The sequence below is a fragment of the Bombina bombina genome, chromosome 3 (genome assembly GCF_027579735.1).
Source record: "Bombina bombina isolate aBomBom1 chromosome 3, aBomBom1.pri, whole genome shotgun sequence".
NCBI lineage: Eukaryota > Metazoa > Chordata > Amphibia > Anura > Bombinatoridae > Bombina > Bombina bombina.
The window spans coordinates 268,881,576-268,953,664 of NC_069501.1; the positions used below are offsets into that span (position 1 = coordinate 268,881,576).

Genomic DNA, 72,089 nt, shown 5'->3' on the forward strand with positions numbered 1-72,089 from the left:
GTCTGCTATTTCTAAACAAAGAAGATCCCAGAGAAGCATTTACAACCATTTGTGCCATAATTCCACAAGCTGTTTGTAAATAATTTCTGTCAGAAACCTAAAGTTTGTGAAAAAGTTTGTGAAAAAGTGAACAATTTTTTTTATTTGATCGAATTTGGCGGGGGAAATGGTGGCATGAAATACACGACACTAAAGCTAAAATTAACCCTACAAGCTCCCTAATTAACCCGTTCTCTGGTGGGCATAATACATGTGTGGTGCGCAGCGGCATTTAGCAGCCTTCTAATTACCATAAAGCAATACCAAAGCCATATATGTCTGCTATTTTTGAACAAAGGGGATCCCAGAGAAGCATTTATAACCATTTATGCCATAATTGCACAAGCTGTTTGTAAATAATTTCAGTGAGAAACCTAAAGTTTGTGAAAAAGTTTATGAAAAAGTGAAAGTTTTTTATTTGATCGCATTTGGTGGTGAAATGGTGGCATGAAATATACCAAAATGGGCATAGATCAATACTTGTCTACTAAAAACAATAAATACACATGCTAATTGTATTTATTGCCCTATAACTTACAAAAAAAAGCAAAGAACATGTAAACATTGGGTATTTCTAAACTCAGGACAACATTTAGAAATTATTTAGCATAGGAGTTTTTTTGGTGGTTGTAGATGTGGAACAGATTTTGGGGGGTCAAAGTTAGAAAAAGTTAGTTTTTTTCAATTTTTTCCTCATTTTTTATAAAACAAATTATAGTAAATTATAAGATATGATGAAAATAATGGTATCTTTAGAAAGTCAATTTAATGGCGAGAAAAACACTATATAATATGTGTGGGTACAGTAAATGAGTAAGAGGAAAATTACAGCTAAACAAAAAACACAGCAGAAATGCAAAAATAGCCTTGGTTCCAAACGGTCAACAAATGGAAAAGTTCTCTGGTCACGAATGGGGTTAATACATTTTTTTTTTTATTTCTTTTTTTAAATAACATTACTAAAAGAAAAACAGTCTAAAATAAAAAAAACAGTGCAGAATATAATAAACAAAATTATCCAAAATTAAAAAATTAAACCTAATTTAATACCCTATAAAAATAAAAAAGCAAATCTAAACTAAACTACAAATATCCCTTAAAAGAGCCTTTTGTAGGGCATTGCCGTAAAGCCATCAGCTCTTTTAACTAAATAAAATACCAATTACCCCCCAAAAGTAACCCCCCACCCACACAACCCCCAAAATAAAAAACCTAAATCTAATTGTATGGGCATTGCCCTTAAAAGGGAAATCAGCTCTTTTGCTGCCCATTAAAATTAAAAACTCTAATCTAAAAAAAAAAAAACGCCCCAAAAAAGTCTAACCCCGAAATAGGTACTCACAGTTCCTGAAGTCCGGCGATGAAGGTCTTCTTCCAGGCGGCTCCATCTTCATCCAGCACGGTGACATCTTCTATTTTCATCTGGAGCGAAGGTGGCATGGAGCAGAGGTGGCTGCGGAGCAGAAACGTTGGCCGTGCAGACATCCAGCATGGAGGATCCTCTTCATGCGATCCATTTATATTGGGTACCTTGCATTCCTATTGGCTGAAATTTTTAAATGAGCCAATAGGGTGAAAGCTACTTAAATCATATTGGCTGATTTGAACAGCCAATAGGATTTCAGTAGCTCTCATCCTATTGGCTGATTTCAACATTTCAGCCAATAGGAATACAAGGTACCTAAATGGGGTACCTTGCATTCAATCTTCAGTGTGAATGTAAGGTACCACCTCCGCTACGCACCGCCTTCGCTCTGGATGAAGATAGAAGATGTCCTTGTGCTGGATGAAGATGGAGTCGCCTGGAAAAAGACCTTCACCGCCGGACTTCAGGAACTGTGAGTACTTATTTCGGGGGTTAGACTTAGGTTTTTTTTGGGGGGGTTTAGATTAGGGATTTTTTTATTATTTAATGGGCACTAAAGAGCTGATTTCCCATACAAATGCCCCTTTAGGGGCAATGAGTAGGTTAGTTTTTTAGACGTAGAAGTTTTATTTTGGGGGGGTTTGTGGGTGGGGGGTTTACTTTCAGGGAGTAATTTGTACTTTACTTAGATAAAAGAGTTGATCACTTTAGGGCAATGCCCTACAAAATGCTCTTTAAAGCTCTATTGGTAGTTTAGTGTTAGATAAGGGAGTGTTTTTATTTTGGGGGGTTATTTTTATAGGGGTATTAGTTTAGGTTACATTTTTTTTATTTTGGATAATTACGTTATTTTTTTCTGTAATTTTAGATTCAGATTAAGCCAGATTATGAGTTTTGCGTTATGGCTGGCTCGCTAATTACTTGTACGTTATTTTCACCGCTCACCTTTCATAACGCTGCTATTACAGGTTTTCAAAAAACAGCTTGTGTGGGTGATATGGTTGCGTTGAGCTCCATACCGCACCCAAATACAAGCAGTGTTTTGACGTGCTTGTGCACAATTTCCCCATAGACATCAATGGGGAGAGCCAGCAAAAAAGAAGCCTAACACCAGCAACAAAAGCTCCGTAACGCAGCCCCATTGATGTCTATGGGGAAAAAAATGTATGCTTACACCTAACACCCTAACATAAACCCAGAGTCTAAACACCCCTTATCTGCTGCTCCTAAAATCGCTGCCACCTACCTACACTTACTAACCCCTAATCTGCTGCCCCCAATGTCGCTGCCACCTACCTACAATTATTAACCCCAATCTGCTGCCCCCAATGTTGCCGCCACCTACCTACACTTATTAACCCCTAATCTGCCACTCTCAATGTCGCCACCGCCACTATACTAAAATTATTAACCCCTAAACCTCTGGCCTCCCACATCACTAACACTAAATAAATATATTAACCCCTTATGTAACCCTAACCCTTAGTCTAACCTTAGCCCTAATGTAACCCTAACCCTAACACCCCCTAACTTTAACATAATTAAAGTAAAACTAAATAATTCCTATTTAAAAATAAATACTTACCTGTAAAATAAACCCTAAGCTAGCTACAATATAACTAATAGTTACATTGTAGTTAGCCTAGGTGTTATTTTTATTTCACAGGTAAGTTTGTATTTAATTTAACTAGGTAGACTATGAACTATTTACAAGCTACCTAGTTAAAATAAATACAAATTTACCTGTAAAATAAAACCTAACCTGAGTTACACTAACACCTAACATTACAATAAAATTAAATAAATTAAATTAACAAAATACAATTATCTAAATTACAAAAAATAAACAATAAATTACACAAAATAAAAAAAGAAATTATCAAAAATAAAAAACAAATTACTCCTAATCTAATAGCCCTATCAAAATAAAAAATTCCCCCCCCAAAAACAAAACAAAAACTTAGCCTACACTAAACTGCCAATGGCCCTTAAAAGGGCCTTTTGCGGGGCATTTCCCCAAATAAATCAGCTCTTTTACCTGTAAAAAAAAAATACAAACAACCCCGCAACAGTAAAACCCACCACCCACACAACCAAACCCCCCAAATAAAAACCTAAATAAACCTAAGCTCCCCATTGCCCTGAAAGGTCATTTAGCTCTTTTACATTGCCCAAACCCTAAGCTAAAAATAAAATCCACCTAATAAACCCTTAAAAAAACCTAACACTAACACCTGACGATACAGTTTTTGAAGACCGGACATCCATCCTCATCCAGGTGGCAGAAGTCCTCATCGAAGCTGGCAGAAGTCTTCATCCAAGCGGGCAGAAGTCTTCATCCAGACGGCATCTTCTATCTTCATCCATCCAGCACGCAGCGGGTCCATCTTCAAGACATCCGGCGCAGAGCATCCTCTTCTTATGATGTTCGCTGAAGAATGAAGTTTCCCTTTAAATGACGTCATCCAAGATGGCGTCCCTTACATTCTGATTGGCTGATAGAATTCTATCAGCCAATAGGAATTAAGGGGGAAAAATCCTATTGGCTGTTGTAATCAGCCAATAGGATTGAGCTTTCATCCTATTGGCTGATTGGAATAGCCAACCATAACGATGCTTTTTCACTCATAACTCATAACGCAAAACTCGTAATCTAGCTGTGGGTTGTTATGCAAAACTGGGGAATGGGTAATACAGGGTTTATCTATCTTTTTAAACAATACAAATTCTTGTGTATACTGTTTCTTTAATCTTCTATTAGGCTATTAAAAATGACATTGTATTAAACCAATGTATAGGTCTGTTGACAGAACAATAACAATATAATCTGATGTCCATCTGTATCTGTGCTATGATCTTGAATTTGGCACCAGGCTGTGAAAATAAAAACAAATATTACATAAACTTAAGCACTCTGTCCTGATTGCTTAGCCTACAGCAGAACTTTAATTTGTAGAACTAAAAAAGTAAATCTTGCAAAAAAATAACATGCCTTTATTTCACATTCAAGTTTGTGATGAATACCACATTTTATTTTTTATTTTTAACGGTATAGACAGATTAATTTCTTCAGAAAAAAATATGCCATAAATTCTCATGTCAAGGCAATATTCATCTAGATATTAAAATATTTCGCCACGGTCCTAATCAGACAGATTTTGTGTCACTAACTGCCAATGGGGTGCTTAAAATCTATACTTTAACCCCTTAAAGACCAGCAATGTACCATGTACGTCACTGGTCTTTGAATATAGATTGTTCTAATAATAGCGCGGTCTCGCTGCCAACGTTGAGACAACGCTATTTACAGTGACAAGAAGGGAGATATACACCAATTTTCATATATTTGCATGTAATAGACACTACTATAAAGAATAATATGGACAGATACTGATCTAAAAATCCAGTATAAAACCATTTAAAAACGAACTTAGAAGCTTCCAGTTTAGCTCTGTTTAAAAAGTTACTGGAACACCCACTGCAAGTGAGAAATAACAGACACTCCCCTTCCCTCTTCCTTTGCATATGAAAAGACCCTTTACACAAACTGAAGCAAGCTGTAGTAGGTATACGCAGGGGCTAAACTACAGGGGGTGCAGAGGTCACAATTGCAACTGGGCCCCTAAGGGCGGGGGCCCAGCTTAAAAAAAAAAAAAAAAGATATATATTTCTTTTACAATAAAAAAGTTGACCTGCCACTGCCTGCACTGATATCATGTGAGTGTGACATGATGCTTCACTAGTGTCTCTGACTACAGGGGTTAGTGTTTATGTTTTACCCATTGGTGTTTATGTGTGTATGTGTGTGTGTATGTATGTATGTGACTGTGTGTGTATTTATGCATGTATGTGTGTGTGTGTGTGTATGTTTGTGGAACCAGCAAATTACAGATCTTTTTACTACAGCATGGGGGGGTGCGGGGGGTAAGCAGTGTCAGTCTATACAGTACCACTATATACAGTACGGGGGGGCTGAACCATGTCACAGACTACTGTGGTCACTTTATAAAGTACTGGGGCGGGTAGGGTCAGGCCAGCCATCTCACCGGCAGATTACAGACTGTGTCACTGACTCACTATATACAGTACTGGTGGGTTAAACAGTATCACTATATACAGTAATAGGGGGTCAGAACATCTCACAGACTGTGGGCACAGGGTACCTCCTTTTGCAGATATGCAATCTGATTCACATTTTTTTCTGTGTTGAATGTAAAAAAAAAAGATATGTATCAAATTCACTTTTTTTTTTGGGGGGGGGCGGGTGTAGGGGTCCTTCTTAGATTCTTGCACCTGTGCCCTGTGGTTTCTAGTTACGACTCTGGGTATATGCCTGTATTCTCCTAAAACTTTGGGGCATGGTTAGGAGTCTGAAAATCAGAGCAATGTTATTTAAAAATAAGCAATACTATCCATTTAAAAATAAATAAATGTATGGGCTATATAAATGGATCATCTACAAAACATTTATGCAAATATAAATCTAGTGTATAATGTACCTTTATTATATTTTACTTCTCTAGAAATCAATGTGGACTATTTGATACCCTCTGTTGTAATTTTAATTCTTGGTTTTCTTCCTAGACTTTTGGAGCTGTAGGAGGAAAAGTCACAGTGGCATATCTATCAAGCTCCGTATGGAGCTTGAAGCCCCATGTTTCTGGTGAGCCTTCAGGCTCATCGGAAACCCCAGTTATGACGCTGCAGTCAAAGGACCGCTGCTCCATAATATTTCCACCTGCTCTGAAAAAGTGGACAGACATCGCCGCAATTCAACACGATCGAATACGATCGAGTTGATTGACACCCCTGCTAGCGGCCAATTGGCCGCAAATCTGCAGGGGGCGGCATTGCACCAGCAGTTCACAAGAGCTGCTGGTGCAATGCTGAATACGGAGAGCGTATTGCTCTCTGCATTCAGCGAGGTCTGTCGGACATGATCCGCAATGTTGGATCATGTCCGACAGGCCTTTCATAAATAGGCCCCATTGTGTGGAGTTTATTTCCTTCTTATTTGCGCTATCTAGATTTGACATATTCTGTCAGTCTGTACATCTTTCTGATTGTTGATAACATACATAAAACAAGGAAAGGCTTACTGACAGTCACATAACGTATATACTTATTGATAAAGGAGCAAGCATAGCGCCAAAAAGCGTAGTGATTATCTGTAGGGACTTTGGTTTTATCAACAGAGTAAACTTCATGAACTACCATTAAAATATAAGCAATTTTACTTTTTGGTTTCTTGATAAGTATTTAAAACAGCGATCTTACTATCTGTTTTCCTGATTGGTTATTAATATCATGTGACCCAAGAAAGAAAACGCCACAAAGTTGGAAGACGCTGAGGCTGAGTTTTGGAGCAAATTACAAGGCCCAGTAAGGTGCTTCTGGCGCATTAACAGTTATAACCTGTGCATTCCGACTGATTATTTGATCTGCAATCATCGGAGGTCCGGTAAGATTTCATGGGTAAGCTTGGTCAAACATCTGAATCAATTATTGTTCAACTTTGTAACAACTAACCTTTTTTATGTGAATTAATAATATTAAATATTTTATATAAGTATAAATATCTGATTTGTTAATTTTTTATTTTACTTCATTTTTTACTCAGATTTTTTTGTGCTGCCCCAATTCTTTTGTGTTTTAAAGGATATTTGAGTTTAATGTGTATATACACATACATATATTTGTATATATTCATATAAATATATATTTAAAATTGCTCAGCATCGCTGCATGACTTACCAACTTGGCTACGCTAGGTTCTCAAAACGTTCCCATTGCACCTAACTTTTGTGTGCACTGGTGTTATAAATTGGAGCTCAAATATTGCCCTTGCGAAAGAGATATTTTGCTCTCCACTTGTAATTTGACTTTAAATGCACAATTGTGTTGATACTTAGCTTTTGAGGTAGAGGAAGGAGATATGTAACAGCAATACAATACATGTTGAAGAAATCTGCTACATTAGTTGATTCCCTGTGAAAATAGGTGAAAACTAGACTACAATCACTTAGGGTGTGAGGCACAGGTCACCGTTCTGGTTTATATTTCCCAGTAGATGAGATTTTAGAATGTTCTGTTTCATCAGACCGTATAGTAATAAAATACAGTAATAAAATGTTAGATCACAACAGTTTCTTATAAATGAGTTTAAAGCTAGAAATGTTACTTGTTTTAGAATTGCTATTTACTATATTGCAGGTAACACATTTTTCAAAGACACATATTGATTAGAATGTTTGCTAACATTTCACAGTCAGACAATGAGATAAACAACAATTTAAGTGTAATAAAAATAAGGTGTTGCGTGTTTTATATACTTTATAATATAAACATTTTCTTCACACTGATTATACCATACAAATATTCTGTTATTTAATTTAATTATTAGAATTAAATCTGATTTTGACAATCATTTACAGGGTCATAATCTCCCATAGTTTCATTTTATGTTTTTAACAAAGGAACTTGCACTTATATATAAATCTCTATTAAATAGTATTTCCTTCTAATATACAGATTCAAAACTGCCACCTCTAACAAACCTGACGTGCTGATATCAAACCCTTCGTTTCAATGTACTTGTTCCAGTGTCTCTATAATCTTTATTCCTCTTAAAAATAGTGTGGGGTCTGCACACTAACCTGAAGGTGCACTAGGACAACTCCGCTAAAGCCCAAGGTGAGTTAAGAAATACTTCAAATATTTTTGTTCTTCACTTAAAGAACACATTTATTTTTTATTTTTAATAAGCTTGTGAATTTATTTAATCACAAATGCAAATTGAAAACAGAGATATTTGTTTCATTTTCACAAAACTAATTTAAGAAATACTGATAGAATTCATCAGTATTCATTCAATTCCTTTAAATTAGCTTTAGGGGTTAAATTACTTACCTCTAGCAAGCTGGACAACAGCTACTTCTGATTCTTCTTCATAGAGCTCAGAGCCGCGCTAATAGGAAGCTTAGGCCGTAGAAATCCAGTCCCTGTGTTAAAGTAGAAGGTCCTATAGGGCAGGCCCTGATATCCACAACGCTAAGCCTCCTATTAGTGTGGCCCTGGGCTCTATGAAGAAAGGTCGAGATTAGCACTCCTCTTCATCATGATAGAGTTAAGTATAACACTGTCAGTTGTCATACTTTATTTAGGAGGGACAGGAATAATAAAAGGGGTGGAGGAATCTGCATGTATATTAAACCTAACCTTAAACCTTCAATATGGGAAGATATTTATGTTACAGGCGACAATGTAGAGACCCTGTCGGTGGAAATAAAGAGTGGGGGAGGAAATCCCAAAAAAATATTACAGACTCAACATTCCATATTTATAAGGAACGTAACAAAGCATGCAAAAAGCCAAAATTAGCCAAATTGAAAATGAAAAATGAATTGCAAAGGATTCTAAGTCTATCCCTAAAAAATTATTTAAGTACATAAATAGCAAAAAATCTAAGAAAGACAATATAGGTACATTAAAATTTGTGGAGGGTAGTATGATTAACAGTGACAGGGGGAAGGCTGAGGTACTAAACCAGTTTTTTTCAGTATACACAAGAGAGGAACCATTGGCTGATACTTTGGAACAAAATAGAACATGCCAGCCTTTACCATTAACTGGGTTATGTATAGAGGATATCAGGAACAAATTGGATAATATTAAGGTAAATAAAACTTCAGGCCCATATGGAATACACCCAAGGTTGTTAAGGGAACTTAGCACTGTTATAGACAAAACTCTACTCTTAATTTTTCAAGACTCATTATCCTCGGGCATGGTACCCAAGGATTGGCATAAAGCTGATGTGGTGCCACTCTTCAAAAAGGGAAGTAGGGATGATCCAGGAAGCTATAGACCAGTTAGTCTGACATCAATAGTGGGGAAGATATTTGAAGGGATTATAAGGGATTATATTGATGAGCATATTCGTGTAAACAAGATTGTGAGTTCTAATCAGCATGGTTTTATGAGAAATAGATCATGTCCAACTAATCTAGTTAGGTTCTATGAGAAAGTAAATAAAAATATAGATAAAGGGGAATCAGTTTATGTGATATACTTAGATTTTGCAAAGGCGTTTGATACAGTGCCACATGAAAGATTAATGCACAAAATTAAGGGACTGGGAATATCTGAAAATGTTAGCTCATGGATAAATAACTGGATAAAAGATAGGGAGCAATGAGTAGTAGTAAATGGATCATACTCAGATTGGACAAAGGCAATAGGGGGTAGTTATCAAGCCGTCAACCTCAAATATGCTGGAATTCCGAAGCGTATTTGTGGCGAGGCTGATTCGCCTTAGTTATCAAAGGCTAGAGACCGGCAAAAGTAGAATTTTGTGACGTAAACTTCGATCCGCCGGACTCAGTCCGACACAGATCGATTCTTACATCACTCCAGATGTTCCGCACACAAGTGCGGCACAATCTGACTACTTTTGCTAGTTATCAAAAAACTAGCAGGTACGCTCGGCACTTTTACGGCCCAGCGTACCTGGTTTTCAAACCGCCACCCTGGAGGCGGCGGATCCCATAGGAATCAATGGGAGTCTGACCATAGCGAAAGTACAAGTTCGCTGCTGCCAGACATCCCATTCATTCCTATGGGAGCTGTCTACACCTAACACCCTAACATGTACCCCGAGTCTAAACACCTCTAATCTGTCCCCCCCTACACCGCCGCAACTAAATAAAATAATTAACCCCTAAACCGCCACTCCCGGAGCCCACCGCAAGCTACTCTATACCTATTAACCCCTAAACCGCCGCTCCCGGAGCCCACCGCCACCTACATGATACCTAGTAACCCCTTATCCTGCCCCCCCTATAATAAAGTTATTAACCCCTATCCTGCCGATCCCGCACCTCGCCGCAAATAAATAAATAGTTTAACCCCTAAACCTCCGCTCCCTGACCCTGCCGCAACCTATATTAAATGTATTAACCCCTAATATGCCCCCCCCTACACCGTCGCCACCTATAATATATTTATTAACCCCTATCCTGCCCCCCACTACACCGCCGCCACTGTAATAAATTTATTAACCCCTAAACCTAAGTCTAACACTAACCCTAACACCCCCCTAACTTAAATATTAATTAAATAAATCTAAATCATATTTCTATTATGAACTAAATTAATACTATTTAAAACTAAATACTTACCTTTAAAATAAACCCTAATATAGCTACAATATAAATAATTATTATATTGTAGCTATTTTAGGATTTATTTTTATTTTACAGGTACCTTTCAATTTATTTTAACTAGGTACAATAGCTATTAAATAGTTATTAACTATTTAATAGCTACCTAGCTAAAATAAAGAGAAATGTACCTGTAAAATAAAAACTAACCTAAGTTACAATTACACCTAACACTACACTATACTTAAATAAATGATTCCTATTTAAAACTAAAAACTTACCTGTAAAATAAACCCTAAGATAGCTACAATATAATTAATAATTACATTGTAGCTATTTTAGGATTTATATTTATTTTACAGGTAACTTTGTATTTATTTTAGCTAGTTAGAATAGTTATTAAATAGTTATTAACTATTTAATAACTACCTAGCTAAAAGAAATACAAAATTACCTGTAAAATAAATCCTAACCTAAGTTAACACTAATCCCCTGAAGATCATCCTACCTTTAGTAGTCTTCACTCAGCTGAGCCACCGATGGAACTGAAGAGGACATCCGGACCGGCAGAAGTGATCATCCAAGGGGCGCTGAAGAAATCTTCCATCCGATGAAGTGATCCTCCAAGCGGCACTGAAGAAATCTTCCATCCGGGCGAGGTCATCTTCCAAGAGGCGCTGAAGAAGTCTTCTATCCGGGCGAGGTCATCTTCGAAGCCGGGTCTTGAATCTTCATCCCGCCGACGCGGAACATCCTTCTTTCCCGACGGACTACCGACGAATGAAGGCTCCTTTAAGGGACGTCATCCAAGATGGCGTCCCTTCAATTCCGATTGGCTGATAGGATTCTATCAGCCAATCGGAATTAAGGTAGGAAAAATCTGATTGGCTGATGGAATCAGCCAATCAGATTCAAGTTCAATCCGATTGGCTGATCCAATCAGCCAATCAGATTGAGCTCGCATTCTATTGGCTGATCTTCAGGGGATTAGTGTTAGGTTATTTTAAGGGGGTTTGGGTTAGATTAGGGGTATGTGGGTGGTGGGTTTTAATGTTGGGGGGGTTGTATTTTTCTTTTACAGGCAAAAGAGCTGAACTCTTTGGGGCATGCCCCCACAAAAGGCTCTTTTAAGGGCTGGTAAGGTAAAAGAGCTTTGAGCTTTTTTAATGTAGAATAGGGTAGGGCATTTTTTTATTTTGGGGGGGTTTGTTATTTTATTAGGGGGCTTAGATTAGGTGTAAGTAGCTTAAAATTGCTGTAATATTTTTTTAAATGTTTGTAACTTATTTTTTTTATTTTTTGTAACTTGGCTTTTTTATTTTTTGTACTTTAGTTAGTTTATGTAATTGTATTTAATTGTAGTTATTTGTAGTTAATTTATTTAATTAATTTAATGATAGTGTAGTGTTAGGTTTAATTGTAACTTAGGTTAGGATTTATTTTACAGGTAATTTTGTATTTCTTTTAGCTAGGTAGTTATTAAATAGTTAATAACTATTTAATAAATATTCTAACTAGCTAAAATAAATACAAAGTTACCTGTAAAATAAATATAAATCCTAAGATAGCTACAATGTAATTATTAATTACATTGTAGCTATCTTAGGGTTTATTTTACAGGTAAGTATTTAGTTTTAAATAGGAATAATTTATTTAATGATAGTGTAGTGTTAGGTGTAATTGTAACTTAGGTTAGTTTTTAGTTTACAGGTACATTTCTCTTTATTTTAGCTAGGTAAGCTATTAAATAGTTAATAACTATTTAATAGCTATTGTACCTAGTTAAAATAAATTGAAAGGTGCCTGTAAAATAAAATTAAATCCTAAAATAGCTACAATATAATTATTATTTATATTGTAGCTATATTAGGGTTTATTTTATAGGTAAGTATTTAGTTTTAAATAGGATTAACTTAGTTCATAATAGAAATATTATTTAGATTTATTTAATTAATATTTAAGTTAGGGGGGTGTTAGGGTTAGTGTTAGACTTAGGTTTAGGGGTTAATAATTTTATTACAGTGGCGGCGGTGTAGTGGGGGGCAGGATAGGGGTTAATAAATTTATAATAGGTGGCGACGGTGTAGGGGGGGCAGGATAGGGGTTACTAGGTATAATGTAGGTGGCAGCGGTGTCCGGGAGTGGCGGTTTAGGGGTTAATACATTTATAAGACTTGTGGCAGGGTCTAGGAGCGGCGGTTTAGGGGTTAGTAACTTTATTTAGTTGCGGGGGGCTCCGGGGGGGCCGGTATAGGGGGTATAACAGTGTAGTTTAGTGTGAGTGCTTAGTGACAGGCTAGCAAGAAAGCTGTCAAACAGCCGAAGAGCAGCGAGATCGGATGAGTGATAACTCTCACAGTCCGCTGCTCATCGCTCCGCGGCTTTTTGACAGTTTTACTTGATAACTTAGGCAAATTTTTTCAGGTCCGCGGCGGCGATGTGAGGCGAGCTTAGGAGGGCGTATTGGGCCGGCTAAGGCAGGAAAGTTGACACATTGATAACTACCCCCCGGTGAGTGGAGTCCCCCAGGGATCAGTACTGGGCCCTGTCCTTCTTTTTAATATTTTTATAAATGACTTGGAGCAAGGATTAAATAGCGACATCTCTATTTTTGCAGATGATACTAAGTTAAGTAAGGTCATTAAGTCAGAGCAGGATGAACTTTCGTTACAAAAGGACCTGCAAAAATTAGAAGTATGGCAGGTAAATGGAAAATGAGATTTAATATGGGAAAATGCAAGGTTCTATATTTATCAGCCAATAGCCAATAGAATGCGAGCTCAATCTGATTGGCTGATTGGATCAGCCAATCGGATTGAACTTGATTCTGATTGGCTGATTCCATCAGCCAATCAGAAAATTCCTACCTTAATTCCGATTGGCTGATAGAATCCTATCAGCCAATCGGAATTCGAGGGACGCCATCTTGGATGACGTCCCTTAAAGGAACCGTCATTCGTCGGTAGACAACGGAAGAAGAGGATGGATCCGCGTCGCCTGCTTCAAGATGGACCCGCTCCGCACCGGATGGAAGAAGATCGAAGATGCCGCTTGGAGAAGATGTTTGCCGGTCCGGATGTCCTCTTCTTGCCGGATAGGAGGAAGACTTTGGAGCCTCTTCTGGACCTCTTCAGCACCGGATGATGGATCGCCAACCCCCGCTTGGGTTGGATGAAGATGTTGGAGCCAGGACGGATCGGTGAACCTGGTATGGTGAAGACAAGGTAGGAAGATCTTCAGGGGCTTAGTGTTAGGTTTATTTAAGGGGGGTTTGGGTTAGATTAGGGGTATGTGGGTGGTGGGTTGTAATGTTGGGGGGGGGTATTGTATTTATTCTTTTACAGGCAAAAGAGCTGAAATTCTTGGGGCATGCCCCGCAAAGGGCCCTGTTCAGGGCTGGTAAGGTAAAAGAGCTTGTAACTTTTTTAATTTAGAATAGGGTAGGGAATTTTTTATTTTGGGGGGCTTTGTTATTTTATTAGGGGGCTTAGAGTAGGTGTAATTAGTTTAAAATTGTTGTAATATTTTTCTTATGTTTGTAAATATTTTTTTATTTTTTGTAACTTAGTTCTTTTTTATTTTTTGTACTTTAGCTAGTTTATTTAATTGTATTTTTTTTTAGCAATTGTGTTTAATTAATTTATTGATAGTGTAGTGTTAGGTTAATTGTAGGTAATTGTAGGTAGTTTATTTAATTATTTTATTGATAGGGTAGTGTTAGGTTTAATTATATCTTAGGTTAGGATTTATTTTACAGGTAAATTTGTTATTATTTTAACTAGGTAGCTATTAAATAGTTCTTAACTACTTAATAGCTATTGTACCTAGTTAAAATAAATACCAAGTTGCCTGTAAAATAAATATTAATCCTAAAATAGCTATAATATAATTATAATTTATATTGTAGCTATATTAGGATTTATTTTACAGGTAAGTATTTAGCTTTAAATAGGAATCATTTATTTAATAAGAGTTAATTAATTTAGTTAGATGTAAATTATATTTAAGTTAGGGGGGTGTTAGTGTTAGGGTTAGACTTAGCTTTAGGGGTTAATCAATTTATTAGAATAGCGGTGAGCTCCGGTCGTCAGATTAGGGGTTAATAATTGAAGGTAGGTGTCGGCGATGTTAGGGAGGGCAGATTAGGGGTTAATACTATTTATGATAGGGTTAGTGAGGCGGATTAGGGGTTAATAACTTTATTATAGTAGCGCTCAGGTCCGCTCGGCAGATTAGGGGTTAATAAGTGTAGGCAGGTGTCGGCGACGTTGAGGGGGGCAGATTAGGGGTTAATAAATATAATATAGGGGTCGGCGGTGTTAGGGGTAGCAGATTAGGGGTACATAGGGATAACGTAGGTGGCGGCGCTTTGCGGTCGGAAGATTAGGGGTTAATTATTTTAAGTAGCTGGCGGCGACGTTGTGGGGGGCAGGTTAGGGGTTAATAAATGTAATACAGGGGTCGGCTGGGTTAGGGGCAGCAGATTAGGGGTATATAAGTATAACGTAGGTGGCGGTCGGCAGATTAGGGGTTAAAAATTTTAATCGAGTGGCGGCGATGTGGGGGGAGCTCGGTTTAGGGGTACATAGGTAGTTTATGGGTGTTAGTGTACTTTAGGGTACAGTAGTTAAGAGCTTTATGAACCGGCGTTAGCCAGAAAGCTCTTAACTCCTGCTATTTTCAGGCGGCTGGAATTTTGTCGTTAGAGCTCTAACGCTCACTTCAGAAACGACTCTAAATACCGGCGTTAGAAAGATCCCATTGAAAAGATAGGATACGCAAATGGCGTAGGGGGATCTGCGGTATGGAAAAGTCGCGGCTGAAAAGTGAGCGTTAGACCCTTTAATCACTGACTCCAAATACCAGCGGGCGGCCAAAACCAGCGTTAGGAGCCTCTAACGCTGGTTTTGACGGCTACCGCCGAACTCCAAATCTAGGCCACAATCTCTTAAATCTATGTTTTTTCACTGTAAGAGCAATAAAATTGTGGAACTCATTACCAAAGGAGGTGGTGAATGCCAATACCCTAGATACATTTGAAAATTGTTAAGATACATTTCTGTCTATAAATAAAATTCATAGATATGATTGCTAGTATTAAATGGGTCACCTTTTAGTGGGATTATTTAAGTTTAATTGAAGCTTTTTGTAAGTATTTTAGATTTGTATAGGTTGAACTCAATGGACTTCGGTCTTTTTTCAACCTCATCTACTATGTTACTATGTTTCTACATATGAACCTTTTCACTTGTAACAAGGCAACATTTAAAACAATGTGTTAATGAAAACTAATGTAAATGTTCCATGAATATTTACAATTTGTTTGTTTTAAAATAAGCTGAATTTACATATCTACAGTACAGTGCAAAAGTCTTAAGCTACCATTAGATTTGTTGTTTTAGCAAAGTTTTAATGACCATCCATATATATTTTTCGTTCTCTTTATTAAATAAGAAAAAAAATTGAGCTATGTGCATATTATAAAAGGTTCAACTGAGGTAAAACAGTGTGTGAAAATAAAGTATAAAAAAGCTTATAAGTATTTTAATACAATTTCCACAAATCTTCAAAATTATTTACACTTTAGTGTTACCAAATGTAGCCTGCTCCACGCCCCTTATCAGTGACTTACTCCAAATCCTGAGGTATCAGTAACAAAGTGTGCACCTGAAGATTTTTTTAATTTTTTTTTTTTAATTATATTCCAAGATCATATGCAATTCAATTGTCAATATTAACAAAACAAATTAGATATAAGAAAAGGAAAACAGACATTGTATAGGCTTTACACTGATCACTAAATACAATATACAGTCTAGGTCAAACAGCGTAGGGATAAAATAATATTACTTCATATTTGGTTTCCAGCCTAGATTTATACAATTATGGAATTTAACAGAAGAAATAGAAAAAAAATATGTTAGTATCTTGGTGTTTTTAGTACAATCGAATAAAACACAAAAAAAGAAAGAAAAGGGGAGAGAGTAAAAAGAAGAGACAAAAAAAGTGAGGAAAGAACCAGCTCCTTTCCCACCCCATCCCTACCAGTATCCGGCATAGCCAAAGCCTTTTAATACCGTGATACCGGAAACACATTGCTTAAAATCAAGCCTTTAAAGTAAGTGGACCTGTGGAATTGCTTGGTAATCATGTATTGTGTTGAAGATAAGACTGGATAATTTTCATCCATTTCTTAAAAAAGAGAGATATTTGTTTGTTGTGTAAAATGGATATATTATATTGTTCAAAAATGATTTGATATTTTATTGCCATAATAAATAAAAAAAAAGAGGGGCCTGTCTGATTCTTCCAATTTTTCAGAATCAAATTACGGCCAATCATAATAGATGTATTCACTAAATTATAGTTTGAGATATCTGCAGTCTTGTAGAGAAAGAAAATGTATTTTGGTTCTATGGTAAATCCATTATGTAAATGTTTATTGAGCCAATAGTTAAATTTCGGACACAAGCAAAAACAATGTAGAGCATCCGCTGTCGAAAAATTACATCTATGACAGCAGACATTGATCTGTTAGCTGCATAAGTTTGGGTATGGATAGAACATGTCTTTTCCCTTTCCAGATAAATTTAGCGCATTCCCTGTTAAAATTCTTGACATCCTTGTTTAAAATAAACAAATGTAGATTATTCATGATATACAATAAGTGTAAAAAAAGGATAGACTTGATAATCATTACTTTTGCCGATAGTGAGATAGGGAAAAAGCTCCACCTTTGGAGTTTAGTAATTGCATTGGAAAAAAAGGTATATAATTGAGTTTGTACCACATATTAGGATCTTTATGTAAGTTAATTCCCAAATATCTGAAGCATTCTACTTCTCTAAAATCATGCTAAGTATAGCTCTCCTTATTTTTATGAATCCAGACCACTTCAGTTTTATCAGTATTGATTTTATAACCAGAGAATGAACTAAAAAGATCAAGGATCTTATGAGCAATGGGGATGTTTTTTCCAGTGCACCTGAAGATAATTACTTATGCAAGTAAGGGGGGTTGAGAAGGGACAGCAGCTACTGCTATTGTTTGTTGCCAAGAGGCTTGTTCATTTTCATAGGGATGATGTCACATGATTTGTGAAAGCTTCAGCATTATGCTGTGCACTACTTTAGTCAGCTGGCATGTGACTCTGCCCCCTACCATGCACGTGCACAAGTGCATTGTTCTGAAGCTATGGCCTGGATAGCACCTTCCATATATGGAACTTGTTGCAAACAAAACTATAACTGAATTAAAGGGGTTAATGGAGGTTAAAAGCTTTGGCTGCATTATATATTTAGAAACTTATATTTGTTCATACTGTTTAATGTCCCTTTAAGATACAAACAGAAAATACAGAAAATACGTAAACAAAATCTAAAGAAATACAATTTTCAGAACAAAATAGCTTCTTCAGGCAACAGTTAGTACTTAGTGTGACCTCCCTTGACACTAAGCACATCTTGAACTCTTTTTGGGAGACTGTCCTGAAGTTTTCTGAAGTAATCTTCTGGTATATTATACCAGGCTTCTTTCAGCACTTCCCAGAGTTCTTCTCTAGATTTAGGTTGTTTCTTATTTCTTCCTCTATCCAGGTGATCCCATACTGCCTCTATAATAATCAGGTCTGGACTCTGTGGAGGCCAGTCCAAGACTGTCAGTATTTTATCACCTGTTTTTCTCTCTAAATATGATTTCTCTGCATTAGCTTGGGATCGTTTTAATGATGAAAAAAATAAAGCCATTCCCAATCAGACGCTTTGCAGAAGAAATTGCATAATTATTAAAATCTGTCTCTGCTTTTCAGCATTCATGATCCCATCAATTCGGACAATTAAACTCATACCACATGTGTATGTAATAATCAAGCATTTCTTGACCAAATGAGGGGTAATAAACCTTTCTCACAACAGTCATTTTGACATGAAATAGTAGAACAAATACATGTGTAAGCAATTACATTAATTAGGGTTCCATTTAGGTTTTCAAAAGTCAGGTTCCTGCTATTGCTCAAATGTAAGTGGAGGTCACACTAAATACTTTCCACTTTAGCTTTTAGAAGCAATTTTTCCTATTTGTGTCCGTTTTTCAAATACAAATATCCTTTATTTTCTGTTTGTATTCTAATAAATAGACTGAGAAATAATTATATATGGTAATTATATCATTGATAAAACAACAAATCTAATGGTGGCCTAAAACTTTTGCACAGTACTGTGTGTATATATATATATATATATTATGTATATATGTGTGTGTGTGTATATATATATATATATATATATATATATATATATACTGTACTGTATGTATGTGTATGTGTGTATATATATATATATATATATATATATATATATATATATATATATAAACTTCTAAGTATGAATCCACCCTACTGGTGCAGCCACCTGGGTAAACACTTGTAATAGATAAATAGCAATGCAGTGATGCCTCAGGTTTTTGTCAACACAAGTCAAATTTATTGTTGTTTCGGGGAATACAATTGTATATATATATAGAAAGAAAGTTAAGATTTATTTAGATTTATTAATGATAATCATAAAAACTAGAAAGGGTCTACCCAAATTATTTCATGAAAATAATTCTCGGATTAATTTTTATACCTGCAATTTATTGTGTATTGTTTGTTGTTATCTGATATTTTATTATATGATTGTGAGTAGTAAGAGTATGGAGGTTATGTCAAACACCTTTTTGACAGGTACCACGCCCCTTTTTCACACCTTTGACAGGTTGGCACGCCCCTTTCTCCTCCCTTAATCCCACCCCTTTTTAATATCAATTTGATATAAAATTGATATAAAAAGGTAATTTTGATATAAAGTTGATATAAAATTGATATAAAATTGATATTAAAAAAAAAGTCATTTTATATTAAATTGATATAAAATTGATATAAAACTGATATAAATTAATATAAAAAAGTCATTTTATATTAAATTGATATAAAATTGATATAAAAAAGGTGATTTTGATACAACTGAATTGATATGTATATTTATTAGGATTAAAAGGTTAAAGAATTGTATTATTGATATTTTGATTTATAAAAGATAAATGTTATTTAATTCTAAAAGTTGTAAATTACACTTTGATATTGTATTCTATTAAGCTTAAAATTTCTCTATAATGTTTAACAGGTTTAATAAGACATGTCAGGACTTGTCTTTTGCCAGAAATGCTACACGGCATGTTAGGACATGTCCTTTACTCAAAACAGACTCATAATATCTCTCACACGTATTTTTTAATAAAAAAGTCATTGTCTTTTACTCAAAACAGCATAATAATATCTCTCACACGTATTTTTAATAAAAAAGTCATTGTCTTTTACAATGACTCTCACACGTATTTTTAATAAAAAAGTATATAAATCAATGTTTTATAAAAATTCGCTGTATACTGCTTAAAGAATGGAGTCTGTTAACGGCGATCGTGGACTTGTATTAAGAGAATTATATCATAACCCCACAAACCCCGGGTCATTAGGCGGTGTTGAAAGTCTGTACAAAGCATCTAAAAAATATGGATTCAACAGAAAAAAAATTGTTAAATTTTTAAATCAGCAAGATGTTTATACGCTACATACACCGGTCAGACGTAATTTAGAAAAAAATAAAATATATGCCCCTTCTTTAGATATACAATGGCAAGCTGTCCTGGTATCTATGATAGACTACCATAAATATAATGACGGTATAAAGTATATTCTAACCGTTATAGATTGTTTTTCTAAATACGCTTGGGGCGTTGGATTATATAATAAAACTGGACCAAGTATCGCAAAGGGGTTTGAAACAATATTCAAAGATGGGCGTGTACCTATGAAAATACAGACTGACAAAGGCAAAGAATTTTTAAATGGAACCGTACAGAAGTTATTGAAAAAGTTTAAAATTCAACATTTTGTTGCAAACAACTGTGTTAAAGCAGCAATCGTAGAACGATTTAACCGTACTTTAAAGACTAGAATGTGGTGCTATTTTACACATCACAACACACAAGATATATAAACATATTGAACAAATTAATTCATAGTTATAATAATACATACCACAGAACCATACGCTGTAAACCGGTAGAAGTGACGCAAGAAAACTCACTCGTCGTCTGGAAAAATATTTACGGTTCCTCACCAAAAACTAAAAAGGTTTTAAAAATCAGTGACCACGTCAGGATTTCGAAACATAAGGGCATGTTCACAAAAGGTTATGAGCAAAATTTCACTGATGAAATATTTATAATCGAAGGTGTGAATACAAGAGGATTTAAACCTCTTTACAAACTGAAAGATTTAGCTGATGAGTCGATCGAAGGTAGCTTTTACCCCGAAGAACTTCAAAAAGTGACACAAGATGAAAACCGCATTTACAAAATAGAAAAAATCTTAAAACAGAAAAGTTTTAGGAGAAAGCAGTACGTTTATGTTAAATGGAAGGGCTATCCGGATAAATTTAACAGCTGGATACTCAAAAGTCAGTTAACCGATATATAGAACAATGGAAGCATCACCATTTTACTTAACGCTGCCTAGCAACGCTTCGTACAACATTTTTCCTAAAAAACAGATATCTAGTTTTACAACAAAGTTAGCTAAACCCGTTATATTAAAAGGAGAATGGGAAGTAGCTCTGACGGAGATACAATATCCCCATACGTGGGACACCATAGATGCCGCTGATTCTAGAAAAATTGTTACGGCACCAAACAAATTCACTACGCCGTTAGCCATAAAAGCCGGTTATTATAAAGATATAAGCGATTTAATAAAACCTATCAATGAAAAATTATCATCTCTCCAAACCGGTAACATAGATGTAAAGCTTAAATACGACGAACTGGGAAGAACTGTGCGTATTTTAGGTAACTCCACCATCTCAACCACAGACAGGTTGGTGCATATATTAGGTATTAACAATCAAGGTGTAAAGAATGATGGTGGTAAAATATATTGCGATATAAATGCCGGCTTCTACACACTCTTTATCTATACAGACATCATAGAACATCAACGTGTGGGTGACGGATATGTGCCATTACTAAGAACAGTAGAAATTACAGGTGACAATAATGAAATCATCACTCAACGGTACACCAAGCCAGACTACATACCTGTAAACAATCATCATTTTGATCGTATAACAATTGAAATTAAGAACGATCAGAACAAGAACGTAGGATTTAAACACGGAAAGGCCATCATTAAGCTACACTTTAGGCCGCGCAAGAACAACTTGTACTAAAGAATGGTGGCTGTTAAGGTTTATGGTGACCCGACCGTTTACAGTAATTATTATAGGACACAAGCTGGTAATGGTCTACCGGGTTTTCACAGTAGTTTGTACATGTATGGCCGCGGATTAGGCAGTATATTTCGTAATCTTTTTAGGATGGCTGTCCCACTTTTTCGATGTGGACTAGATATAGTGAAACTGCATATGAAAACAGCGGCACAAGGCATAGCAAAGGATGTTGTGGGGCGTGTTTCAACTGCCGTTATGAATAAAATGAATAGCGGGGCACAAGAGGGGTCTGGTGTTGTTTATATCAGTAACAAGAGAAAACCAAAAAGGAAACGTCGAGTTACTTTTCCGCCAATTTCATCACAATTCATAAGCAAAAAGGTGATACACAGAACCAAAAAGAAACAGAAAACATCAAGACGTTCAGTGGATGACATCTTTTAGAAATACTGGTCAAAATATGGCTTTCATACACAATGGATCATTAGAATGTACCAAATCAGAACTCGACATATTTCAAATACAGCCGACACAAACGGGTATTGAAAAATCACTGTATGTCGAAATACAGCCACTCACAGCTATAACTGAAAATGCACCCCTGGAATTTTATATAGCCGGAAGCGGCGATCATTATTTTGACCTGAACAACACTTTGATGTATATAACTTGTAAAATAGTCAAACAAGACAATACAGCTCCGCCTGCTGGAGCACGTGTTAGCCTCACCAACTATCCACTAGCCACGCTGTTAAACCAAGTCGATGTTACATTAGGAGACAGACTCATCTCACAATCAAATAACCTATACGCTTACCGGTCATACATTGAAACAGTTCTCAACTACAGCTCAGATGCTTTATCCACATAATTTACAGCAGGATTGTTTTATAAAGATGCAGCAGGGTTACACGATAATTGTGAACTAGATGGTGATAATACTGGTTTTGTAAAGAGAGCACGTATGTTAGAGCGTGGTAAAACTATTGAAATGCTAGGTCATCTACATAGTGATCTGTTTTTCCAAGAAAAATTGTTATTGAATGGGCTCGATCTGAAAATTAAACTTATAAGGAATAAAGATGCTTTTTCTATTATGAGCGCTGAAGCAGAACAGTATAAAGTTCAAATCTTAAACGCCTCTCTTTTTGTTAAAAGAGTACAGATATCCCCGGCTGTACGCATAGGCCATGCGCAAGGACTCTTAACAGGAAATGCAAAATACGCTTTGGACAGAGTCGGTCTAAAGGTCTATTCCGTGGCCGCCGGCTCGCGTGTCTGCAATCAGGAAAATTTATTTCTTGGACAACTACCAAAAACCGTCGTTATTGGATTTGTTGATAATGACGCTTTCTCTGGCGCTTATGACAAGAATCCCTTATGTTTCAAACATAACTATGTGAATTTTGCAGCATTGTATCTGGATGGTGAACAAATACCAACAAAACCTTTTCAACCAGACTTTGAAAATGGAAACGCTATACGTGAATACATATCACTAATTAACATTGCTGGGAAACAAAATTCTGATGCTGGAATCCTCATTAATAGAGAAGAGTATGTGCGTGGTTACACACTTTTTGCCTTTGGTTCACACTACTCTCTTATACGCAGTGGTAATCTCAGAGCTCAAATCCGATTTTCAAGACCACTTGAAAGAACAATTAATATGATTATTTATAGTGTATTTGATAATATTATTGAAATTAATCAAAGAAGGGAGGTCTTGTACGACTATCTATAAACAAAGATGAACACTTTGGAAATAACAAGAATCCTAACCAGAGATCCTTATACACGTTCAGTGTTTGACGGTGTATACCCGTGTGATTTATTACCAAAACAAAGACTAAGAAATAGACCTATAGGTTTTATTATTAACACCGACCCTTCCACACGTGCTGGTGAACATTGGGTAGCAATTTATTTCGATCAAAGGGGTGTTGGGTATTTTTTTGATTCGTATGGAATCTCACCGTACAACAGCGTGTTTCCTAAATCATTTTTAAATTTTTTAAAAAGGAATACAACACGGATAGTATTTCAGAATAAACAGATACAAGATACATACTCTGTGGTGTGTGGTCAATATTGTATTTTTTTATGCATTGTATGTCTAAGGGTATGAGTTTTGATAAAGTACTCAATTTCTTTTCATCAGACTTAAAAAAGAATGATAAAATAGTCTCGCAATATGTACGACGTTGTAAATTAAATTTGAGAATAAATACTTTTTGCAATGAATATGTACAAACATGTAGGACCCCAGAGACGCTCTTTACGGTGGGCGCACAAATGCAATTAAACTGTTTCACAAAACAGAGCCGGGTGAAAGCATGCACTACTATGATTTTACCAGTTTATACCCATTTGTAAACAAGACAAAAGCATATCCTGTGGGTCATCCACGAATCATTTTTGAGAATTTCAGGAACATTAATTTTTACTTTGGTATCGCTAAAGTACAAATGATTCAACCCAGAGGTTTGTTTTTTCCTGTTCTACCTTTGAAATTAAACGGTAAACTCATGTTCCCGCTATGTCTGACCTGCGCCACCGATAACAACACGACGCAGTGCGAACATGGCGATGAACAGCGTGCGCTGACGGGTACATGGTGCACGAATGAAATTCAGGTTGCTGTAGAAAAGGGGTACAAAATTTCTAAAATCTATGAAATTTGGCATTTTGACAACTACAAATAGAACTTGTTTGAAGATTACATTAAGGTACATCTGAGAGATAAACAGGAGGCCTCTGGGTATCCAGATTGGTGTACAGATGATGCTAAAAAAAGACAATACATTAGAGATTACAAAGAAAAAGAGGATGTAGAATTACGATCCGATCAGATAGCGGTAAATCCTGCAAAAAGACAGATCTCTAAATTGTTTCTTAATTCTTTGTGGGGCAAATTTGGTCAAAGGGGTAATTTACCCAACACCAGAATAGTGACAGACCCTGATGAGTTATTCAAGTATGTTTTTCTGCCTTATTATGAAGTCTCTGCTTTACATTTCTTAGATGATGAAACGGCTATGCTTAGCTGGAAGTACTCTAAAGAACGTTATACAGTTAACAACAATACTAACATCTTTATCGCTTGTTTTACTACAGCTTATGCCAGACTTGAATTGTACAGAGTTTTGGACGGACTGCAGGAGAGGTGTCTCTACCACGACACAGACTCTGTCATTTTTGTTAGCAAGGAAGGTGATAGGAATCCAGCTTTAGGTGACTATCTAGGTGAATTAACTAGCGAACTACCACCAGGTACACACATCACAGAGTTTGTATCTGCAGGCCCCAAAACTTACGGGTACAAACTGAATAATGGAAAAACTAATTTAAAAGTAAAGGGTATAACTCTGAACTCTGCTAACACCAACATAATCAATTTTGAGAGTTTAAAAGATTTAGTGTGGGATTACCCTTCAAATTCTGGAGCAGACACACAAAAGAAACTTTTCATCGAGCAGAAGTCTATTGTCAGAAACAAACGATACTGGCAAGTTGAGACACGCCCGCTGAGGAAAACACAAAAGTGTGTTTACACAAAGAGACTATTATCACAGGACTTTACAACGCTACCTTTTGGTCAATAATTGAGAATCATGGACACACGTTTTCAACATCCCTTTTCCTGTATTTTAGCCGGTCCTTCAAATTCTGGAAAAAGTTATTTTGTTAGACAATTGTTACATCACTCTGACACGCTTCTGTCCCACAGACCTGATAATATTGTTTGGTTTTATGCCTGTTGGCAGAGGTTGTATGATGAACTATTAAAGTCTTTTCCATATATAAAATTTATAGAAGGTCTACCAAATACATTTGTCGATGATGATTTATTTCCACCTAGTAAAATTAATTTAACAATTGTTGATGATCTGATGGAGGTTGCCAGTGATAGTTGTGAAATTGAAAAAGCTTTTACAAAATACGTACATCACAGAAATCTGAGTATTATCTATCTTGTACAAAATGTGTTTTGTCAGGGTAAAAAAAAAACAGAACTATCACACTAAACACAAACTATATGGTTCTCTTTAAAAACCCACGGGATAAGTTACAAATCAATACTTTGGCAAAACAAATGTATCCGGGTAAGTCACATTTCTTTTTAGAAGCTTTTGAAGATGCCACTCGATTACCATATGGTTATTTATTAGTAGACTTAAGAACCACTACACCCGATGAGTACCGGTTAAGAACCGGCATCTTTCCACCTGATATACACGCCGCATACATTTTTAAAAAAAACTGATTTAAAAAAGGCTACATTTTAATCTATTAGTCATACATTGTCAACCATTAGCGTGTGTAAACATGTCTAGCAGACTAATCCGTAATTGGAAGGTTTTAAAAACCTTAAGACGTGCAACACCTCAACAAAGAAAGAGTATTTTACACGGTGCCTCTAATGAGTTAATCGCCTCTATATGTGAAATAGCCCTGAACATTCTTAAAGGTAGATTGCCTTTGACACAGCAACAGAAAGGACACCTTAAAAAGTGGCAGAAAATTATAAAAACACTTAGTAATAAAGCAGTTGCTCTGGGTAAAAAGAAGATTTTGGTGACACAGAGGGGTGGATTTTTAGCGCCTCTTTTAGGATTTGCTCTTCCTATACTTACATCACTCTTTACTAAAAGCTGATGGAGAATGCTCAAAAAATGTATCTTGTCCCAAAACAACAGTTGGACCGCTTACAACAACCACAACAAAATGAGGTAGACATTCGCAGGGCTGTGACAAACCGTTTGGATGTTGAAATAGGTGAAATATTAAATAATTCTGATTTACCAGAGGATGTGAAAATAAAAAAGTACAACGCCGTATTACAGAAATATTTGGTGTATGCAAAGCAAGACGCTAGAGAAAACTCTGTGTTAACACTATTAATGCCCCGGGAGAATCTACCCGTCCCGATCATAACACAACTGATGCATCCATTGAAAAAGGTGATAGAATATTTCATGAGGTTGTTAACAATGTGCATGACCGGTATAAGAAAAATGCTGAACTACTTCTTTCTAAAATGGTACAGGCCAAAGATATAACTAGTTGGAATGATAATGGGGAGTTTATTTACAAAAACCAAAGAATCATCGGTTCAAACATACTAGACTTAGTACGTTGCGCTACACAAAGTCACAGCGTGACCATGCGCAAAACACTGCAAGATTGGGATACTTTTATGAAAGCTATGGCTGAACTGAATATTCCAACGTCAGTTGTTGGTAATGTTAGAAACCGGGATACCTTTGATCATCTAAAAATGGAGATTAGGGATGTTACCCATTTACCAGAGACATTACCGCAACATGATATTTTACCATTACCTACAACACCCACCAGTGGTCTATTCACACCACAGGGTTACCTGGTGCAGAAGAAAAGACCTAAATCGCTTTTTAATCCTTCAACATGGTTGAGTTTGTAAATTCCGAAAAATCTAGCGAATATTGCGTACCTTGCTTTATCATTAATCATATATATGTGTGCATATATTTGGGTTAAAGCTTAAAATATACCCATGTTTATATAAAAAATGACAAAAATGACAAGTATGTAAAAAAAATGAAAATTTATTAATACATGGAAAATACAGGATTTTATACATTGAGATATAATATTCATTATGGCGATGTTTTTATCTTAATTGTTAATAAAGCTTAAAGTATTTTGTGAAAAAAGTGTCTGTGTTTATTTAAAAATGAATACACATTAAATACATACATGAATTACAACATTCATTACAAGAGGTGCAATAATAATTTGTTATAGCAAAATTTACACATCCGTACATGTTTTGTTATAACAACTTCTACATGTTTGTACATATTCATTGAAAAAAGTATTTATTCTCAAATTTAATTTACAACGTTGTACATATTGCGAGACTATTTTATCATTCTTTTTTAAGTCTGATGAAAAGAAATTGAGTACTTTATCAAAACTCATTCCCTTAGACATACAATGCATAAAAAAAAATACAATATTGACCACACACCACAGAGTATGTATCTTGTATCTGTTTATTCTGAAATACTATCCGTGTTTTATTCCTTTTTAAAAAAAATTAAAATGATTTAGGAAACACGCTGTTGTACGGTGAGATTCCATACGAATCAAAAAAATACCCAACACCCCTTTGATCGAAATAAATTGCTACCCAATGTTCACCAGCACGTGTGGAAGGGTCGGTGTTAATAATAAAACCTATAGGTCTATTCCTTAGTCTTTGTTTTGGTAACAAATCACACGGGTATACACCGTCAAACACTGAACGTGTATAAGGATCTCTGGTTAGGATTCTTGTTATTTCCAAAGTGTTCATCTTTGTTTATAGATAGTCGTACAAGACCTCCCTTCTTTGATTAATTTCAATAATATTATCAAATACACTATAAATAATCATATTAATTGTTCTTTCAAGTGGTCTTGAAAATCGGATTTGATCTCTGAGATTACCACTGCGTATAAGAGAGTAGTGTGAACCACACTCTTGGTCTGGTGACAAATCAAAGGAAAAAAGTCTGTAACCACGCACATACTCTTCTCTATTAATGAGGATTCCAGCATCAGAATTTTGTTTCCCAGCAATGTTAATTAGTGATATGTATTCACGTATAGCGTTTCCATTTTCAAAGTCTGGTTGAAAAGGTTTTGTTGGTATTTGTTCACCATCCAGATACAATGCTGCAAAATTCACATAGTTATGTTTGAAACATAAGGGATTCTTGTCATAAGCGCCAGAGAAAGCGTCATTATCAACAAATCCAATAACGACAGTTTTTGGTAGTTGTCCAAGAAATACATTTTCCTGATTGCAGACACGCGAGCTGGCGGCCACGGAATAGACCTTTAGACCGACTCTGTCCAAAGCGTATTTTGCATTTCCTGTTAAGAGTCCTTGCGCATGGCCTATGCGTACAGCCGGGGATATCTGTACTCTTTTAACAAAAAGAGAGGCATTTAAGATTTGAACTTTATACTTTTCTGCTTCAGCGCTCATAATAGAAAAAGCATCTTTATTCCTTATAAGTTTAATTTTCAGATCAAGCCCATTTAATAACAATTTTTCTTGGAAAAACAGATCACTATGTAGATGACCTAGCAATTCAATAGTTTTACCACGCTCTAACATACATGCTCTCTTTACAAAACCAGTATTATCACCATCTAGTTCAAATTATCGTGTAACCCTGCTGCATCTTTATAAAACAATCCTGCTGTAAATTGTGTGAATAAAGCATCTGAGCTGTAGTTGAGAACTGTTTCAATGTATGACCGGTAAGCATATAGGTTATTTGATTGTGAGATAAGTCTGTCTCCTAATGTAACATCGACTTGGTTAAACAGCGTGGCTAGTGGATAGTTGGTGAGGCTAACACGTGCTCCAGCAGGCGGAGCTGTATTGTCTTGTTTGACTATTTTACAAGTTATATACATCAAAGTGTTGTTCAGGTCAAAATAATGATCGCCGCTTCCGGCTATATAAAATTCCAGGGGTGTATTTTTAGTTATAGCTGTGAGTGGCTGTATTTCGACATACAGTGATTTTTCAATACCCGTTTGTGTCGGCTGTATTTGAAATATGTCGACTTCTGATTTGGTACATTCTAATGATCCATTGTGTATGAAAGCCATATTTTGACCAGTATTTCTAAAAGATGTCATCCACTGAACGTCTTGATGTTTTCTGTTTCTTTTTGGTTCTGTGTATCACCTTTTTGCTTATGAATTGTGATGAAATTGGCGGAAAAGTAACTCAACGTTTCCTTTTTGGTTTCCTCTTGTTACTGATATAAACAACACCAGACCCCTCTTGTGCCCCGCTATTCATTTTATTCATAACGGCAGTTGAAACACGCACCACAACATCCTTTGCTATGCCTTGTGCCGCTGTTTTCATATGCGGTTTCACTTTATCTAGTCCACATCGAAAAAGTGGGACAGCCATCCTAAAAAGATTACGAAATATACTGCCTAATCCACGGCCGTACATGTACGAACTACCGTGAAAACCCGGTAGACCATTACCAGCTTGTGTCCTATAATAATTACTGTAAACGGTCGGGTCACCATAAACCTTAACAGCCACCATTCTTTAGTACAAGTTGTTCTTGCGTGGCCTAAAGTGTGGCTTAATGATCGCCTTTCCGTATTGAAATCCTGCGTTCTTGTTCTGATCGTTCTTAATTTCAATTGTTATACGATCAAAATGATGATTGTTTACAGGTATGTAGTCTGGCTTGGTGTACCGTTGAGTGATGATTTCATTATTGTCACCTGTAATTTCTACTGTTCTTAGTAATGGCACATATCCGTCACCCACAAGTTGATGTTCTATGATGTCTGTATAGATAAAGAGTGTGTAGAAGCCGGCATTTATATCGCAATATATTTTACTACCATCATTCTTTACACCTTGATTGTTAATACCTAATATATGCGCCAACCTGTCTGTGGTTGAGATGGTGGAGTTACCTAAAATACGCACAGTTCTTCCCAGTTCGTTGTATTTAAGCTTTAGTTCTATGTTACCGGTTTGGAGAGATGATAATTTTTCATTGATAGGTTTTATTAAATCGCTTATATCTTTATAATAACCGGCTTTTATGGCTAACGGCATAGTGAATTTGTTTGGTGCCGTAGCAATTTTTCTAGAATCAGCGGCATCTATGGTGTCCCACGTATGGGGATATTGTATCTCCGTCAGAGCTACTTCCCATTCTCCTTTTAATATAACGGGTTTAGCTAACTTTGTTGTAAAACTAGATATCTGGTTTTTAGGAAAAATGTTGTACGAAGCGTTGCTAGGCAGCGTTAAGTAAAATGGTGATGCTTCCATTGTTCTATATATCGGTTAACTGACTTTTGAGTATCCAGCTGTTAAATTTATCCGGATAGCCCTTCCATTTAACATAAACGTACTGCTTTCTCCTAAAACTTTTCTGTTTTAAGATTTTTTCTATTTTGTAAATGCGGTTTTTATCTTGTGTCACTTTTTGAAGTTCTTCAGGGTAAAAGCTACCTTCGATCGACTCATCAGCTAAATCTTTCAGTTTGTAAAGAGGTTTAAATCCTCTTGTATTCACACCTTTGATTATAAATATTTAATAGGTGAAATTTTGCTCATAACCTTTTGTGAACGTGCCCTTATGTTTCGAAATCCTGACGTGGTCACCGATTTTTAAAACAGGTTTAATCTTTTTAGTTTTTGGTGAGGAACCGTAAATATTTTTCCAGACGACGAGTGAGTTTTCTTGCGTCACTTCTACCGGTTTACAGCGTATGGTTCTGTGGTATGTATTATTATAACTATGAATTAATTTGTTCAATATGTTTATATATCTGTGTGTGTTGTGATGTGTAAAATAGCGCCACATTGTAGTCTTTAAAGTACGGTTAAATCATTCTACGATTGCTGCTTTAACACAGTTGTTTGCAACAAAATGTTGAATTTTAAACTTTTTCAATAACTTCTGTACGGTTCCATTTGAAAATTCTTTGCCTTTGTCAGTCTGTATTTTCATAGGTACACGCCCATCTTTGAATATTGTTTCAAACCCCTTTGCGATACTTGGTCCAGTTTTATTATATAATCCAACGCCCCAAGCGTATTTAGAAAAACAATCTATAACGGTTAGAATATACTTTATACCGTCATTATATTTATGGTAGTCTATCATAGATACCAGGTCAGCTTGCCATTGTATATCTAAAGAAGGGGCATATATTTTATTTCTTTCAAAATTACGTCTGACCGGTTTATGTAGCGTATAAACATCTTGCTGATTTAAAATTTTAACAATTTTTTTCTGTTGAATCCATATTTTTTAGATGCTTTGTACAGACTTTCAACACCGCCTAATGACCCGGGGTTTGTGGGTTTATGATATAATTCTCTTAATACAAGTCCACGATCGCCGTTAACAGACTCCATTCTTTAAGCAGTATACAGCGAATTTTTATAAAACATTGATTTATATACTTTTTAATTAAAAATACGTGCGAGAGATATTATTATGCTGTTTTGAGTAAAAGACAATGACTTTTTTATTAAAAATACGCGTGAGAGATATTATTATGCTGTTTTGAGTAAAAGACAATGACTTTTTTATTAAAAATACGTGTGAGAGATATTATGAGTCTGTTTTGAGTAAAGGACATGTCCTAACATGCCGTGTAGCATTTCTGGCAAAAGACAAGTCCTGAAATGTCTTATTAAACCTGTTGAACATTATAGAGAAATCTTAAGCTTAATAGAATACAATATCAAAGTGTAATTTACAACTTTTAGAATTAAATAACATTTATCTTTTATAAATCAAAATATCAATAATACAATTCTTTAACCTTTTAATCCTAATAAATATACATATCAATTCAGTTGTATCAAAATCACCTTTTTTATATCAATTTTATATCAATTTAATATAAAATGACTTTTTTATGTTAATTTATATCAGTTTTATATCAATTTTATATCAATTTAATATAAAATGACTTTTTTTTTTAATATCAATTTTATATCAATTTTATATCAACTTTATATCAAAATTACCTTTTTATATCAATTTTATATCAAATTGATATTAAAAAGGGGCGGGATTAAGGGAGGAGAATGGGGCATGTCAACCTGTCAAAGGTGTGAAAAGGGGCGTGGTACCTGTCAAAAAGGTATTTGACATAACCTCCATACTCTTACTACTATTGTGATTGTGATTGGTGTTAAACTTAGACTTACCTTTGCGCTTGATTTTTTTTCTTGCTGCACTTTTCTAATTTTACTCTGTGGGTAGATCTTTCCCCGGTGTTTGTTATGTATAGTTGCAATTCTAGGTATAGGTGTCTCCAATCAGGGTTTTAGCGCTCTCTTCTATTCTTCTATTCTTGTTTTTTGTTGCTTTTTCTATCTACAGTTCCTGGACATAGCAGCTTGACCATCTCAATTATTGAAACATCATAACAGGTGTGTTTTATAGACAAATAAGTAGTATTTCTAATGCAAACCTCTGTAAACCATTGATAAATATGACTGATGATAATAGTGTGCCATATATTTTATGGGATTATTTTAACCCTGAACTTGGAACTAAAAATGTGACTATCAGTATCGAAGAAATCAATGATACAGAAAGTCCATTTTTGAACCCAAAAGATATCTTTGAGAAATTAGAAAAACTAATTAAAAACCACAATCACATAGGCATGATAGCACTAATCTGGAAAGATATGCAAAGTATAAAATTATCCCCAGGGGTTTAAGAGTGTCGAAAAGCACCATCTTGGATATCAAACTGAATGGGATATGGCCTTAGAGGACAGCTCATATACTATGCTAGATATAATTACCAGGTATAGACAATTTAAAGTCAAACAATTGACTACATTTTAGAAGAAAAAAAAGAAGAACAAATTCCTTAGGGATTTTCATGAATCTAAACTTGATAACCCTTTGGGCGAAACAAATATAGAAATAATTGATGAGGAGGAGGTTCTCTTCTCTGAGCACTTTATGGAGGCTTTCTGACATATATATATATATATATATATATATATATGGTCTTATTATGTTGTAACTTCGTAACAGGTATTAATATGCTAACATTTTAATCCCTTTAATCCTTTTAAATGTTTATTCATTATGTATATATTATTTAGTACAGGGCTATATTACATGAGATGTAAAGCGTATCACCTTTAAGACCGCTCAATCTAAATAGTTGTAGCGTGATTCTTCTGATATAATTGACATGCAACACATAGTGATTGGTTACACCCACAAATAGGTGTGTCCAATAGGCATTCAGCATTTAGCTTGAACTACTCACATCATCAATGACGTTCACCAATCGCGAGGCAAACCGGGCAGCCCCATAACCGCAAAAACATAGATGTTAAGCATTACGAGATGCAATCTGAGCACTAATTATCTCTGACGAAGAAGCCTTTAGAACTTTGAAACGCGTAAGGTTTATGGTGGGCATCCCGGTTCTACCTCACAACCTACATACGTGACTTATTTTATTGAGTGTTTTCCTTAACTCATAGGATTGAGGTTCATTTCTGTAAGGACTTGTCATTTATTGTCTGTGGTCTGAATCGAGGGCCCTTCAGACCAACTGGGATTCCTTACAGACGTGGTTACTATTCCTCTCTCATGAGCTTCACCTTACCTCTTAAGATTGAGGGTTGTTCTTGTAATTATGATCTACCACCAGGGGGAGGATCGAGGGGTGTACATCTGCATTTGGCTACATTATCCTTTAGAACTATCCGTTCTTCACTATCTGGGACTATATATACGTTGAACTTTGTCCTTGTGACCATTTGGTTTTATATACAGACTTGTTTTTATCTTTGATGTTCATTTAAATCACATTGTTGCATCAATTTTTATACCTGCAATTTATTGTGTATTTGTTGCTATCTGATATTTTCTTATATGATTGTGATTGTGATTGGTGTTACACTTAGACTTACCTTTGTGCTTGACTTTTCTTCTTGCTGCACATATATATATATCTATACTATAATCGCGTTTGTAATGCGTCCGTCTCCAGTTGTGCACGCAATGTCAAAGGAATGTTGGCTGTGCAAGGCAGCCAAAAGAATCTACCTGGATGCAGCGTAGGCAAACCTGAAGCCTTAAAAAAAATTCACACAACCACCTGCACGAAACAACGAAAAAACATGCAACCACCTGCATAAAATAAATAAATAAACAGGTAACCACCCGCACAAAGTATAACAAAAAAACCTAACCTCCTGCACAAAGTATTAACAAACACATAAACCGCAAACCCCCACATTGCAAAATAATAAAGTAATTAACCCCTAACCTGCAAATAAAATAATTAAAATATTAACCCCTAAACCGTCAACCCTTCACATCACAAAAAAACTAATTAACCTATTAACCTCTAAAACGACAAACCCCCACATCGCAATAAACCTAATTAACCTATTAACCCCTAAACCAACAAACCCCCACATTGCAATAAACCTAATTAACCTATTAATGCCTAAACCACCAAACTCCCACATTGCAATAAACCTGATTAACCTATTTAACCCTTAACCGCCACCCTCCCCCACAAAAAAATAACTAATTTAATTACTAAGCCCCCTAAACCTAACACCCCCTAAATTAATGCCAATACTAAGTTACACTTAAATAAAACCTAACATTAAATTACCAAAAAATTCTAATCTAAATTTACAAAAAATAAAAAACACTACAATTACAGAAAAAAATCAACAAAATTATCAAAAATAAAAAAAATTAAACCTAATCCCTATAAAAATAAATAAGCCCCCCAAAATAAAAACATCCCCTAATCTAAACTACCAATAGCCCTTAAAAGGGCCTTATTTGGGTACCTTGCATTCCTTTTGGCTCAAATTTTGAAATCAGTCAATAGGATGAGAGATACTAAAATCTTATTGGCTGATTTAAAAAGCTAATAGGATTTCAGTAGCTCTAATCCTATTGGTTTATTTCATGATTTAAGCCAATAGGGATGCAAGGTACCCCATATTGAATGTAGTACCTTGCATTCAATCTTCAGTGTACAACGGACATCGGATGGAGAGGAGCCTCCATGCCACCGATGGCCACCACTGAGGACCTAACACCCCCTAAATTAATGCCAATACTAAGTTACACTTAAATAAAACCTAACATTAAATTACCAAAAAATTCTAATCTAAATTTACAAAAAATAAAAAACACTACAATTACAGAAAAAAATCAACAAAATTATCAAAAATAAAAAAAATTAAACCTAATCCCTATAAAAATAAATAAGACCCCCAAAATAAAAACATCCCCTAATCTAAACTACCAATAGCCCTTAAAAGGGCCTTATTTGGGTACCTTGCATTCCTTTTGGCTCAAATTTTGAAATCAGTCAATAGGATGAGAGATACTAAAATCTTATTGGCTGATTTAAAAAGCTAATAGGATTTCAGTAGCTCTAATCCTATTGGTTTATTTCATGATTTAAGCCAATAGGGATGCAAGGTACCCCATATTGAATGTAGTACCTTGCATTCAATCTTCAGTGTACAACGGACATCGGATGGAGAGGAGCCTCCATGCCACCGATGGCCACCACCGAGGACCTAACACCCCCTAAATTAATGCCAATACTAAGTTACACTTAAATAAAACCTAACATTAAATTACCAAAAAATTCTAATCTAAATTTACAAAAAATAAAAAACACTACAATTACAGAAAAAAATCAACAAAATTATCAAAAATAAAAAAAATTAAACCTAATCCCTATAAAAATAAATAAGACCCCCAAAATAAAAACATCCCCTAATCTAAACTACCAATAGCCACCACCGAGGACTGTTGCTATTAAGGACCCCCGCTGAGGATCCACACATCGGGGAAGGCAAGCCTTCCTTCCAGATGAAGATAGAAGATGAAGGAGCCGCCTGAAAGAAGACCTTCTCTGTCGGACTTCAGGATCGGTAAGTACCTATTTGGGGCTTAGTCTTAGTCTTTTTTTTATTTTTGGGGTTTTTTCTTTTTTTAGATTAGGGGTTTTGGTCTGGAAAACAGCTGATTGCCGTTTTAAGGGCAGTAAATTAGCTGAATGCCCTTTTAAGGGCAATGCCTATGCAAATGCCCCTTTATGGGCAATGGGTAGTTTAGGTTTTTTTTAGTGTTAGGTTTTTTTTTATTTTGGGGGTTTTGGCAGTGGCGGGTTTTACTGTTAGGGGGTAATTGGTATTTTTTGTAAGTAAAAGAGCTGTTTAACTTAGGGCAATGCCATACAAAAGGCCCTTTTAAGGGTTATGGTAATTTAGTATTATATTAGGAGGTGTTTTTATTTTGGGGGGGATTTTTTATTTTTATAGGGATATTAGTTTAGGTTTAAATTTTTTATTTTGGATAGCATTGTTTATTTTTTTCTGTAATTTTCCTTTTTTTTTTAAATATTTTTATTGAGGTTTAAAAGTTAAAGTACTTACAAGAAATAATATACAATACAAAAAGCTCTGATCGTATACACTAAGGCACCAAGGTACAAGTAATTAGACTTACAGCACATACATCTCAAAATGCTAAGATACATAAAATGTCAGAAAAATACCATATATTCAGATACCATAATGCACAATACACCTTTTTTCTTTTGTTTGAAAGGGGGATTCATAACAAAGATATACACTTATAAACCTAAAGCACCTCTATTCACAAATAACACTTGTTATAGGTATTATATCCCCTATTAAACAATAATGGCCTCTCTTGGACCAATTCTTGCGGAAGTTCACTAGCAAGGGGAGATACTGAGTAGTCAACTAATCTAGGGTCACTATTGGACCTTTTCTATGTGATATAAAAAAAAACTATAGCTTTTATGTTTTATAAATAAACAGAAATCTGCATAAAATATATATTCAGTGGATTTATAAGGGTATAAGTACAAAATAAAGCAAACAAAAATTGTGAATTTAACTAGATGCTAGGGACCCATAAGAGTAAAATGAAGTGATTATTTTTTGCATTGTAATTTTTCTTTTTCTCTTTGTTTTGTTTGAAAGGGGATTCATAACAAAGATATAAACGTATAAACATAAAGAACCTCTATTCACAAATAACACTTGTTATAGGTATTATATCCCCTATTAAACAATAATGACCTCTCTTGGACCAATTCTTGCGGAAGTTCACTAGCAAGGGGAGATACTGAGTAGTCAACTAATCTATAGCCACTCTTGAACCTTTTCTATTTGATACTGTATATAAAAGAAAAAGAAAAAAAATGGCTTTTATGTTTTATAAATAAACAGCAATCTTTATAAAATATATATAGATAAGCAAATAAAAATTGTAAATTTAACTAGATGCTAGGGACCCATTAGGAGTAAAAGGAAGTCAAAAATAGTCTTAGGCAAATAACATATGGCATTAACAGGATTATCAATAGTAATATCTATTTCTTTATAAAGATTCAAGTAACATATCAGCTTAAAGCTGCTAACCAATGATCACTCTTTAAAGCATGTGCACTTTTTCAGGACTGTAGGTGCTAAGATTTCTAGAGCTCCACATTCAACGTTAAAAAACACTAAGGAGTTGTGTGGCATATAATTAAAAGTTGGAGCGTTCTCATAGTAATCTAGCTTAGCCAGACAAAGAGGCCTATTTAACAAATGTCTGTGTGGATCAGGTCCGACAGACATCGCTAAATGTGGAGAGCAATACGCTCTCCGTATTCAGCACTGCACCAGAAGCTCACAAGAGCTGCTGGCGCAACACCGCCCCCTGCAGACTTTCGGCCAATCGTCCGCCAGCAGGGAGGTGTCAATCAACCCGATCGTACTCGATCGGTTTGAATTGCGGCGATTCCTGTCCGCCTCATCAGAGCAGGCGGACAGGGTTATGGAGCAGCGGTCTTTAGACCGCTGCTTCATAACTGGTGTTTCTGGCAAGCCTGGAGGCTCACCAGAAACACGGGCCCTCAAGCTCCATACGGAGCTTGATAGATAGGCCCCAATATGTAACCTCTAATATTGGCCTACACAATAACCCCGCCCCAGCCGCTGGCAGCCAATCATGCTGGCCTGGACATAGGAGGTATGTAAAGCTAATGTAAATTTGTAAACAGAGACATAGAACCACAGCCAACAGTATAAGCCAACTCCAAACACAAATGAAAATATAATAATATAATGCTGAAAATGATATCGAAAGTCCAGAATTTTAAATCTATTCCACATTCCTGGCTAGAGCATAGATATATGCCCCACTTCTTTAATGTCCACCCCATCTATGTAGTAGGAGAACTGGACACCAGTCAGAAAGCGAGGTGTCCTTTACCCAATTCCAGATTTCACCTTTTGATTATGGTACTGAGCAGGGGAATGGGAATCTGTCTGCTGGGTTGTAATATTGTTGTCATCTTGAGTGGGTGCTAGGTCCATAATCCCATATTTAATTGCAGAAGAATCTCTTCCATTTTACATTCTTGTAAACGCTGCAACTATAGAATGGGAACTTTATCTACGGTGTAGATTGTAGAGGGAGCCGCTTTATTTCTCTTTCTTTGTAGCTCTGATTGAGAGAGGTTCTCCTTTATGACAGAGTGATAGCGGTCCGGACTTGGAACAGCATCACTAATACGCTCAATGTCCTCAGGCCGTGTCTCAAGATATAGCTGTGCACTCAGCAGCTTTGAACCTAATTGACTCCCAGCTGCAGTGACCGGGCTCAGAACACACCACTGAGAAATAGACTTGCATAGTCTTGTAAAGTGGTCATCAAGAAGCTTTGTGACGTTTTTCTGGAACGTAAGCCATTTGGTCTCCATAGTTTACAGTTATATCAGATAAATAAACCAAGGGTCCACAAATGACACAATAGTACTACACCAGTATTGGGAAAAGGGGAAAATGCAGTGACGAGCAAGGTAGCACTGCTTGCTTGGTGGCTCCAGGAACGTTACCGCCAAGGGGGTTAGTCTGAGGCCGTCCTCCCTTCCACATACAACCTTAAATTTATCCGGTACACTGGGGCCAGAATGCATATAAAATGTTGTATCAAGTCAAGAGCTTCAGTAGAGGCAGAATCCTTTAAAATAAACAGTAGATGTCGTATTTATCCACAGATTGGGTATCATTAGATTGGGTATTGGGTATCATTATCATTAGATTGGGTATAGCAAGCTCACCAGCTCCCATTGTTGCGACTTAACATGGCCGCTGCCCGGAAGTTCCCCTTGCAATTTTACATTTTTTTTTTGTAACTTTATCTTAGGGGTTTGTGTTTTTTAAACATTAACAGCCCTCTTAACAGGCTTATCCCCTAATATATATATATATATATATATATATATAAAGAACATTTTCTTCTTCTTCTTCTTCTTCTTCTAAGTGTAGAACAAAAGCATTTGAACTTTTTGTATAAAAAACTTTAATTTTGTTTTAAAATTTATATTTTATATGTCAGAGTGTTTGACTGAGAAGGGCTCAAAAGTGTGGGTGTGTATATATGTACTGGGTACACTTCCTATGACCCAGCAAAATGCACATCCCTTGGTGCTTAATAGCTTGCAAGAGATTGCCAATCTTTCTCTGTGAGTTGTGTTGATTAATTTGTTTTGTACTTTTCCCTATGAACTTTGCACCCAGTCTTGTCTGGGATTAACTGCCTGAGTCTCTGGAAACTGTGCATCTGGCTGTGAGTGCTATCAAACACCCATAGCTTTAAATTTTGGTGGGTCAAAGGATGTGTACCCAGTCCAGTTTGAAAGTGCAGTCCATTTCTGTGTTTTGTATGTGTCTAATGAGATTACTTAAGGTCTGTGCACCCTTGTGTGGTTCCCAGTTTGTTTTATTGAAAGCATGCATTGTTTGTCTGTAGATAAGGACCTAGGAGGGAAGAGACCTTGATGTCATCCTCGGCTTGAACCATTTGGCTAGATGCAGTAACAAACTCTTCTGTTTTGCTTTTACACACACACATACACACACACACACACATATATATATATATATATATATATATATATATATATATAAATATATAGTATTTGAAATATATATATATATATATATATATATATATATAATATATATGAAATATATAACAGAGGGGGGGTTCATCACCTCCACTGCACGCTCAGGGGAGCTCCATACCTACTGTCAGCCCCATGCTCACTATGCTCTCTGCGGGACCCGCCACACCATGCCTCCTTTCTCCAGGTAGCTATATAGGAGAGAGTGAATGGGTGCTCTGCTCCCAAAGTTTTCAAAGTGCCCGCAGTTTCCCTGCTGGGTGGAGAGAGTAGGAGGATAAGGAAGGGAGTCGGTGCACTGGGCACTCCCAAGGTTCAGTTCTCCGCCTTCACGTGTGCATGCGTAATGTTCTTGGAGCGACCTCGAGGTAACCCGGCCCCGGGCTCACTCAGGGAGGGGATCCTAGGGCACACAGGAGGCTGGGGCCTAGAGCAGCTCACATGGATAAAGCTCTGTGGAACACAGCAGGAGATGAAAGTGACTTTGATGGGTTAGTTAGACCAGTTGTGCTGCTATGAATTCCTGATAAGAAGAAGCGCAGATCTAGTACACAGGGAATTTCCTTTTCTTCTCAATCAGAGTATGCTCCACCAACAAACACAAGTTCAGATGTTCTTATTGCTCCCACTCCTTTTCGATAATGAATACACCATATCACCGCCCTTTGGGAATCATTTCCATAAAACTGGATATTCTGCTGTTAGGAATTATACTTTTAAAATGCCTACCAGCATGCCACACAGAATGTTGTCTCAGTTTTCTGGATCCTATACTTTCAGAAATCAATCCCCATCATTCCCAGAAGACAGAATGGTGATGACATTTGGCAAACCTCGCCTATTTAATACGGGTTTACAGAATAACATAAACTATGATAAAGAACTCTTTACTAACAGGAGTGGTCAAACTATTACTCTGCCAGGACAGCACTTTAGAACAAATCGTCAAGACTTCAGTACTATGACCGCACACAACTCTATGCCAATTTACAACTTTGAGACAATTTCTAATAAAGGCATGGGGATGGAAAACAGCAATCCATATACTGATTCAAAAAATCACTTTCTTCATACAAGAATATCTACTTCAAGGGAAGACTTTTCACCAGAATTTTATAAAAATGCTAATCAGAAGTCTCGGATGGAATAATTAATTTTTCTTCTGAAGCCAATCCAAAGAGCCGTAAAAAACAATTAATTGGTACAGAAAATGTACCAATGAATCAGGTATTTTTTTTTTTTTTTCTCTCATGAATTTTTTCACACAATGTTTGATTCCATGAACTATACAATTATTGTTTGCTTTAATATTTATACTATTTACAGTATTTAATCTTTGATAATATTTACATTTATCAACTTCAGTTCATTAGGTCTAACCATGTATCTTTTTGATATTGCATTTTATTACATGTCCCTTAAATTTTTTGGATATATCTATGCATACATGCTTTTGTAATACAGGGTACTTGTTAACTTGTGTTTAAAATCATGTTGGACCTTCATTTGTCATTCATCACTATGGCCACTGTTTAAATGCCTGTATGTGGATCATGTTTATATTTTCATTCTTTTTATTAGTTCATATAATTTTAACTAACAACATTGGTTTCCCTGTAACAAATTTCTTCACTTATTGTAACAAAATCCTCCACTTATCATGTAAATATTGTTCACATTGTGCCAGTATTCTCAGTGTTAAAATGGCAAGTAGGCGTGCTTTGTTTATTAACCTGTTAACCAATCAGATTTTAAAGTGTATCTTAAAAGATGGGGGAGTGGACCCAGCACCTATGGCTATGATTATGGCAATCGCCGAAACGCGTAAGCCAGTCTAGGTGTCAGCCTACTCTGCCTAATTTATGCTCGTTCTTCCTATGTAATTTTTAACTTTCTACAATAAAGCTTTTTGTTTTTTTATGAACTGTCCGCACCTCTTGCATTTGATTCTACTTCCACCAGAAGGACAGATCATCTTTAGAATTGCACAGATATAGTGACGCTTGGAGGCTTTTGGGCTTGCACACTACACGGATTGTGATCTCCTGGCTGTCGGACACACACACTGTTGGGGAAGTTTGGGTGAGAACTCGTTTGCATTTTATCTTGTCTGCCTGGTTTCAGACGCATTGCAAATGAATATTGCTGATTGCATTTTGCATATTAACTGTGTTTGGAGGAGTAAAGCTCATGTTTGGAAAGCCCATGTTTGGAAAGCCGTGTAATTGAATTTATAGTGCTTGCCTTTACCTCACATGTTTGTTTACTATATATACCTCTGACATTAGATATTTTTGACCCGTGGTATTGAAGTATATTTTTAAGTGGTCAATTGGGTGTAGCTCCACTCTCTAAACCTACTTTATCACTGGGGTACTACTGGTGGTACCAGGAGCTAGCCTACCGTTTAATTGTGCAATAATGGAGGGAACGCAGCATGTATCACAACAGTTTTTTTTCCACTAAGACCGGATACGGCACGTTATAATAACAATATTGACTGTGACCTGATATTCTCAGAAGATAAAGGTGCTTTGACTCTGGGGATATTATTTGACCAAATGGAGATTCTTTTATTGAAAGAATTGAGAGCTCAATGGGATGTATGGACATTCAAAAGTTATATGAAAGCTGGTATGATACCAAGGGGATTAAGGGTATACAAATTCCCCACCTTTGAAATTGACATCAATGATAAGGACTTTATCAGCACATGGAATGACATTTTATCTGAATGTTCCTCTCATTTGATGCTTATGTTGGTCAAATATAGGTCACAAGATTTAACTAAAATTAGAAAAGAAATTGGGGAACTACAGGTTGAGTTAAATAAGAGATGTTTAGAGCCTAATTTTTATTGACTCTATCTTGCAACAATCAGTGGCACAGCGTAATCACAGATTATGGAGAACAAACATTTAAAATGTAGCACATTCCTCTAATACTTTACAGCAACCCTCTAATATTATAACATCAACTGATGCCCGACAAACAGACATTGAGCAGGTTTTTTCATTAGCTCAGGCCAAAACAGGAGACGGAACAAATCAGTCCAAAACCTTAAATCAGGAGAGATACCAGCTAAGGGGAAGTCACCCACAAAGCAAATACAAGTGAACAATGTAATTAATTTGTCCCGCACAATTTTGACTAAACAACAAGAATATGTATGTATTGGGTTTAGGTCTGGGATTTGCACCATCATCTGATTTCAATGTTTTCCAAACTATACTTGATGTCAACCGATTGGTAAGAAATCTTACTTTAAAAAAACATTTTGTCAATTCTAACACAATGCCGAATTGTCCCAATACTCAGACCAATTTTCCAATAACATCTAATCTCACACTCGACTCTTCTGAGTCTTGTGATGTTGTTTCATTACAGATGTTGGAGTCTGAGGCTGGAACAAATTCTGAGATTGTCAATCCCAAACCTAAATTCAAGAGTAAGTCTAATTTTTATCCATTACAGTCGAGAGGTTCTATAATAGAAACCTTTCATGCAAGAACAGAGACGGATCTAGTAGCCTTGAAAGAATTAATAAAACACAAGGGCACTAAGAAGAAATTTAATCTTACTAGGTCTCAGAGGGAGGCATTGGTATCATTAGAACAGAATACTACATTAGTAATACGTCCAGCCGATAAGGGCGGATCTGTTGTAGTAATGGACAGGCTAATGTATATTTCTGAGGCCTACAGACAATTGAATAATGTACATGATTATGTCAAACTTTCCAGTGATCCCACAAGTATGTTCAGGAGCGAGCTGATGGATTTGCTAGATGATGGGATACCTGAGGGTCATTTGTATCCACAAACAGTGGACTATTTATTGGTTGATTTTCCCAAAACCCCTTGGTTCCATCATTTACCAAAGGTTCATAAGTCCTTGACTAATGTCCAAGGCAGACCGATCATTAGTGGCATCGACTCACTCCTGGAACACACATCAGAATGGCTTGATGCCATTCTACCACCACTTGTTGTTTCACTTCATTCCTATATACGTGACATCAAACATCTTTTGAATATGGTACAGGACATTAAATGGGATAGAAAAAATATGTGGCTTGCCATAGATGCAGTGTCTTTGTATTCCTCCATACCGCATGATAGTGGTCGGGAAGCTTTGGAATTTTTTCATTCCCATTTTACCAACTATGATCCAGAGTTTCAGAAGTTTGTGGTGAGACTAGCTAGATTTCGTTTGACGCATAATTTTTTTCGTTTTGAGGGGGATTTCTTTCTCCAAAGATGTGGTACCGCCATGGGTGCCAAGTTTGCACCATCATATGCTAACTTATATCTTGGATGGTGGGAGATGGCACACATCTTTGGAGAGGGAAATCCCTTCAGAAACTATATTGGAATGTACAAATGTTTCATTGATGACTTTCTGTTTGTCTGGTGTGGACCAGAAAATGCTATTGTACAATTTGTAGGATATCTCAACGACAATGATGTGGATTTGCAGTTCACATTTGAATACAATTTGACTTCCATCAATTTCCTGGATGTGACCTTAATAGGCAACAATGATGTCACAATAGATTTGAGTGTGTACCGTAAGCTTATTTCGGGTAATACTCTTCTCCACGCCACCAGCAGCCACCCGGATCACGTGAGATATGCAGTGGCCAAGGGTCAGTTCACGAGACTGAAAACTGAAACGTAATTGTAGCAACCCTGCTGATTACAGGGTGGCTGCTGGTGATCTGGAGAGGAGATTGCGTGAAAGGAAATATTTGAAGAGAGACATAGAAAGGGCTAAAAAAGAGGTAAACGCCATTGACAGACATACTCTTATAGCCAAAAATAAACCTGAAACTAATCTTGCACAAACACAGGGGGTTTATTTCGTAACTGTGTACAGCTCTCAATATCCAGAAGTCTGTGCGATAGTTAAGAAACACTTTTCTATTTTGTCTGCAGACGATGGGCTTCAAGAAGTGGTCAAAAAGGGTTTGAAATGCTCATACTGCAAAAGCTGTACTCTAGGGTCTAGGTTAGCACCCACACAACTTAAGCCCTAGGGTAATTCTACTAGCTCATGGTTAAAACATCTGGGTATATCCAGATGTGGACATAAGAAGTGTAGGCCTTGTGAGTTTGTCCAAATTACTAATAATTTCAAATCCTATGTGACTGGAGAAACATTTGACATTCAATCATGTTTGAATTGTACATCTGAATGTGTGGTGTACCTGTTAGAGTGTGCCCTGTGCCATTTTCAATATGTGGGGCTCACAGGGAGAGACATTAACTCTAGGATTAGGGAGCACCTGTCCACACTCACATTAGGTAAAGCTGCCACACCACTGGTTCAACACTTTGCTAGAAAACACAACAGAAAGATAGATTCCTTGAAGTGCTGTGCTATGGAAAAAGTTAGACCGCCCAAGAGGGGTGGTGATCTTGACAAGTTATTGGCAAAGCGGGAGATGTACTGGATCTTCAGATTGGGAACACAAATTCCCAAGGGTCTCAATTCCAAGTATGACCTTATTAATTACTGGGAACGAGAACAAAAATAAAAATAAAAACCTTTTTTGGGTTATTAAAAATCTGTGGACCAGTACATCTCACACTTTTTATCTACTTGTTTAATCACTCATGTAGATGACTACACCGCTAGCCAATATTACTTATGTATGTTTTAAATGATATGTTGGGTATGACTCCGGAATTGCAATATATATTTTCATAAATGTTATTGATTATTACCAATGGAATATCATTATAGTTTAGCATATATTTTCATATTAGCGACTGTACAAGGTTATCTTCTGGTATCTTAACTTCAAAATTATACACTCTATTTTCATCTTGAACATATGTATTTGTTAATTCTAGGGAGATACTTATATAAATCATATAACATTTGAAAGTGTTAAATAAATGGTTACACTAATTTTCTATCATATTTTTATTATATTCTTGCATTTTTGTATTTTGACTTACTTTCCAGACTACCCATATATTTTCCCTATTTTCCCAATTTGGAGTTGGATATTATACTATTTACTATTTATTGACTCTAATTCCCTTGAAATGAATCAGGTATTTATATATTCTCTCATGAATTTTTTCGCTCAATGTTTGAATCCATAAACTATACAATTACTGTTCGCTTTAATATTTATACTATTTACAGTATTTAATCTTTGATAATATTTACATTTATCAACTTCAGTTCATTAGGTCTAACAATGTATCTTTTTGATATTGCATTTTATTACATGTCCCTTTTTTTGGATATATCTATGCATACAAGCTTTTGTAATACAGGGTACTTGTTAACTTGTGTTTAAAATCATGTTGGACCTTCATTTGTCATTCATCACTATGGCCACTGTTTAAATGCCTGTATGTGGATCATGCTTATATTTTCATTCTTTTTATTAGTTCATATATTTTGCTACGTTCATGTATCAAATTATTCACACTTTGTTCCCTGTAACAAATTTCCCTATAGCCGGCTGGTCCCACCTGAAGATACCGCACAACACACTGTTGGGGAAGTTTGGGTGAGAACTCGTTTGCATTTTATCTTGTCTGCCTGGTTTCAGACGCATTGCCAATGAATATTGCTGATTGCATTTTGCATATTAACTGTTAACTCTTTGGGAGGAGGAAAGCCCATGTTTGGAAAGTCCATGGCCTAGATTTAGAGTTCGGCGGTAGCCGTCAAAACCAGCGTTAGAGGCTCCTAACGCTGGTTTTGGCCGCCCGCTGGTATTTGGAGTCAGTGATTAAAGGGTCTAACGCTCACTTTACAGCCGCGACTTTTCAATACCGCAGATCCCCCTACGCCATTTGCGTAGCCTATCTTTTCAATGGGATCTTTCTAACGCTGGTATTTAGAGTCGTTTCTGCAGTGAGCGTTAGAGCTCTAACGACAAGATTCCAGCCGCCTGAAAAAAGCAGGAGTTAAGAGCTTTCTGGCTAACGCCGGTTCATAAAGCTCTTAACTACTGTACCCTAAACTACACTAACACCCATAAACTACCTATGTACCCCTAAACCGAGGTCCCCCCACATCGCCGCCACTCGATTAAAATTTTTAACCCCTAATCTGCCGACCGCCACCTACGTTATACTTATGTACCCCTAATCTGCTGCCCCTAACCCCGCCGACCCCTGTATTATATTTATTAACCCCTAACTTGCCCCACACAACGTCGCCGCAAGCTACTTAAAATAATTAACCCCTAATCTTCCGACCGCAAATCGCCGCCACCTACGTTATCCCTATGTACCCCTAATCTGCTGCCCTAACATCGCCGACCCCTATGTTATATTTATTAACCCCTAATCTGCCCCCCACAACGTCGCCGACACCTACCTACACTTATTAACCCCTAATCTGCCGAGCGGACTGCACCGCTACTATAATAAAGTTATTAACCCCTAATCCGCCTCACTAACCCTATCATAAATAGTATTAACCCCTAATCTGCCCTCCCTAACATCGCCGACACCTAACTTCAATTATTAACCCCTAATCTTCCGACCGGAGCTCACCGCTATTCTAATAAATTGATTAACCCCTAAAGCTAAGTCTAACCCTAACACTAACACCCCCCTAAGTTAAATATAATTTTTATCTAACGAAATAAATTAACTCTTATTAAATAAATGATTCCTATTTAAAGCTAAATACTTAACTGTAAAATACATCCTAATATAGCTACAATATAAATTACATTTATATTATAGCTATTTTAGGATTAATATTTATTTTACAGGTAACTTTGTATTTATTTTAACCAGGTACAATAGCTATTAAATAGTTAAGAACTATTTAATAGTTACCTAGTTAAAATAATTACAAATTTACCTGTAAAATAAATCCTAACCTAAGATATAATTAAACCTAACACTACCCTATCAATAAAATAATTAAATAAACTATCTACAATTACCTACAATTAACCTAACACTACACTATCAATAAATTAATTAAACACAATTGCTACAAATAAATACAATTAAATAAACTATCTAAAGTACAAAAAATAAAAAAGAACTAAGTTACAGAAAATAAAAAAATATTTACAAACATAAGAAAAATATTACAACAATTTTAAACTAATTACACCTACTCTAAGCCCCCTAATAAAATAACAAAGACCCCCAAAATAATAAATTCCCTACCCTATTCTAAATTTAAAAAGTTACAAGCTCTTTTACCTTACCAGCCCTGAACAGGGCCCTTTGCGGGGCATGCCCCAAGAATTTCAGCTCTTTTGCCTGTAAAAGAAAACATACAATACCCCCCCCCCAACATTACAACCCACCACCCACATACCCCTAATCTAACCCAAACCCCCCTTAAATAAACCTAACACTAAGCCCCTGATGATCTTCCTACCTTGTCTTCACCATGCCAGGTTCACCGATCCGTCCTGGCTCCAAGATCTTCATCCAACCCAAGCGGGGGCTAGACATCCACTGAAGAAGTCCAGAAGAGGGTCCAAAGTCTTCCTCCTATCCGGCAAGAAGAGGACATCCGGACCGGCAAACATCTTCTCCAAGCGGCATCTTCTATGTTCTTCCATCCGATGACGACCGGCTCCATCTTGAAGACCTCCAGCGCGGATCCATCCTCTTCTTCCGATGACTAGACGACGAATGACGGTTCCTTTAAGGGACGTCATCCAAGATGGCGTCCCTCGAATTCCGATTGGCTGATAGGATTCTATCAGCCAATCGGAATTAAGGTAGGAATTTTCTGATTGGCTGATGGAATCAGCCAATCAGAATCAAGTTCAATCCGATTGGCTGATCCAATCAGCCAATCAGATTGAGCTCGCATTCTATTGGCTGATCGGAACAGCCAATAGAATGCGAGCTCAATCTGATTGGCTGATTGGATCAGCCAATCGGATTGAACTTGATTCTGATTGGCTGATTCCATCAGCCAATCAGAAAATTCCTACCTTAATTCCGATTGGCTGATAGAATCCTATCAGCCAATCGGAATTCGAGGGACGCCATCTTGGATGACGTCCCTTAAAGGAACCGTCATTCGTCGTCTAGTCGTCGGAAGAAGAGGATGGATCCGCGCTGGAGGTCTTCAAGATGGAGCCGGTCGTCATCGGATGGAAGAACATAGAAGATGCCGCTTGGAGAAGATGTTTGCCGGTCCGGATGTCCTCTTCTTGCCGGATAGGAGGAAGACTTTGGACCCTCTTCTGGACTTCTTCAGTGGATGTCTAGCCCCCGCTTGGGTTGGATGAAGATCTTGGAGCCAGGACGGATCGGTGAACCTGGCATGGTGAAGACAAGGTAGGAAGATCATTAGGGGCTTAGTGTTAGGTTTATTTAAGGGGGGTTTGGGTTAGATTAGGGGTATGTGGGTGGTGGGTTGTAATGTTGGGGGGGGGGGTATGGTATGTTTTTTTTTTACAGGCAAAAGAGCTGAAATTCTTGGGGCATGCCCCGCAAAGGGCCCTGTTCAGGGCTGGTAAGGTAAAAGAGCTTGTAATATTTGTATTTTAGAATAGGGTAGGGAATTTTTTATTTTGGGGGTCTTTGTTATTTTATTAGGGGGCTTAGAGTAGGTGTAATTAGTTTAAAATTGTTGTAATATTTTTCTTATGTTTGTAAATATTTTTTTATTTTCTGTAACTTAGTTCTTTTTTATTTTTTGTACTTTAGATAGTTTATTTAATTGTATTTATTTGTAGCAATTGTGTTTAATTAATTTATTGATAGTGTAGTGTTAGGTTAATTGTAGGTAATTGTAGGTAGTTTATTTAATTATTTTATTGATAGGGTAGTGTTAGGTTTAATTATAACTTAGGTTAGGATTTATTTTACAGGTAAATTTGTAATTATTTTAACTAGGTAACTATTAAATAGTTCTTAACTATTTAATAGCTATTGTACCTGGTTAAAATAAATACAAAGTTACCTGTAAAATAAATATTAATCCTAAAATAGCTATAATATAAATGTAATTTATATTGTAGCTATATTAGGATTTATTTTACAGGTAAGTATTTAGCTTTAAATAGGAATCATTTATTTAATAAGAGTTAATTTATTTCGTTAGATAAAAATTATATTTAACTTAGGGGGGTGTTAGTGTTAGGGTTAGACTTAGCTTTAGGGGTTAATACATTTATTAGAATAGCGGTGAGCTCCGGTCGGCAGATTAGGGGTTAATAATTGAAGGTAGGTGTCGGCGATGTTAGGGAGGGCAGATTAGGGGTTAATACTATTTATTATAGGGTTAGTGAGGCGGATTAGGGGTTAATACATTTATTATAGTAGCGCTCAGGTCCGCTCGGCAGATTAGGGGTTAATAAGTGTAGGCAGGTGGAGGTGACGTTGTGGGGGGGAGATTAGGGGTTAATAAATATAACATAGAGGTCGGCGATGTTAGGGCAGCAGATTAGGGGTACATAGGGATAACGTAGGTGGCGGCGGTTTACGGAGCGGCAGATTAGGGGTTAAAAGTGTAATGCAGGGGTCAGCGATAGCGGGAGCGGCAGATTAGGGGTTAATAAGTGTAAGGTTAGGGGTGTTTAGACTCGGGGTACATGTTAGAGTGTTAGGTGCAGACGTAGGAAGTGTTTCCCCATAGGAAACAATGGGGCTGCGTTAGGAGCTGAACGCTGCTTTTTTGCAGGTGTTAGGTTTTTTTTCAGCTCAAACAGCCCCATTGTTTCCTATGGGAGAATCGTGCACGAGCACGTTTTTGAGGCCGGCCGCGTCCGTAAGCAACTCTGGTATCGAGAGTTGTATTTGCGGTAAAAATGCTCTACGCTCCTTTTTTGGAGCCTAACGCAGCATTTGTTTGAACTCTCGATACCAGAGTTAAATTTATGGTGCGGCCAGAAAAAAACCCGCGGAGCGTTAACAGCCCTTCTACCGCCGAACTCCAAATCTAGCCGCATGTTTGGAAAGCTGTGTAATTGAATTTATAGTGCTTGCCTTTACCTCACATGTTTGTTCACTATATATACCTCTGACATTAGATATTTTTGACCCGTGGTATTGAAGTATATTTTTAAGTGGTCAATTGGGTGTAGCTCCACTCTCTAAACCTACAGAAAATGTGCAGCCTAAAATTGATCAACTTGTTAATGGTGGCCATACTAATGGAACTCGAAAGCGTCAAGCGCCAAGAGTGGCTAAAGATGATGTAACCGCTAATGAAAAATGTAACAGGTGGCTTCTCAATTCTTCTTATAGCAGCAGTTTATCCTGCAACACTTTATATTTGTGTGCTGTATGTACTAATGATATTCATGATGTCCAAGATGCTGTAAGGTGTGAAGCATCGCATTTGAAATGGTTTCACCGAACCTGCACTGGGATGACTGAAACTGCTTATGCACTTCTAACCACTGAATCCTCTGCCATTTGGGTTTGTGACTCTTGCTTTTCCACAAAAGACATCCAGCTATTACGCACCAGTAAAAATATAAGTTGAGGTTGATGGATGTTTGACATTTAACCTATGTTTATTCTTATTTTATAAAGTAATAAGGTACTACAGAGTGTCCTAGCTATTTCTGCTTTATGTTGCAGCAGCAGTTCATGATTGGGTACACCTGTTAGAAATGCTCTTTGCTAGAATATATGAACAAACCTTTAGAGCGTTAATGCAAGTTTTATAAAATTAAGTCCTGTTTCCCTTATTGACAGCATCTCATATTTAACATTTAAAAATGAATTAGTCAGCTTGCTTTTCCTTTTATAATTTCTTTTGAATATTTTGAAATCCTTAGACCTAGTGTTGAAGCTTAACTTGTGCTATGTCATATCAAAATAATGGTCAAAGTTATCAACGTAAGAGCCCTCTGTAGTTTGAGGATCATTTTCAGTATGCAAATAGAATACATTGTTGTTCTAATGGATGTCTGCAGTCAGTACTAAGTTATTGTTCTTGAGTGTGTACTCCAACAGTTCTTGCATTAGTTTTGTTTTCACAATAAAGAGGCCAGGGCTTGAGAAACATAAAAATGAAACAAGCAAAACTATTGAGAAACCAGGTGTACTCTTTATACAGGGAGTTGTGTATCTCTAAGGATTTAAAAAACAAAATTACTTAGGCTATAGATACAAATTTTTAAAACCTTGGGTTTTAGGTTTTGTCTGGCATTGCATCATTTTGTGATGGCAAAAAATGTATAAGCTTAAACTATTTTTTTAATAAATGGGGGGGGGATTTCCAATAATTTTGAAATAAGTAACACAATCCTGTTTTATAAAATATTAGTATTTATGGGCTGAGATCATTTATAAAGTTTTAAGATGTGTATATTTTGCTTACCTATTGCACTATGTTTAACCCTCTAAATGTGAGTATTTCTTTTTAGACATGAACTGTTCTCAATATTTATAAAACTACATTTTTTAAATTCTAAATGATTATTCCTGTCTTTTTCACATAATAATGTTATGCACTGCAGCGCTGTTAAACAGTTTTGATTTCTCATAGAATTTTTGCAACATATGATTGATTGTAATAATTTGACTGCGAAAAATGTCTACTTTAAACACTGTGGTTATCTTGATCAGATCAAGACTCAGTAATGTTTCACAATAGTTGAGTAACACAAAAAAACTTACAAAGAATGAGAACCATCAAATAAATAAAAAAATAAAATAAAAAAAAAATAAAGAAATAAATAACAGAGATGGCTGACACTTGCTGGATTTTCAAGTGGTTTATTGCACAAACGGCTCTAATTAAAGGCTCACACACACATACAGTATAATATATATATATATATCAAATATATATATATATATCAAAATAACAAGAGTATTGCATTGAGCAATGATACTTTTTTATTGCTCAATGCAATACTCTTGTTATTTTGATATCTAAATCTCTGGACTAACACGGCTACTCCAATCAACTTTATATATATATATATATATATATATATATATATATATGTACATAGTAAAACAAAGAAGAAAGAATCCAGATATCAGAGTCAAAGGTGATTTATTCAAGCTAACAGGTAGAATACACATACTGTGTGGAAGGGCAGCTGTGGAAGATCTGATTTTGTTTTGTACTTTATCAGAGATCAAAGGTGTCCCCCAGAAAGATCCTTAAAAAGTAATGCTTGACAATTGTACAGTCATTGTAACAATTTGGTTAATCTATGAATAGGTCAATATCATATATTTTATTAATGCCCTTAGGGTATTTGGTTTGCAACATGAATATCCAAAATGCCTCTCTTCTAAGTAGTTTGGTTATTCTGTCTCCTCTTCTAATATCCTTCTTGATATATTCTATACCCACAAAAGTTAAGAGATTTCTGACACGCTCCCCATGTGAGCAAAAATGTTTGGCCACTGGGGTCTTGGGTATCTCTTCATCCAATGACAGCAAATGTTCCCAAGTCAGTAGTTATGAGTTTTACACTACAACGCTGTAGCATAAAACTCATAACTAAAGTTCTAAAAAGTACACTAACACCCATAAACTACCTATTAACCCCTAAACCGAAGCCCTCCCGCATTGCAAACACTATAATAAAAATATTAACCCCTAATCTGCTGCTCCGAACATCGCCGCCACTATAATAAACATATTAACCCCTAAACCACCGCACTCCTGCATCGCAAACACTAGTTAAATATGATTAACCCCTAATCTCCCGCCCCTAACATCGCTGCCCCCTACCTTAATTTGTTAACCCCTAATCTGCCGCCCCCAATGTCGCTGCCACTATACTAAATGTATTAACCCCTAAACCTAAGTCTAACCCTAACCCTAACACCCCCTAACTTAAATATAATTAAAATAAATCTAAAGAAAACTTACTATTAATAACTAAATGATTCCTATTTAAAACTAAATACTTACCTGTAAAATAAACCCTAAGATAGCTACAATATAACAAATTATTACATTGTATCTAGCTTAGGGTTTATTTTTATTTTACAGGCAAGTTTGTATTTATTTTAACTAGGTAGAATAGTTACACTAGCTAAAATAAATAAAATTGACCTGTAAAATAAAACCTAACCTGTCTTACACTAACATCTAACTTAACCCTACAATTAAATAAATTCCCTAAATTAAATACAATTAACTAAATTCAATACAATTAACTAAATTACAAAAAAAACCAAAACACTAAATTACAGAAAATAAAAAACAAATTACAAGAGCTTTAAACTAATTACACCTAATCTAATAGCCCTATCAAAATAAAAAAGCCCACCCAAAATAAAAAAAACCTAGCCTAAACTAAACTACCAATAGCCCTTAAAAGGGCCTTTTGCAGGGCATTGCCCCAAAGAAATCAGTTCTTTTACCTGTCATAAAAAATACAAACAACCACCCCAACAGTAAAACCCACCACCCACACAACCAACCCCCCAAATAAAAGCCTAACTAAAAAAACCTAAGCTCCCCATTGTCCTGAAAAGGGCATTTGGATGGGCATTGCCCTTAAAAGGGAATTTAGCTCTATTGCAGCCCGAACCCCTAATCTAAAAATAAAACCCACCCAATACACCCTTAAAAAATCCTAACACTAACCCCCAAAGATCCACTTACAGTTTTGAAGACATCCATCTTCAATGAAGCCGGGAGAAGTCTTCATCCAAGCGGTAAGAAGTCCTTAACGAAGCCGGGAGAAGTCTTCATCCAAGCCAGCAGAAGTGGTGCTCCAGACGGGCAGAAGTCTTCACCCAGACGGCATCTTCTATCTTCATACATCCTAGGCAGATCGGCTCCATCTTCAAGACTTCCGGTGTGGAGCATCCTCTTCAATCGACGGCTTCTTCTACAATGAAGTTTCTTTTAAATGACATCATTCAAGATGGTGTCCCTTAGATTCCGATTGGCTGATAGAATTCTATCAGCCAATCGGAATAAAGGTTGAAAAAATCCTATTGGCTGATGCAATCAGCCAATAGGATTGAAGCAGTGTTCCCTGCTTTTATTAAGATGGAAGTTGGGGGATTTCAGGTTGCAATGTTGCATACTCTTGACTTGTTAACTTGCTGTAACAAAAACCTAAATCCAGTAAGCTTTAGCTATAAACTGTTATCAGCTTAGGACAGTTTGCATGTTTAAATAAAATTATTAGAATGCAAAAAAATTCTCCCAAATTTTTTTTTAACATACAATGCAATTTAAATATTTTTTTACTGACTATAGTGTTAAAATTTTACATAGATATTTTGAATACACTTTCTTGGCAGTAATTTTAAATCAAATTTAAATTTTTCAATTAAATTAAAAAACTTTACACTGCCTTGGATATGCATGATCATGTCATAACATTGAATATATTAGAATATCTGCACTGCTGTTGCAACAATGAATTTTTAGCCAATGGGGCACTTTTGTTGTTCATAGTTGATTGTATTTTTAAAAAAGTTGCATTTCTGTAAACACTTTGACCTTTAACTAACTGATTCAGCTGAGTTTTCCCAGTAGATTTTTTTAAAGAAATAAGTATCTGGACTGTTAGTTTCAGTTATACTCTATAATGGAATATAATTCAATTTCACATCTAATTTTATGATTTTATTAATGCAACATTCCTATAAATTATTTAAGATGTGGTTTTGGCTTTCAGTGCTGTGTTGTTTACAAAGTCATTTTACAAATCAGTTTTAAAAGGACTTTGCAAATCAAGCCTAAGTTTAAAAGGCAAGTACAAAAAAATTAATATGATTTTTATGATGTTTACTGAGAAGTTAGTTAAACTTGGACTCCTTTTGAAATGATCCAAAATTATGTTGATTTTTTGAGAGTTTAAATTCACGTGTATTGTTATTGTATATATTTTTATTGAGGTTTGCCAGGTGGTACATAAAAATAAACATGCTTCATCATAAATGGGTATACATGAGTACACTCAAAAGCAACAACAACAAAATACAATAAATTATAACAGTTATTCAAAAGGCAATGATGAGGTACATTAAATATGAAGCTGTAAAAACCATAGTGCCTAATCTCAAAGCCCTTCATCTTACAAAAGGGTCACTCTTGGACCCCATTAACTATTGGGAAGCTGAAATAAAAGAAAGGTATTAGGAATGTAGGGGGCCACTTTTGGGTCCCAATCAGTGATAAAACCTCTTTTTTGAAGTTATGTAGATGATACATTCAATATGACACAAATACTTTGGTAAACTCTATTAATATATACAGAAGCAACTGATTAATGCTAATAGATATATTGGTAGGGGGGAACGTCAAAGTTAACCTTGGTAGAATAAATTGTCCTCTCTAATATTCACTGAAATCGATGTGGGCTTAGGTATATGTCTTGATGGGTATGTGTTAAGGACCTCTAAATGCGTAGTCATTTAATGGAGTAGAACGACATCCCATCATTGGGCCCTATACACCAGTAACTAGCCCTACCAGGTTACTCTATGGTCATTTAGGCAAAGGTACTGTACAGGGAGGTGATGAACACACTACAAAGAGCAGTGAACAGAAGCATTATGCACAAACAGAAACATATAGGAGCTGTATAGTAGTCTGAACATAACACTTATTTTATATAAACTACTGTAGAATATGAGGGAAAAATAGTCTTTAGCCAACAATAGTATCTCAGATGCAATGTCCTCATAAGGATAGCCAAAAATTTAACAACCTGCCTCTAGATGTGATTAAAATGTCACTGTCTGTCAACCCAAGCTGCTGTTATGTCCTCCCCAGAGATCTGGTTTAACGGCCAGGGCTCAACAATAAAGTCTTGTAACAACCGGATGGCCATATTTGCAGCATGTTTTATTAGCTCTGGGTTTCATTTCACTCTCCTCAGCCCACACCTTGACGGAAAGTGCTAGGGAGGTTGACTGGTACAGTGAGTCTTAAATGAAGTGGAAGCCAGTGCCAGACACTTCAGTTCAGTGACCACATGCTACCTATCTGATCCTGCATTCTACAGCACAGAGGAGTCTTTCCTTCTAAAGCGTTCTGAGTTTTAGCCACCGCAGAGGCCACAGAGCGGCACAGGATAATCTCCCCGGTGTTCAGGGAATGGTTTGAGACCGAAGTCATCTTTTTTCCCTACAAGCAGTAAGGGGGCTTCCATAGAGGCTTTTGAGACTATAGTCTGCAAAGAAATTAAGGAACTGCAGTCTAAAAGATTGAAGTTGAGGTCACAAAATCTCTCCCACCAACAAATCAAGACGATCAAAACATTGGAAGATAACCATCATTTAATCATCAAACCAGTGGACAAGGGGGGTGGAATTGTCGTTATGGACCGGACTAACTACAAGTTGGAAAATGCTAGGATCTTGAGCGATCAAGAAACATACCGGAAACTGCCCTCAAATCCAATAGGGGCTTACAAGAAAGAATTACTGCAGATTCTGGATCAAGCAAAAGAACAAGGGATACTGAGTAACAAAGAATATGATTACATCAATATAAATTATCCCTTTACACCGGTAATATACCATTTACCGAAGATCCATAAATCATTACAGAGACCACCGGGAAGACCGATTATTTCGGGTATCGGTTCTCTGAGCAGCAATCTTTCGGAATACATTGATCTCAATCTTCAGGGATATGTGAAACAGCTACCCTCATACCTCAAGGATTCGACCCAGGTACTGAACCTCTTGGATGAGACCCCATGGGAAGACGGTTACATCTTAGCGACATGTGATGTGATGTCACTATATACATTTATCCCCCATGAGGATGGGCTGGAAGCGGTTAAATTATTTCTTGACAAAGACCCAGAAGTCCCTGATGACCAAAAAGAATTCATTTTGGATGGGATTCAGTATATATTGACCCACAATTATTTCCAAGACGAAGGAAATTATTACCAACAGATATGCGGCACAGCAATGGGGACCAGGTTCGCGTCTAGCTATGCAAATCTGTATATGGGCAAGTGGGAAAACATCTTCTGGGAATCTTGCCCAGCAGGCGCAGACCTGGTCCTATACCGCCGTTATATAGATGATATCATTATCATCTGGAAAGGTACCCAGGAAGATCTGGACTATACTATCGAAGTTATGAATAGAAGTACAAACAACTTAAAGTTCACCTACTCCCGGAGTACTACTGAACTCATCTTTCTGGATCTAAAAATTGAAGTTAGAGATGGCAAGATTGAAACATCTACACATTTTAAAGATGTTGATAGCAACAATTACATACATAGTATGAGTTGCCACCACAAGAGCTGGAAAAATAACATCCCTAAGGGACAGCTATTGAGGATCAAGAAAAACTGTTCCACAGATGAAAAATGGGAAGAGCAGGCTAAAATCATCAAAAGCAAGTTCCTAGAGAGGGGATACGATGAAAGCATGCTGGATCAGAAGATTCAAGAAGTTGATAACATCAAAAGGAAGGAACTTCTGAAGTACAAAGAAAAAGTGCACCAGACGGCAGATGATTGTCTCAATGTGGTCATGATCACAGAATATAGTGAGAATAAGGGTGTCATTGAGAAAATATTTCAGAAACACTGGTCACTTCTGAAAGATGATGACCTAATAGGTGATAGACTGCCATCAAAACCAAAGTTTGTATACCGAAAAACTAAGAATTTATGAAGTAGAGTGGCTCCGAGTATAGAGAAGAAGAAGAAGCGAGGCATCATGGACACATTTGGAAAAGAAGTGAAAGGCTTATTCCCTTGCCCGCTATGCAAAGCGTGCAAATGTGGCACAAAGTCCACCACATTTTGCAGTTTTATTACTAAAGAAGAATATAAAGTAAATGAGCTGATCAGATGTCAAGACAGTGGAGTGGTGTATATGTGTAAGGAATATCCAATAAAGGAACACAAAATACATATATTATAATATGTTTGTATCACTGCTAGTAGTGAGTACCCAATTTCTTTAAGGCAATCTGATACAGCAGTGAGTTAATATAGAATGATTGTGTCATAAGAACAAAAACTAATGTGGTTCTGATAGAGTTTATAAAAGAAAAAGAAATGGCAAATAGATGTGGAATTCAGAGTATCAAATATCAGGAATGAAAGGTAATTTAACTTAGCTATCCTTTTGTGAAAAACAACTGAGGAGAACAATTATAAGCATATATTGTTTGATTATCACAGAATATTATAAAGTATAAAGGCTTAGTAGTCTTATTAAACAGTTCCACAATACATCGATAAAACAGAGATGTTGAAATGCTTTCAGTTTCCCAGAAATGTATTAGGCAAAGATAGTTGTTAATGTCTCAATTTGATACCTTATTCCCCAGCAGAGAGTTATCCCTTTTACCTGTCAGCACTCTGGTATTGAGCTGTGCTGTGAGACACTGGTTTGTGTTTAACAGGAAGTTCCGGTTTTAGTCCAGAGGCCTTCTGGGAAATGTAGTTCAATACTGCATGGAAGGCAATAAACAAAGTAAAATGTAAATACTTGCTGTTTAAGGATTAGGAGTAAAGTACAGCTTGCAGGTCGAAATACTCAGTCTCCAGTAAGTTGAAGGAAGGTAAGTGAGGAATCCTGTCCTGTAGTGGAGCTGGTAATGACACAGCTTAGTCATGCAGAGATGAGAGATTCAGCTTACTGAACTTGGAAAAGAGGCTTGGCACTCAGGTGTTCGTAGAAACGAATTAGAATAACTAAGCAATGATGCTTAGTTGTTCTTGCTATTTAAAGGGGATTTACCCAATTAACAGGTAGAATGAATTAAAGGCACAGTATCCCTTACAGGACCCCCACTAAAGGACGCTGTTCCACAACGGTTGGATGAGGTCTGTCGGGGTGACGGCGATGAAAAGAAGAGATCAACCTGGGAGCATTGATATTAGAAGCAGGTTCCCAAGAATCCTCATCGGAAGAGAAATTCTTCCACCGAATAAGATATTGTAAGGTACCCTGACGCAATCTGGAGTCCAGAATGGATTGAACTTCGAACTCATCTGGGTCGAGGAGGAGTGGAGGAGGAGGTAGTAAAATGGTGGTATCCCTCTGCTCCATATAAGGCTTTAGAAGTGACACATGTACAGTTGGGTGAATACGAAGGCTATCAGGAAGTTCGAGAGTGACATCATTTTGATTAACTATACCTTTAATGTGATATGGACCGATGAAAAGACTTGCCAACTTTTTACTGGGTAATTGTAGCTTCAGGTTTTTTGTGGACAACCAAACCTTCTCTCCGATGGAGTAATTTGGAGGGGATCTTCTGCGTAAATCATAAAACTTTTTTTGTGCAGCTTGCGAGTCCTCGATATTCCGGTGAATGAAGTTGAAATTATCAACTAGTGAATTGTGTAAGTCATCCACCAGAGGAAAATTTAAGTCGTCATTTGAGTCCAGTAGAAAGGTGGGATGATATCCATAGTTAGCAAAAAATGGTGTGAGTTTTGTTGATGAATTAATAGAGTTATTGTAAGCGAACTCAGCGGTAGATATGAAGTCAACCCAATTGTTTTGATGGAAGGAACAAAAGCATCTTATGTATTGTTCCAACCACTGATTCACACGTTCTGCCTGGCCATTTGTTTGTGGATGGAATGAGGTAGAAAATCTATGATCTATTTGAGTGAGATCACATAATTTTGACCAAAACCTAGAGGTGAACTGTGTTCCTCTATCTGTTGTGAGGATAGAAGGTATTCCGTGAAGTTTTACTATGTTGTCTAAGAACAATTGAGATGTTTCAGCGGATGTTGGCAATTTGTGGAAAGGTAGGAAATGGGCCATTTTTGTGAAAATGTCTACTAACACAAAAATCGTAGTTTGATTTTTTGATGGAGGTAAGTCAACGATAAAGTCCATCGATAGATGTTGCCATGGTTTGGTGGGTATAGGGAGTGACATGAGTAACCCATACGGAGGTTTTCTCTCTGGTTTGGATGTGTTGCATATAATGCAAGTTTGAATGTGTTGTTGAATGCTCTCTCTCATCTTTGGCCACCAAAAAGACCTTTTGAGTAACTCTAGAGTACGTTGGATTCCAGGGTGTCCCGAAAGGGGAGTATCATGATGGATCTGTAGAAGTTTTGTTCTCAGTGAAACAGGTACATAGATCCTCCCTTTGTGATAGTAAATCCCAGACTTGATTTGATGTGTTGAGTGATCTTGTTCGGTCTCTTGACTGGTATGCCTTTTTAGTTCTGACATAAAGGTGTCAGTGAGACCAATGAAATGGTGTTTAGGAATAATCTCCGTTGGATAGTTTTGGGGTTCAGGTTTCTGAGGTAACCTTGAAAGCGCGTCCGCCTTCCCATTTCTATTCGCTGGTCTATAAATAATGTTAAAAGAGAATCTAGAAAAGTAGAGGCTCCAACGAACTTGTCTTGCGGATAATGTTTTGTTTGATTGTAAATATTGGAGGTTTTTATGGTCAGTGTAAATCTTGATAGGGTGTATTGTTCCTTCTAAAAGATGTCTCCTGTATTCAAGAGCCTGTTTTATAGCAAGAAGTTCTTTGTCTCCGATCGGATAATTCCTCTCTGCTGGTGTCATAACTTTGGAATAATAAGAGATGGGGTGTAAGGGACTAATGAGATCCTTTTGTTGGGATAATACAGCCCCAATTGCGAAGTCAGAGGAATCGACTTCTAAGATATAGTAGAATGAAGGATTTGGAAATGTCAGAATAGGTGCTGTAGTAAAAAGGCTTTTTAAGGTGTTAAACGCTACATCAGCTTCTGAAGTCCATTGAAATGGAATAGATATACTAGTCAACTTTGTTAGAGGTTTAGCAACTTTTGAGAAATCTCTAATAAACTTCCTATAATAATTTGAGAAACCCAGGAATCTCTGAAGGTCTTTCCTGGTCTTAGGAATTTCCCAATTGGAAACAGCCTCAACCTTTTCTTGTTGCATTTCAATGCCTGTTGGGGATAAATTATATCCCAGGAAAGTTACTTTGTCAGTATGGAACAAACATTTTTCAGGTTTCGCATATAGTTTGTGTAATCTTAATCGTCGGAATACTTCTGTTACATGATCTACGTGATCAGTATAATTCTTTGAATAAATTAAAATGTCGTCCAAGTATATAACAACACTAGTATCCAAGAGATCGTGAAAAATATCATTAATAAAGTGCTGAAATGTGGCAGGGGCGTTACACAACCCAAATGGCATAACAAGGTATTCATATAAGCCATATCGGGTTCTAAAAGCAGTTAGCCACTCATGCCCTTCTTTAATCCTGATGAGGTTGTAGGCTCCTCTTAAATCCAATTTGGTGTATATGGTGGCTTCTGACAGACGCTCAATGAGCTCTGGTATAAGCGGTAGCAGATAGCGATTCTTGATCATTACTTTATTTAATTGTCGGTAATCCATGATAGGTCTGATAGATGAATCCTTATTGCGCACCAAGAAAATGCCAGCTCCTGCTGGGGAAGTAGATGGTCTAATAAACCCCTTCCTGAGGTTTTCTTCCAGGTAAGCCTTGAGATGCTCAAGTTCCAGCTGACTGAGTGGATAAAGGTGTCCATATGGGATGGCTGCTCCGGGCTGTAAATCGATGGGACAGTCGTACTGTCTATGTGGTGGTAGGTTTTCAGCTTCAGTCTTGCTAAATACATCCTTGAAGTTAGAATACTCCATAGGAATTGGAGATTGTCAATGATTGACAATGTTCAATACAGAATTGTGAGTTAAACTTAATATGTGCAGGTAACCATTGTATAAGTGGATTGTGTTGTTGCAACCAGTTAATTCCTAATACTACAGGATAGTTTGGAGAGGGTAAAACATCAAATGAAATGAATTCGCTATGACCAAATGAGGACATGTGAATGGGTATGGTTTCATGTGTAACAGGACCTGTAGTTATGGGTGAACCATCAATCACACGGACACAGATAGGTTTTGTTTTGCGAATAAGGGGGATTTTATTAGATTTAACAATTTGCAAATCAATAAAGTTGCCATAGGCTCCTGAATCTATAATCCCGTCAATCGTTAGATGTCTTTGATCCCACTGTAGAGAGAGGGATAGAGTGAAATAAGCTGGGTTATGTACAGTCAATATTGTAGTACAAGTATAACCAGACTTACTGCGTTTATTCTTTTGGAGGATAGGACAATCATGGACGGTATGTTGTGGGTTGGCACAGTACATACATAAGGATTTAATCCTACGTCGAAGTCTTTCTTCAGGTGTGAGCGGTCCTCGTGCTATACCTATCTCCATAGGTTGTTCAGCCGCTTTTGAGGTTGTAGGTAGGTCACGTGAGCTTTGTCCTGAATAAACTTTCGGACGAATATCAGAGTTAAATCGTTCAGCACGTCTTTCACGTAGTCTGCGATCTAACAGTGTGGCTGTTCTCATTAATGCTTCTAGAGATTTAGGTAATTCGACTCTGGCAAGCTCATCCTTGAGACTATCAGCAAGACCAAGTCTGAACTGGTTGCGAAGTGCAACTTAGCTCCATTGGGAGTCAGATGCATATAGCTTAAAGTCAGCGACATAGTCCTCGACTGGCCTCTTACCCTGTTTAAGATTCCTCATGGAGGATTCTGCAGTTAATTGTACATCTTTATCTTGATATAGGTTATCAAGAGCTTCAAAAAATTCTTCTAGTGAACCCAATAGTGGATCTTCTGTCTCACATAGATTATCCGCCCAAGAGCGGGGTTCACCTTTCATGAATGAAATAATACTCAGAACCTTAACCCTCTCAGTTGGGTATGTTCTGGGTTTTAATTGAAACAAGAGTTGACAGGAATTTTTAAACTGTCTATAGAGTTTACGGTTTCCAGAAAAGGGTTCTGGTAACATAACCTGGGGTTCTGGGGTATTCTCCTGTTGTGTTGATCTAAGACTTATAGAATCCCTTAAAATAGCTCTTAAAGATTGATTCTCAATTTGCACATCATGGACTGCTTGTGCAAGTTGATCAACTTTCTGTGATAGGTTATAAATGATGATGGGATATCTGTTGGTTCCAGTTCCATCTTTTTGGCTTAGTTATTATGTAAGGAATATCCAATAAAGGAACACAAAATACAGATATTATAATATGTTTGTATCACTGCTAGTAGTGAGTACCCAATTTCTTTAAGGCAATCTGATACAGCAGTGAGTTAATATAGAATGATTGTGTCATAAGAACCAAAACTAATGTGGTTCTGATAGAGTTTATAAAAGAAAAAGAAATGGCAAATAGATGTGGAATTCGGAGTATCAAATATCAGGAATAAAAGGTAATTTAACTTAGCTATCCTTTTGTGAAAAACAACTGAGGAGAACAATTATAAGCAGATATATTGTTTGATTATCACAGAATATTATAAAGTATAAAGGCTTAGTAGTCTTATTAAACAGTTCCACAATACATTGATAAAGCAGAGATGTTGAAATGCTTTCAGTTTCCCAGAAATGTATTAGGCAAAGATAGTTGTTAATGTCTCAATTTGATACCTTATTCCCCAGCAGAGAGTTATCCCTTTTACCTGTCAGCACTCTGGTATTGAGCTGTGCTGTGAGACACTGGTTTGTATTTAACAGGAAGTTCCGGTTTTAGTCCAGAGGCCTTCTGGGAAATGTAGTTCAATACTGCATGGAAGGCAATAAACAAAGTAAAATGTAAATACTTGCTGTTTAAGGATTAGGAGTAAAGTACAGCTTGCCAGGTCGAAATACTCAATCTCCAGTAAGTTGAAGGAAGGTAAGTGAGGAATCCTGTCCTGTAGTGGAGCTGGTAATGACACAGCTTAGTCGTGCAGAGATGAGAGATTCAGCTTACTGAACTTGGAAAAGAGGCTTGGCACTCAGGTGTTCGTAGAAACAAATTAGAATAACTAAGCAATGATGCTTAGTTGTTCTTGCTATTTAAAGGGGATTTACCCAATTAACAGGTAGAATTAATTAAAGGCACAGTATCCCTTACAATATGTTACAATGTTCGTGTGGCCTTCAATATGTAGGTCAGACCTCACGAATCCTGAAGGATAGGATACGCGAACATCTATTACTGATTGAAAAGTTGAATATGGATACATCCTTGTACAGACATTTTTCAATTAAACATAAGGGTAATATCAGAGAGCTAACCTTTATGGGCATTCAGAAGATCAAAAAGGATTGGAGAGGTGGAAATTATACAAAGAAACTACTCACCGCCGAATCTAAGTGGATCTTCTACCTAGATTGTCTCCACCCAAAGGGATTGAATAATAAGGAAGACCTATCCCATTTATACAATTTGATCTGATCAAGCTCATTCACAATTGTGAATCTCTCCCCTCCAGGTATTAGTCTGTATATGAAATAAATGGAATTTCCCCTCTATACTAAGACTAGACCAGAGGTTTAGTTGTATGTTTCCATCTAAAGATGGCCAAACACCATCCTAAAGTTTGGATTAAACATATGATTAAGATCTCATAAACTCTATAAAGTGAAGTCCAGCCATCATCCTTTCTTCTTCCACCCCCCCCCCCCTCTCCTTCTTTAAGGTCACTAATAGATCCTACAACCCTTCAAGATCCTACAACCCTTCAGGTCATAAGATCAAATTCCAGCCAAAGAGATGAGGCTATATTTAGCTATTTACTTCTCTCCACTTTCCAGTCTAAAACCATTAGGTTGACAATGTATAGATTGTTTAATTGAATTGACTGTAGGACACCTTCTTTTAGCCTTGCTCCATTGTTCATTTCAGTTAGATCCATCTCTAACACATATCTCTAACCCATAGCTCTATATGGCCAAAAAGAAATTAAGCAATATAGCATTCTCCAGTTTAAACTAGTTTGAAGTCAATATATATTGCCACCTCATATTTATGGACATATATTGTACCTCCCTCTGACATCAACTACATTCCATGATGTCGCACCAATAATTAATATTTCCCAGGGGTCTGTTTATATATACTATCTCATCCTCTAAGTCTCCAGTTTGCAAACTGTTCTCGGGGACATTCGAGGCATTCACATCTGAATGCATCCAATTTTTGGCCTCCTAGAGCCAGGATAAGCTTATGGTTAAGGAAACAGTACTATTTGTTATTATTTAATTATTTTGCATATTTGGAACTGACTGATCTGTTCAACTAAGATCAGGGGCGGTATTATTACTCAACCACACTGAGTAACAGACCTTATACATATTAAGCTCCAATAAGTCAACCTGGAGCATCGATAATAGTTTTTCCTATTACAACAAGCAGACCAATGCCAGCAATGTATGTAAATAAGAAAACCACCTATTTATGAGGATTTTAAAATAATAATTTTAAAAACCAAAACAATAATGCTTTAAAATAATAATTTTTGAATTACCCCTTGTCAGCAATGTATGTAAATAAGAAAACTACCTCTTTATGAGGAGTCTAAAATAATTGTCCAATTATCCCTTGATCGTAAGTGGATTAATGTCTGCACTCTAAGTGAAAAAGAGGAATTCCCCCCTACACCTTAAGTGAAAAAGAAGAACCCCCTCCCCTATAGTGACAAGAAACCTTTCTTAGGACTAAAATCTCGCTTTTTACCAACCACTACACACACTCCTAATATATCATCCTCAATATTACGGGAGGTGAACATTGGGATTTTTTGGCAATATCACCCCTTTATAACTTGGAGCAGATTACTGCCTACATGCTGAGGTGGATTGGTAATAGTTTTATTTCGATCAGGAAACAATCAGATTATGAAGTCTCAACATCATTACTTCTTTGCATGTTAAAATGCAACAAGTAAGTTAAGAGTATTAGGACGTGATTAGACAATAAAGATATAATGACTTTACTTTCTGCCAGTATTTGTGTCAGCAAAAATACATTTAGGAATATAGACAACCAATCAAGTCACAAGGGTCAGACACACTGCTGCCATTCACAAATAATTTATTTCTATTACAAGGACCCAGCCGGGTCTCTGAGCCTATCACAAGCGCCAACTGGCTGTGACATCACAACCAATGGGGACTTCCGAAAATCGGAGCCCAATTTTAAAATTTTAACACTTCAAAAATTTTAAATACAAATTTCCCACTATTTGATAGTGGGTTAGCTACATTTGGTTTGAGCGACAGCAGTGACTAGATCGCTTGTTTAAGGTCCTACAGGCCAGGTACATTCGGCTGTGTATCCCCACCGGAAGTGACGTCACTGATTCACGGAGGCTAGGGATTATCAGAAAAAGTTTTTAATAGTTTAACTAGATGAATTACCATCTATTACATATCTTATAAGTCACACATGCCCTGATATAAAATTTTGGGCCAAGTACAACTGAATAACTAAGTTTGACAATCACGGAAAACCGGAAGTCATCAACAAAGTCTATTTCCGGTTATAAATTGATTATCCCTATATAAGGCCAATATTCACAGCTTACCATTAGTCTTGATAAAGGCCTAGGAAGGGCCAAAACGCGTAGACCTGGTAAGCTTTATTTCATTAGGAGCACAAATTTGAGAACATTCTACACATTGTGTTTTATCTTCTTTTTTCACAGGTGTGTTTGGCAGCTTATCCGTTGTTGTTGGCTTTCTTGTTTGCTTTTAGCTATATTTTTTATATATTTTTTTTTTTCCACTGGGGCGCAGTCCTCATGGGCATTTGAGCACTAAGGGAGAAGGATTTCCCTACACCGGGAATACCGGACAACATTGGACTTTTTATTTTTTATTTTTTAATACCCCACAGGATTGACATTTTACTTTGGAACACTGTTGCAGTTATCACTAACAATTCACTTCTTATCACCATTTGACTACAGATTTTGGAGATTTTGATTGACTTTTTTGGATTGATTTTTATTCTTTGGGTTCTTTTTTAGCACACAAACCCTTTTTTACACTCATCTGATACACTTGATTGTAATTTTCTTTTTGCATTCTTCATCGGATTAGACTGCATTATTATATCACTATTGCATACCATATATCTATGTGCTAGCTTTGTCACCTTTTTATGGTTTTATGTCTTTATGTCTTATTAGCGTGGATCCATGCATATGTAAAATTGTATTTTTATTTAGAGTTTTATCCAGTGATTTTTATGTAATAAATTTGTACATTTTTTAGTGACTTGTAAGCATTTACATTCGTACCTTTAACCTTAGCCTCCTTATTGTTGGCGCCTGGGCATATTTTTCACATTTGTCTTTCTATAGGTGGTAGCTAGGTATTACCGCCTCAGGCATTTAAGGTTGAGTCGGCGCTGGGGTATACCTCTGTATCTATATCCTCTCTGTGGATCTACTGACGCTTCACTCACCAGACAAATATCGTCATATGAGGAGACACAGACCTCCAACTTCCAGAGCAAGCCTGTCTCGTTTTTCCCTGAAACACCAGCAGTGCTTACACAGTCCGTGGGAAACTGCGCTTCATAGGGCAAATCACGCTCGATCTTAGGAGCCTCCGAAGGGAGAGCAACAGGGAATGAAGATCCATTGGGGTCCGGGAGTACAGGCTCCGCTGGTAAGGGGATTGCACCACTTTTTTCTCCATTCCTGTGGGTGCGGGCATCGTATGGGGAGTGTACAGCAGGTATTGGTCTGATTCCGTTAGGAGGCCACTGTCTGCTGATGATTGCACAAAGCTCCGTCTCTAACTGAAAGAAGTGATTGCGGATGTGCTGGCTCATCTCTGCCTCCCATCTGTCTAAGGCCTCCATTTACACTGCTTAGCTTAGGTAATGTTAGATAGGTCTCCCTGTATAGATGTTAAGTGTTGTTTCCTCTTTGAGTAAAAAAGGGCAGTCACTGCACAACTGCTATACCCGATACATGGGGGAAGGTGTTAAGACCTCATGATAAGGCCGCCGCCTAAGGTCCCAACGGTCCAGATTTGGGCACAGGAGTCATAAAATCTGCAACTTTGGTATAATTCGGATCAGCAGTGCCTAGCCTGTTCGAAGCTGAGAAGAATGTCATCAGGTGTTGCAGATCAAGCTCAATAACCGGCGGGTTAGGGAGATCATACCGGGAGCCACAAATATTGTGACCTTTCATGGCCGGCGCCTAGACACGCCCCCCGATAAGACTAATTTGAACTAACCATACCGAATTTTTCAAACACAAAAGCTTGGTGGCAAGTTGCAGCTTTGGATAGACTTCTTTATGTAAATGCACAACCTCCCTGAAACTGTACTTTACCATCAATAATCTCAAACAGCCTGATAAAAAGTAAGTTTTAAAAACTTCTAGGAATGTATTATACACTAATTCTCACACAACACACACACACACACACACACATACACATACACAGATGCAAATATGCACACACACACAAGTACTTTGCACATAAGGTAAATTATTCACTGGCTGTCCTGGGAATCTCTAATAAAATTAATAAAAGTGCTGATAAAACACAAAGGAGTTTAAAATCACTTCACCTAAACCACTCTTTAATTTTGATATATTCAATAACAAACAATTGCTAAAGTGAATGTGTCAGTTATTACATCAATATTACACACAAAGAGGAATAAAGATTGAGGGAATTAAACAGAACGTAGTGATATAAGGATATGGAAGAATTATTAAAGCTAGTGACATGGAAATAAATAGAAAAAAAAAATGAGAACATGTTGTAAAGGTTATGGTTTGAAGAGCGTGGAAGAGATTTTTGAAAAATGTTAATGGCGGGCAGTTTTTATATGGAAAAAAAAATCCAGAATATCTCCAGAAATATGAGATTTTATTGCTTGGTTTTCAACAGTACCATAAGCTTTCTGCATTTACAGGCAGGATACAACAAACCTTGTTTTATTAAATCAAACACCATTTCAAACTTTGTAAGATTTATATGGTTCCTTATGAATTTAATTTAAAAAATCCATGGAATATTTGTACATCTCAGTCTCTTATGGGTGTGTAATGTATTGCTGAATGAGAACAGGACAGTACAATATATTATTACTGAAGCAATGTATTTATTTAATTTTACTTTTTTTTATTTTGCCTAGTACATACTACTAGTTTTAATTATATCTATTTATGAATGTATTCATAGTTTTCTACATACAATACAGAAAATAAAGTCTATAGAGAATAAAACTTCTATTTTACTTAGTAGATTTTAATATAATAGACACAAAAATGATATTTCATAGATAAATAAATATCATTAACTTTCAAAATCAACATATTCAAAAACTTTGGAATCAAACAAAAGACAGCAGTGCAACTCCTCTAGTGCAGTATTTATTACCACATGGTTAAAAGCGCGTGTGAAATCACACAAGATCCAAATATAAGAAAAAATCCATAGCACAAAAAATACAGGACAGAAAAAACAAAAAAGTTTGACTAGTTTCAGCTTGTGACCATAATCATAAACCTGAAGAATTGCATATCACTCTATGTGGACATGCAAGTTCATCTACCGGTATCTGTCCACAGACTTCAGTAATGTTGTTAAGACCATCGTTTGTCCAGCAATGAGCGGTACTGTGTCTTAAAGGGACACTGAACCCAAATGTGTTCATTTGTTATTCAGAAAGAGCATGCAATTTGAAGCAACTTTCTATTTTACTCCTATTATCAATTTTTCGTCGTTCTCTTGCTATCATTTTTCGAAAAAGAAGGCATCTAACCTTTTTTTGGTTTCAGTACTCTGGACAGCACTTTTTTATTGGTGGATGAATTTATCTACCAATCAGCAAGGACAACCCAGGTTGTTCACCAAAAATGGACCAGCATCTAAACTTACATTCTTGCATTTGAAATAAATATACCAAGAGAATGAAGAAAATTTGATAATAGGAGTAAATTAGAAATTTGCATAACATTTCATGCTCAATCTGAATCACAAAATTACATTTTTGGGTACAGTGTCCCTTTAAGTATGTGAAAGATGAAACTCTATAACCAGTAAGATCCCTGATCCCTTTCAAATCCGCAACATGTTTCCTCCAGACTCAGCCAGACTTTTTCAAGTTTGTATTCCAAAGTTAGTTAATATGGCAGTTAATATGGCTAGTGTTAGACTTAGTTTGTGATTGGTTGGAACAAACGTCAATCACTACTGTGGCCCCATCTGAGTAAATATGGTACATGTTACCTTTCAAGCCTACAAAACTTTTATATTTAAGTTGTTACTGTATCTTCAAGTAAACTTTACGTTTTGCCAAATAAAGAAGTGCACAAAAATTAGATGTATAAATAAAAGAATAAGTTTAAGATTATTACATAGTGACAAAATTAAAGCTAATATAGCTGATTACGGCATCAGGTAAAGAAACACGGCAAGAATCTGCAAGGTAGCTCCAAACAAATATTTTAATTTGAAATTACATTTTGTAAACAAAATTTGTCCGAAACGAACATGACTATGAACGAAAACGAAATAAAATGAAAATTTTTAATGTAACAAAAATATTTTTTTTTTCCCGTGCACATCTCTACTGTGTATTTAAAGGGACACTGAACCCAAATGTTTTCTTTTGTGATTCAGATAGAGCAAGCATTACTCCTATTATCAAATTTTCTTCATTCTCTTGGTATGTTTATTTAAAAAGCAAGAATGTAAGTTTAGATGCCGGCCCATTTTTGATGAACAACCTGGGTTGTCCATTCTAATTGGACAGCACCAATAAAAAAATGCTGTCCATGGTTCTGAACCAAAAATTTGCTGACTCCTTAGCTTAGATGCCTTAATTTTTTAAATAAAGATATCAAAAGAACGAAGAAAAATTGATAAAAGAAGTAAATTAGCAAATTAGAAAGTTGATTAAAATGGCATGCTCTATCGGAATCATGAAATAAATAAATTGGGTTCAGTGTCCCTTTAAAGGAACACTGAACCCAAT

The 72,089-nt window shown here is 36.4% G+C and overlaps 1 protein-coding gene and 1 pseudogene across 1 annotated transcript; one reads left to right on the top strand and one right to left on the bottom strand.

The window, feature by feature from the left end:
• Positions 1-28,179: 28,179 nt before the first annotated feature.
• On the bottom strand, positions 28,180-28,983 carry LOC128652306 (uncharacterized protein F54H12.2-like). Its single transcript, XM_053705243.1, has one exon. The coding sequence runs from the start codon at positions 28,981-28,983 to the stop codon at positions 28,180-28,182; it is 804 nt and encodes a 267-aa protein (XP_053561218.1).
• Positions 28,984-40,828: 11,845 nt separating this feature from the next.
• On the top strand, positions 40,829-41,537 carry LOC128652307 (pygopus homolog 1-like; annotated as a pseudogene).
• The last annotated feature ends 30,552 nt before the right edge of the window (positions 41,538-72,089 follow it).

Bases quoted from the DNA above. Each gene is read 5' to 3' on its own strand.
- LOC128652306 (XM_053705243.1), bottom strand. From the start codon at position 28,983: ATGTTAGAGCGTGGTAAAACTATTGAATTGCTAGGTCATCTACATAGT.